The 62263-nt window shown below is 37.6% G+C and overlaps 2 protein-coding genes and 2 pseudogenes across 2 annotated transcripts; all 4 read left to right on the plus strand.

The window, feature by feature from the left end:
- The first annotated feature begins 4559 nt into the window (after window positions 1-4559).
- On the plus strand, window positions 4560-5893 carry LOC101679866 (annotated as a pseudogene).
- Window positions 5894-32707: 26814 nt separating this feature from the next.
- Window positions 32708-33631, plus strand: LOC101670827 (taste receptor type 2 member 43-like). The gene has a single exon (XM_004755846.1). The coding sequence runs from the start codon at window positions 32708-32710 to the stop codon at window positions 33629-33631; it is 924 nt and encodes a 307-aa protein (XP_004755903.1).
- A 16426-nt stretch (window positions 33632-50057) lies between these two features.
- LOC101680171 (taste receptor type 2 member 7-like) lies at window positions 50058-50993 on the plus strand. The gene has a single exon (XM_004755870.1). It carries the CDS (start codon window positions 50058-50060, stop codon window positions 50991-50993), a length of 936 nt encoding a protein of 311 aa, XP_004755927.1.
- A 604-nt stretch (window positions 50994-51597) lies between these two features.
- Window positions 51598-51695, plus strand: LOC123390078 (annotated as a pseudogene).
- The last annotated feature ends 10568 nt before the right edge of the window (window positions 51696-62263 follow it).

The following is a 62263-nucleotide window of genomic DNA, read 5'->3' on the forward strand; positions in this document are numbered from 1 at the left end:
TTACAACTGAAAAATCCTTTCCTAGGACCAAGTGCCTTGGCTAGCACCTGAACGGATGACAGGAACTAGGTGTGTCAGTGCTATGGATGGCTGTTGACCTTCCCCTGCCAGTAGCTTTCCTGAGAGAATCTCCCTTATAGGACACTATAAACATTTTGGAAAGAACATTCTAGAAAATGCCTAATTGGCACATCAAAAAGCCATGTCAGTAGCTTTCATATTTTCAAGGGAGTCTGGGAAAGTATTTCCATTTAGTTCTCTAAGATTAGAGATCGATAGAATAAGGCATGATACCAATAATAGGATCCAGTTTTTGGATGACTGAAGAGAATGGCAGCTGTTCAATGTAGTTGGCTTCCTCAGCTCTCCAACATTTACCATTTACCACATTTAAAATTGACCAAAAAAATCTCTTCTCCCATCTCACAAAAGAAGCTATCCTTCACTGTATTAGGTGCCTACTTTTCGTTACAGATCATTTGAGACTTAGTAGCTTAAAATAGCAATAATTGCTATCTCTTCTTGGTTCCTAAGAGTCAGGAATTCAGGAGTGACTCAGCTCATGGTTCTGGCCCTGAGTCTCTTTTGAGGCTACTGGAGTCATCGTGATGGCTTCTTCCAGGTACCTGCACTAGGAAGACTTGAACAGCTGCAACCTGGAAGAGCTCAGGCATCTCAACTCTGCTTCTCTTTGTTTTTTTCCACATGGTGCCTCCAGCATCGTGACTCAAGGCTTCAAAGGCAGATGTCCCAAGATGACTGGCTTTTTAAACCTTGCCTGGCTCATTAACCAGTGTCAGTTGGACACGTTATTTCTTTTTTTCAGATTGTATTTATTTATTTGAGAGACAGAGATCACCAGTAGGCAGAGAGGCAGGCAGAGATAGGAGAAAGCAGGCTCCCCACGGAGCAGAGAGCCTGATGTGGGGCTCAATCCCCTTCCAGTTTCCCCCAACTCCCTTCTCCTCTAAGCTATATTAAGATAGTGCAGTATTGGGGCGCCTGGGTGGCTCAGTCAGTTAAATTTCTGCCTTCAGCTCAGGTCATGAACCCAGAGTTTTGGGATCAAGCCTTGAATCATGCTTCCTGCTCAGCAGAAAGCCTGCTTCTCTCTTTCTCGATCCCTCTGCTACTTCCCCCCCCCACCCCCCGCTTGTGTGATCACTCTCTCTCTCTCTCTCCTGTCAAATAAATAAATGAAATTAAAAAAAAAAAGTGTGGTATTCTCATGCAGATAGACATATATATTCATGAAACACAATTGAGAGTCCAGACTTATATTTATATGCGTTGTCAATTTATTACCAAACCCAGGTTGGGCTGCCTGTCACTCAAAAGGCCATAACTCAAGAGATGAAATTTGTTTTGTTCTGCTTTGTTTTCTAAGGTTTGTATTTATTTATTTAAGAGAGAGGGAGAGAAAGCACACATGCGAGTGAAGCAGGGAGGGGCAGAGGGAGAGGGAGAGGGAGAGAGGGAATCTCAAGCAGACTGCCTGCTGAGTGTGGAGCCCAATGCAGAGCCCGATCTCAAGACCTTGAGCTCATGATCTGAGCTGACATCAGAAGTCGGATGCTTAAACAACTGAGCCACCCAGGTGCCCCTCAAAAGAGAAATTTTTGATTGGAAAGAAACGTGAGCTTTATTCAGGAGGCTGGCAACCTAGGGAGAAGGCAGACTCTTGTTCGAAACCAACTCAGAGAATTCTGCCTGGACCATGGATTTTTAAAGGAGTTTGGGTAGTTACTCCACAAAAGGAGTGCAGTGGCTGGCAACGTTTCTTGATTATGTGCAGATTCCATAATGCTGGCTACACGTGTTGTCTCCGTTCGAGGGGGCTGTGAAGGGTTGTGCTGGTTCTCGTGTCATGATAGGTAAGAGGACTTTGTTCTTTCTCAGAGGAGGACAAGGTCTCCAGATACACAAAAGAAGTTCAGTAAAATAATTTGCATGACCTAAAAAGAAGAAAAACATTTTGCTAAAAAAAAAAAAAAAAAAAAAAAAAAAAAAAGGTTAATCAGGAAGCCTAGACAGCTTCAAACAGACTTGCTGGCTGCTGTGAGCTGGGGAAGTTCTGGTCCTCAACTCCTCAAGGCAGGTGGCCCACCAATCTCAAGAAAAGTAAAGTAGTCCTTTCACAGATCAAGGGCCTTAAGTCAGTAGGAAGGAAGGTGTGAACCCTGACGACCAGCTAGAATGCTGTTACAAATGAATTCAAAATGTATCAAGGCAGTGAAGGGGAAAATGATCCTTCTTTAGTAACCAGAAATGAAGTTGGGACAATTAAATACCCACATTCGTAGAAATAAATTTAGACCCTTATTTCATGCCATACACAAAATTAAATCAAAATTGATCATAGATCAACTGATCATAGAACCTAAATGTAAGAAGAACAACTATAAACTTCAATAAAGAACAAGAGAAAATTTTGTAAATGTCTGTAAAATTTTGTAAACTTGAATTAGGCAAACTTCTTAGATACAACATCAAAAGCATAATTCATAAAATAAATAAGCTAATAAATTGGACTGTGACAAAATTCAAAATTTTTGTTCCCCATGATGTTCATACCCTGTATAATTCCCTCCCTGCCCTTAAGCATGGGCAGGACTTGTGACTTATTTCTAGCCTGCAAAATATGGTCCATGAGAGACTATGGACTGTGAAAAACAATCTGAGGGTTTTGAAGGGGCGGGGGGTGGGAGGTCGGGGTACCAGGTGGTGGGTATTATAGAGGGCACGGATTACAGGAGCACTGGGTGTGGTGCAAAAATAATGAATACTGTTATGCTGAAAATAAAAAATAAATTAAAAAAAATATAGCTTACTAGCAAGCTTTGACACCAGGAAACTGAGATCTTTTTATTTTTTTTTTCAAATTTATTTATTTATTCTTTTAAAAAAAAATCCTTTTGACTATTCTGGGTGTTTTACATTTCCATACATATTTTAGACATAGTTTTTCACTTTCTGCAAATAACACCTGCTGGGATTTTGCACTGAATATATAGATCATCTCTTTACCTGAAAAGACTCTTTATTCCAGATTTTAGTTCAGGTGGTCCTCCCTTCTTGCACAGTTTATGATGAATTTAAAATATGAGTTTGGAAATTTATTCTCCTCATCCTGCTTGTTACAGAAGGGAATCTTTCCTTTTTCAATTTGCTACATTCTACTCCTAAATGGAAGTATGGTAGATTAACTTTAGTGGAAGTGTATTAAATAGCATCGGATCAAATGACTAAGGAACAACATTCCCTGCCCTTTCTGTACCAGACAAGCAAGAAGCCACTCTCTGAGGAGAGTGTACAAACTCCTCACAAAGACACGGGGAAAAGGAGATCATTACTCTCCGCATTTTACTGACGATCATACTGAGGAAGAGAAGAGTTTCAGAACAACGTCAAAGATCAGAGATACGTGAAGCGAATAATCTAGGTTTCTCATCCTGGCCCTCCCACTCAAGATCTTCTGAGTTACTACAAAACTGAATAACTACAAAAACTGAATCTGAATGAAATTCAAGGTTAAAGGTTGATTTTAACATCTATTAATCTTAATAAAGAAGTTACCAAAAATGAATTAAACAGAAAATAAAACTAAATATTCATATATGGAAAATACTAGAATTGGCAATGTTCTTTTGAAATGCCCAAAAATGTTTATAAAATTCTTGAATATTTTATTTATATATCAATATTTAAGTATAAAATAGACTCAGAAAAGAACTTTATCAAGGGCCTAAGCATGAGAGCTACATCTGGTAACCATTAATAATGGCTTGAGAAGCCTGTATGGGAGAAAGGTAGGATTTAAACTGGGATGATCTCCTAACACTGATTTTACATTTTGGAAATTATAGGACAGTAATTCCATCCATGAGATGCATATGTATTTGTGTGAGTTTGTGTGTGTGTGTGTGTGTTTATGAGCTTGTAAATAAATGAACTTTTAAGTATTAGTTACCAGCAGCTAGCTTTTAGAGAGAATTGTCTTTTTCTGGATGTTTTGAAAGAAAAAGGAAAATTCTTCCTATGTAAATCTGGCATTAAGAAAATAATAATAAGTCCATAGCGTTATAGATCCTAGCTATGACCAAGCTTCATGAAATACTTTGGACATTCTACTGTTTGTTTACGTATTGGGTTTTAAAAAATTTTACTCCTCACAACTTAAAGTTGGAGAACACAAATTATAGAAAGGTTAAACAAGGAAAAAAATTGCAAAACAGTATGTCCTTATTTGCATGTTAGCAAATGTAACCCCAGCTTTCACTTCCACACCGGTTATGAAATAATCCAGCACATGGCAAGGACACAAAGTATATGAGTGGGCGTCAATTTAGCCATTTGGGAATAACAATGGTTTTTATCAAGACAGCATTGAGCTCATCTATTAGCATATCTTGGTGCTTTCCTGCTTGACATTGGTCACATAATTTAAAAGAAACAAGAACTTTCCTGCACATTCAGAAATCAGCAGCCTATAGAATATAAGGTCAGAATATTCAAGGAACCACAACCGGTGGCCTTTTGGCTTGTTTTCCTTTCCAGACATGGTAACTTTGCTACCTGACATTTTCTCCATCTTTGTAATAACAGAATTTATTCTAGGAAATTTTGCCAATGGCTTCATAGTGGTGGTGAACTGCATTGACTGGGTCAAGAGACAAAAGATGTCCTCAGCTGATCAAATTCTCACTGCTCTGGCGATCTCCAGAATCAGTTTGCTCTGCGTATTGTTAATAAATTGGTATGTAGCTGTATTGAATCCAGATTTATTTAGATTGGAAACAAAACTTCTGGTTCATATTGCGTGGACGGCAAGCAATCATTTTAGCGTCTGGTTTGCTACTTGCCTCAGCGTATTTTATTTGTTCAAAATAGCCAATTTCTCTAGCTTTATTTTTCTTCGCCTCAAGTGGAGAGTTAAAAGTATAATTCTTGTGATACTGTTGGTGTCTTCGTTCTTTTTGGTTTTTCATGTTGCGGTGGTAAGCATATATGAGCTGATGAAGGAGTATGAAGGAAACATCACTAGACAATCCAGATTGGTGAACATTGCACGCCTTTCAAATATGACTGTATTCACGTTAGCAAACTTTGTGCCCTGTGCTATATCGCTGGCATCTTTTCTGCTGTTAATCTTTTCCCTGTGGAAACATCTCCAGAAGATGCAATCCAGTGGTAAAAGATGCCAAGATCCCAGCACCAAGGTCCACATAAGAGCCATGCAGACTGTGATCTCCTTTCTCTTGCTATTAGTAGGTTACTTCCTGACTCTAACTGTCACAATCTGGACTTCTAAGTGGCTGCCGAACAAGTCAGCCCTCCTGTTTAGCAAGGCTATTGGAATCTTGTATCCTTCAAGCCACTCATTTATCCTGATTTGGGGAAACAAGAAGCTGAGAAAGGCCTTTCTGTCATTTCTGTGGCAGCTGAGGTACTGGCTGAAAGAAAGGATGTAAGAGGAGCATGATGTCTTCCAGGAGAAAACAAGCTGATGGCATCTATATCATTTAATACTTCCTACCTCTCTTTCTAATGAGTATATAATTGAGTAATTTCCAAAGTTTATTTTTATTTTTATTTTTCAATTTATTTGACAGAGATCACAAGTAGACAGAGAGGCAGGCAGAGAGAGAGGAAGGAAAGCAGTCTCCCTGCTGAGCAGAGAGCCCGATACAGGGCTCGATCCCAGGACTCTGGGATCATGACCCGAGCTGAAAGCAGAGGCTTTAACCCACTGAGCCACCCAGGCACCCCGTAATTTCCAAAGTTTTATCTAGAAAAGTCTTTTACCTAGGCGTGTCACAAAAAGTATATGTGTGTGTATTTATGAAAAATATAAGAAAGATTGTACCTTAAAAAGGTAATAATAAGTCCATAGCACTGTAGATCCTACCTTTTGCAGGTAAGAATGTAATTATACAAAACATTGTAAGAGATGCCTCAAGATTATGAAGCAGTGTATATTTCATATACACATTCTATGTATTGTCTTCCAAATTTATGATCTATATTTATGCATTTTTCAGAACTGACAACTTCATCTCAGGAAATCATTGCTATTTCCCATTGTAATCAGTACCACACATACATACCACATTATTTAGATTTTATTGTTTGTATCTTCAAACTTTTGGGTGGTAATGATATTCAATTGTAAATCACACATTGAGGATGAATGTTTTGGGTAGATATTATTCCGACATGAATTCTTCTTGGTTAACAGAGAGCCATGGGTGTGGTACATAAATAATGATTTTTGGAACACTGAAAAAAATTAAATTAAATGAAATTTTTAAAAAAGAGAAAGATGGGGCGCCTGGGTGGCTTAGTGGGTTAAAGCCTCTGCCTTCGGCTCAGGTCATGATCCCAGGGTCCTGGAATCAAGCTCCGCATTGGGCTCTCTGCTCGGCAGGGATCCTGCTTCTTCCTCGCTTGGCCTGCCTCTCTGTCTACTTGTGATCTCTGTCAAATAAATACATAAAATCTTAAAAAAAAAAAAAGAAAAAGAAAAAATGCACATGATAAAATTCAAGAGCGACAAATGTATTTGGAAGACATTTAATGTGTGTGTACAATAAACAGTGCTAAAGAATATGAGATTTAATACAAATAGGTAAAATCTTGGATAAAAAAATCAAGTTCTATGATACGAATAAGGAAGAAAAAAATGAGCATGACTTGCTTTCAATGCTTCTATGTTCCCGTATGCAGCTAGGAGAGTCATTTCTTACTGTTTTTGAAGAAAGAAGATCTTTTTAGAAGTTGAGATCTGAAGTCAAATTGTTTAAAACATTCTCATCTTTGAACCTCTGAATTGTCCATCATTTTTTCTCTCTTGCTACCGAAAGTTTCTTTTTGTTTTTTTTTAAAGATTTTATTTATTTATTTGACAGAGAGAGATCACAAGTAGGCAGAGAGGCAGGCAGAGAGAGGAGGAAGCAGGCTCCCTGCTGAGCAGAGAGCCCGATATGGGACTCGATCCCAAGACCCTGAGATCATGACCCAAGCCGAAGGCAGCGGCTTAACCCACTGAGCCACCCAGGCGCCCCCCGAAAGTTTCTTTTAATCAGATAACAAGTCTCAGATCTTCTTTGTCTTAAAAATATATTCATTGTAAAAATAGTAAAAAATTTATGGTACTGGGATGCCTGGATAACTCAGTCAGTTAAACATCTGCCTTTGTTTCAGGTCACAATCCCAGGGTCCTGGGATTGAACCCTGCATTCAGCTCCCTGCTCAGTGGGGACACTGCTTCTCCCCCTGCTTGTGTACTCTCTCTCTCACAAATAAATAAATAAAATCTTTAGAAAAATTATGGTACATAATGACCTTTCTTCACATTAAAATAGTATCTGTTAAGTTTATATAATGATTATAAGGAATGTCTTCATCATCTGTTTTATTATAATCTTGTGAAAATAATGATATAGTGTGTTGATGTATTATTAATAACAAATTCTATTTTAAGAAAGAAATGTGTTACCTGATTCAACAACTGAATTTACGTATCTATGTTAATTCTTTACATTATGAAATTTTAACATTACTGAAGCCTTAGGTAAGTTATTCCTACATCGGATTCATTCATTTGTTTTTAATCCTCTGTCTGCCCAAGCAGAATATAAACAATGTAATATGGAGATCCTGTCTATGTTGCTTCCTGCTGACTCCTCAGGACATAGAGCGAGCCCATGGAATAGTTAGTCCAAATAATATGCTATTGACTAAAGAAATAAACTATATTTTGGCTGAAAAACCATTGAAAACAAAACCCATCACAAAATCAGCATGTTGCATGGATTCTTTGTTCTGTTTCTTCACTATTCAAGTGCACCTACACAAAGCCGCATACTCTCAATTCCAATTTCGGCATTAGACTGGGCGGACAAGAAGTTGTCACAAATAGGCTCCAAAACATAAAATGACTCATACATAACATAGACTGGAAGTGCTCTTTTCACAGTACTGTAGTGTTCAAGGAGCCTTCTCCATACAGTTCCTGGGAATCAGTCTGAGTGAATGTATTCCCTCTTTAACATGTAGCTTCCAAGACTTACTTGAGGTCATACTCATTCCCGCCAGCAGTGAAGGAGAAGGTGTATGGAGGAGTGTTCATGGGGAGATTTTCCGGGGGATGGACCTGTAAATGATGCACATCATTTTCACTCATATGTCCTTGTTCGGATTTCAGCCACATGGCCACAACCACCTGTAAGGGAAGCTGGGAAGTACAGCCTCTCAGCCCAGACGAAAACGAGACGCAGTCGAGGACATGGCTGTTGGAGAGCACTTAACACCGTTACAATCAAAATAGCCAATAAGTTATTATAAAACAGTTTCTGCCTTTAGAAGCATGGTTTAGCTCGTTTGTGCCACTTTGATAAATTATACAAGCCCTGTATCTGTCTTGAATATCAGCTTTTTTTTCTCTTTCCTCATAAACTCTAAAGAACTCAGGTTCCCCCTGAGGGTTCCTATCCACATAAAAGCATAGCTGATTCGGCAATGTAGCATCTGTAGCTTCCTCATGTATATTCCCAGCATTTGTTGCTTATAACTTCTGATTTAGCTCTTAAAATATTATTCAACTAATTATTTATACTTATTTGCTCCAGAACCTGAATGTGCTCTTTGAACTATTTAAATTATTCCTACAAGTCACATTGAATCAATAAAAATCCTTCATAGGTAGAATGAGTGACAGTAACTACAATTATATGAAATTTTTTCTAGCAATTTCTATTCAAACTCTAAAACATTTGCATTTGAATGTATGTCTCAGGGAATATGAAAGTAGAACTTAGGGGGAAATAATCTCTCGTATTTGCATGTTTTCATACCTGACTTCATCCCTTGAATCATTAGCACAAATGGACATTTTCAGCTGGTGCAAGGATTGGTGGGGATTGATTAGCATTTAATCTGGAAACTAGGTAGTAGCTGACAAAGTCATAAGAGGGGTGGGTATTCATGAAGCTTCTTATCTCTTCCCAGAACTGTTTGGTTTAGCCCTGGAATCACAGTATCAATAGAGTGAACTATTCTTTTGTGAAGGTCTCTGAGACTATATGAGATAGAGCAGAATTTGGGTTGTCCTTTCTGGAATTAGGATGTAAACATCTCCAAGTGGATGTCAACCTGCGACTGTTTATAGCTATGGAGCCATCACTGAGGCACCACATCAGAAATATTCTCATGGAACTGTGAGCTGGAATGAAGATCTCTTTGTGGTAGTGGCAGCAGGAGAGGTCCTCTCAGGAATGTAGGGAAGTGGGTTCATTGGACTGGCAAACTGCATTGAAAGGTCAAGAATGGGAAAGTCTCATCAACTGATTTCATCCTTAACCAGCTTGGCTATGGCCAGAGTCACTCAACAGTGGGTAACAGTATTTGACTGACTGATTTATGATGGACTTTCTCCACACCCCTATGCCAATGGTAAACGAATAGCAAAAGTGGTTACTATTCATTGGTAGTAACTAGTCACTGACTCCCTGGTTTGCCACCTGCCGAACAGTTTCTGCTTCCTTGAGAAAACCAAGTTCTCCTACCTGTTTTTCATCTGCCCAAAGTGGAAAGAGAACAGAATGGGTCTCATGCTCTTCGTGGGGCCTTTGTTCTTATAGTCTGTTAACTTCTGAATGAAGGTGACTTGTTGAGGAGTACCTATGGAGTACATGAGAGACACATGACTTTGCATTTAGACATAAGTAAAATTTTTGGTCTTAAAAGGTCTTCTACTTCCTACCTTGACCTATGTATTCCCTTTTTCTCCTGTCCCTGACCACTTTGCTCTTTTTGTTTCTGTTCTTGGTGAGACACCAGGAATTTGCAGCTCAATCTGATGGGCTTGAGGGACTTCAGTAGAGACCCATACAAGAGCCATGAAAATGGTGACAGCCTTCCTCCTCCTCTTCACCATTTACTTATTTCCACTCCAATAGCAAGTTGGATCTTCCTTAAGATACAGAGATAACAATCAGGACAAGATGTTTGTCATGGTGAGTTCATTTACCTTTCACTCAGTTTTGGGAAACAGCAAGACTGGAGAACTACCTGAGACTAATGTAGCTGCTTAAATTTTCTCTGAGAAAACAAATACATTTAGCTTCATAGATAGAATTTGACAGAAGTTTCTATATTCTAAGGGGAAATACCTTAACAGAAGACCTTTTAGGTTCATTCTCAATTTCAACATTCCTTTCATCAGTTCCTTTTAGGTGTTGAACAGCTCTGAAATTTCCCTTACCCCATGCTTTACCTAATCAATGTCCTCAAAGTGACCTGATAGAATGTGTGCCTAAAAAAAGAACTCTCTCTCTATGCTAACACTTGCTGACAGCAGCAGATTATTTGAGACATGAAGAAGAAAGGACAGAAAACTATACAGTAGAATAATAATAAATGTATAAATATAAAATACAATATGAAGAAATATTGTAGTCATCATCATAGGAAGGGAAAAGAATAACAAAATTCTTTCCAACTTAAGATAAATTCACAATTACAATAGAAAAAGGATTATATTATGTGTAATAACAGTTTAATAAATATAAAGGTGTAAACAGTCTGATGTTACTAATTTTGGCAAGGATCTGAAGCAATGGGATTTTTCATAGGATACTCCTAGGATTAAAACCTGGAAAAACAACTTTGTGCAACAGTATGGCATTTTGTAATGAAGGTGAAGATGCGTATCCTGAGACATATTCATTGCAGTCCTATTTGTATTCACTGGAGAGTATATTGGTACTTGGGCACTGGTATATATATGCAAAAAATGTGCATATTACTACTTTTCTTAATAGTTGAAATTGAGAAGTCATACAAATGTCCATTATGATAAAGTGGATAAACAGATTATGGCATCCTGATATAATAGAATACTATGAAATGATGAAAATGTACAAATTGAATCTATAATTCTTTTTTGTTCTTTGTCGGAGAAAAAAGATATGGATATGGAAAGGTAAATTTGTAAAGCATTATACATATTCAGTGTAGTGTTTGCATATGTGTGTGTATATATAGTGCTTTGACTTTGACTACTGTAACACAATAACCCAGATTTAATCACAGTAGCTAGAAATGCAAATAAGCAGGTGGGAGAATTTTGTTTGCTAATCATGCTATCAAAATATGAAGGGGGGGAGTCTGGGTGGCTCAGCCGGTTAAACGTCCTCTGTCTTCTGCTCAGGTCATGATCTTGGGACCAAGCCCTGAGTTGGGCTTCCTGCTCAGCTTCTCCCTTTCCCTCTCCCCTCTACCCCTACCCCTCTGTCAGCTCACGCCCCCCCCCAAATAAATAAATAAATAAACATCTTTAGAAAACTATGAAGGAAAGATTCTCTATTATTATATAGAAGCTATATACATCTCCATAGGAAAGTGCAATGTTTGTTTTACATGAAGTCATTTTGCCATAATTTTTTTTAAAAGTAAAGGAAAACCTAGCAAGTAAATTACCACAAATATGTTGGTTTTAAGTTAGTCTTGATTAAGGAGTAGGTAAGATTTTTTTTCAAACAAGGCTTGATTTTGAGAATGATGTAAGTATCATAAGGCCATGGAGAAGACTGGTGGCATTTTCCTATCATGGTGAACTCTGCCACTTAGAAAACTGGATAAAGAAACACCTGTCAGAATTCTCCCATTCAACCACCCCTACCACTACCACTGCCACCATCAACACCACCAACATCATCATTATATATCTCATTTAATGACTTATATGTGAAATGTTTACACATGTAAGTTGGATGATATCTAAGTCATTTCCTAAAGATCATTGTGGGTAACTTACTTTAGTAAATAGCAAAGTTGAAATCAAGCTGAATACATGTATAAACTGGGTGTTCTTGGGACGCCTGGGTGGCTCAGTTGGTTGGACGACTGCCTTCTGCTCAGGTCATGATCCTGGATTCCTGGGATCGAGTCCCGCATCAGGCTCCCAGCTCCATGGGGAGTCTGCTTCTCTCTCTGACCTTCTCCTCGCTCATGCTCTCTCTCACTGTCTCTCTCTCAAATAAATAAATAAAATATTTAAAAAAGAAAAAAAAAACTGGGTGTTCTTTAAGTGTTTCACCTGAACAAATTATTTACAGTTGATTTTAGAACCACAAAGTAAATACACAGAGACCTATTTCTAACACTAGAAGTAAAGGGACTATTAAAAAATTAAGTCTTGGAATAGGATGGTGTCTCTCTGATGATGCATTATATTTTGCATTTGAGTGGAATCTGGAGGTCCAAGTTCTGCTCCTTGAATTTCCCCATAATGAGAACCTCTGGAGTTGATCCAGCAGTAGATAAGCTGCCATCCAAGAAAAGCTACTCACATCATATTCCTTTCAACTTGGACAATGACTAGACTGCAATTTTCTATTTTGTGGTCAAAGTTTGGGGTAAGAAGGGAATTGTTACCATTTTTCTTCTCAACAGTAATAAAAGGGAAAAATCTTTCTTTAAGATCACAGTATTATGCATATTTTATTCAGTTTCCCAATAAAAGATGCTTTTAGAAGCAAAGCAAGTGATTATTCTTATCACAGAAACAGTAAGACCAAGAAAATGAGCAATCAAGATGACAAATTCAATATAAATATTTAATAACCAAGTAGACACCATGGGCTAGAGAATTAGGGAGATGGAAGAGAACTATCCAATATGAAGCATAAAGAACCGAATAAATGGAAAAATACAGGCTCACAGGTAAGAGACATGAGGGTTATAGTGAGAGTCTGGAGTTCTAGAATGAGAAGAGAGAAAAATGGGTGGGAAATTACTGAGATTTTCCCAAAACTAATAAAATTTTTCAGTCCTTTGATTAAGAAACCATGAACCTCAGACAACATAACAAAAACAAATTTAAACACTACAAGAATCCAAAGATCAAGAGAAAATCTTAAAAATAGCCCAAGATAAACAGATTATATGAAAAGAAATAGCTGTTTCGATGATTTAAAATTTTTTTAAAAAATATTTTATTTGTTTACTTGAGAAAGAAAGAGAGAAAGAGAGTGAGCACAGGAGGAGGAGAAGCAGACTCCCACTGAACAGGGAACTCAATGCAGGTCTCAATCCCAGGACCCTGGGATCATCACCTGAGCCGAAGACAGATGCTTAACCAACTGAACCACCCAGACACCTTGTTTTAGTGATCTTTAAAATGAACTCTGTATATATCTGGAAGCCAGGTAAATTTTGGGTAGTTGTCAGTTTAGGTTGGATATTCCTGGGAAAATTTGATTCCATTTGTGTCATTTTCCTTCTGGGAGCAGTGCACTAGCCTGGACATGTTCTCATGGTGATTGAGGAAGAGTGAGATGGGGCTGGCCCCAGTGGAGGAGGCATTTCAAACCTTTACTGTGTCCCATCTATTAATCCTCAATTCATCAAAGCAAACTTATATGATTGAGCTCAAAGCCAAAGGACAAGGCCGTCACCTTGCCCATGGTAGAAGATACTGTAAGATTACTATCCAAAGGCTATAGCTACAGTGAGGATTAAATAATTTCAGGAAAATGAGGCAATCCGTCCGTTTCTTCGTTAAATAAGTCAGGCTCCTCCCACATAACGAAATATACTCATTCCTATCCGAGCATCTACCAGAGTCTTATTATTACAGTAGATCTTATGATCTACTTCCTTTGGTTATGACTCTTCTCAATATGGTAATCAAGAAATTTAAAAGACAAGTGGTTTTCCTGGCAAAGATGTGGTATGTTGGGGCGCTGGGTGGTTCAGTGGGTTAAAGCCTCTGTTTTCGGCTCAGGTCATGATCCTAGGGTCTTGGGATCAAGCCCCACGTCAGGCTCTCTGCTCAGCAGGGAGCCTGCTTCCTTCTCTCTCTCTGCCTGCCTCTCTGCCTATTTGTGATCTCTATCTGTCAAATAAATAAATAAAATCTTAAAAAAAGAAAGATGTGGTATGTAGGGTTGAAATGAGGGATAACTATAACAAACAGTACTACTCAATAGAGGAATAATAGAAACATATTGCAATTATGGCTCATAGACCTTCTGATATCATGTGTGGAAAGTATTTTCATGACCCTTTACTTTGATTTTTAAAATTTATTTATTTAAAAAATTTTCAGCTTTATTAAAATAAAATTGAGAAATAAAATTGTAATATATTTAAAGTGTATAACATGATCTTTTTATATATGAAAGAATTCCCACAATCAAGTAAATTAGTACATTTATCACTTCAAATGGTTATCTTTTCTTTGATGAAAAAGCTTAGGATCCACTCTTTTAGAAAAATCAATTATACAATACAGTATTATTAACTGTAGTCTCCATGCTATATCCTCAATCCTTGAAAGTTATTCATCTCGTAACTGGAAGTTTCTACCATTGTAGCAACCTCTCCTCATTTCCCCCACCTCCAGCTCCTGGCAACCACTATTCTACTTCCTGTTTCAAAGGGCCCACCTTTTCTTTTTAGATTCCACATATAAATGATAGCATGCATTACTTATCTTCTCTGTCTGGTTTATTTCACTTAGGGTAATGCCCTCAAGGTCCATTTGTGTTGTCACAATTGATATGATTTCTTTCTTTCTAAATGCAGGATAATATTCCATTGTATATATACTTGCCACATTTTCTTTATTCACTGATCTGTTGACAGACCCTTAGGTTATTTCCATACTTTGGTTCTTGTGGATAATGTTACAGTGAACATGGGAGTACACATATCTCTTTGAGATAATGATTTTGTTTCCTTTGGATAAATACCAGAAATGGGAATGCTGAATTACATGGTAGTTGTCTTCTTAACTTCTTGAGGAACCTCCATTCTGTTTTCCATAGTGGCTTTACCCACTTACATTTCCAGTAAGTGTGTAAGGGTTCCCTTTTCTCTACATTCTTCCCCAAACTTCTCTCTTATCACTTTGGTAATAGAAATTCTAACAAGTGTGAGGTGGTATCTCATTGTGGTTTTGATTTGTATTTCCCTATTGATCAATGATGTGGAACACCTTTTCATGTACCTGTTCGCTATTTGTATGTCTTCTTTGAAAAAAACCGTTTACTTAAAAACTTTTCTCATTTTAAAGCCTGATTATTATTTTTTTATAAATCTGTATGAGTGCCTTGTATATTTTGTATATTAACCTCGCATCAGATCTGTGATTTTCTCTCATTTCATAGGTTGTCTTTTCATTTTTTGATGGGTTCCTTTGTTTTGCAGAAGATTTTTAGTTTGAGATAGTCTCATTTGCTTATCTTTATGTCTGTTGCCTTTGTTTGGTATTAAATCTAAAAAATCACTTTGCCAACACCAGTATCAAGGAGCTTATCATTTTTTTTCTAGGAGTTTATGGCTTCAGAGTTATGTTCAATCTTTAGTGCATTTTGAATTAATTTTTGTGTATGGTGTTAGACTGGAATCTAATTTAATTCTTTGCATGTAAATATCCTATTTTTCCACCACTGTTTATTGAAGAGACTTTCCTCACCCCATTGTATGTTCTTGGTGTCATTGTCCAAAATTAATTTTCCATACATACATGGGTTTATTTCTGCATTTACTGCTCTATTCCATTGATCTATGTGTCTGTTTTCATGCCAATATCATTCTGTTTTGATTACTATAACTTTGTGATATAGGTTGAAATGAAAGTGTGATGACTTCCGTTCTATTTTTGTTTCTCCAGAGAGTTTTGGCTTTTCCAGGTCTTTTGTGGTTCCATACAAAATTTAGGATCGTTTTTTCTATTTCTGCAAAGACTGCCATTGGAATTTTCAAAGAATTACATTAAATCTCTAGATTTTTATGGAGGTATGGACATTTTAACATTATTGATCCCTCCATGAACATGGACTATTCTTCCATTTATTTGTGTCTTCTTTAGTATCTTTCATCAGTTTATAATTTTAAAGTATAGATTTTTAACCTCCCTGGTTAAATTTATATCTAAATATTTTATTCTTTCTGATGCTGTTATTGTTGGGATTTTTTCTTAATCCCCCTGACCAACAGCTTGTTTTTATTTTTATTTTATTTTTTTTTAAGATTTTATTTATTTATTTGACAGAGAGAAATCACAAGTAGATAGAGAGGCAGGCAGAGAGAGAGAGAGAGGGAAGCAGGCTCCCTGCTGAGAGCCCGATGCGGGACTCGATCCCAGGACTCTGAGATCATGACCTGAGCCGAAAGCAGCGGCCCAACCCACTGAGCCACCCAGGCGCCCCAACAGCTTGTTTTTAATATATAGAAATATAACTGACTTTTCTATATTGATTAGGTCTCCTGCATTTTTTAAATTTTTATTTTTTATAAACATATAATATATTTTTATCCCTAGGGGTACAGGTCTGTGAATTGCCAGGTTTACACACTTCACAGCACTCACCAAAGCACATACCCTCCCCAATGTCCATAACCCACCCCCCTCTCCCAAACCCCCTCCCCCCAGCAACCCTCAGTTTGTTTTGTGACATTAAGAGTCACTTATGGTTAGTGTCCCTCCCAATCCCATCTTGTTTCATTTATTTTTCTCCTACCCGCTTAACCCCCCATGTTGCATCATCACTTCCTCATATCAGGGAGATCATATGATAGTTGTCTTTCTCTGATTGACTTATTTCGCTAATCATGATACCCTCTAGTCCCATCCGTGTCTTTGCAAATGGCAAGATTTCATTTCTTTTGATGGCTGCATAGTATTCCATTATGTATATATACCACCTCTTCTTTATCCATTCATCTGTGGATGGACATCTAGGTTCTTTCCATAGTTCGGCTATTGTAGACATTGCTGCTATAAACATTCAGGTGCACGTGCCCCTTTGGATCACTATGTTTGTATCTTTAGGGTAAATACCCAGTAGTGAAATTGCTGGGTCATAGGGTAGTTCTATTTTCAACATGTTGAGGAACCTCCATGCTGTTTTCCAGAGTGGTTGCACCAGCTTGCATTCCCACCAACAGTGTAGGAGGGTTCCCCTTTCTCCGCATCCTTGCCAGCATCTGTCATTTCCTGACTTGTTAATTTTAGCCATTCTGACTGGTGTGAGGTGATATATCATTGTGGTTTTGATTTGTATTTCCCTGATGCTGAGTGATGTGGAGCACTTTTTCATGTGTCTGTTGGCCATCTGGATATCTTCTTTGCAGAAATGTTTGTTCATGTCTTCTGCCCATTTCTTGATTGGATTATTTTTTCTTTGGGTCTTGAGTTTGCTAAGTTCTTTATAGATTTTGGACCCTAGCCATTTTTCTGATATGTCATTTGCAAATATCTTCTCCCATTCTGTAAGTTGTCTTTTAGTTTTGTTAACTATTTCCTTTGCTGTGCAGAAGCTTTTGATCTTGATGAAATCCCAATAGTTCATTTTTGCCCTTGCTGCCCTTGCCTTTGGCGATGTTCCTAGGAAGATGTTGCTGTGGCTGAGGTCGAAGAGGTTGCTGCCTGTGTTCTCCTCAAGGATTTTGATGGATTCCTTTCGCACATTGAGGTCCTTCATCCATTTTGAGTCTATTTTCGTGTGTGGTGTAAGGAAATGGTCCAATTTCATTTTTCTGCATGTGGCTGTCCAGTTTTCCCAACACCATTTATTGAAGAGGCTGTCTTTTTTTCATTGGACATTCTTTCCTGTTTTGTTGAAGATTAGTTGACCATAGAGTTGAGGGTCTATTTCTGGGCTCTCTATTCTGTTCCATTGATCTATGTGTCTGTTTTTGTGCCAGTACCATGCTGTCTTGATGATGACAGCTTTGTAATAGAGCTTGAAGTCCGGAATTGTGATGCCACCAACTTTGGCTTTCTTTTTCAATATTTCTTAGGCTATTCGAGGTCTTTTCTGGTTCCATATAAATTTTAGGATTATTTGTTCCATTTCTTTGGAAAAAATGGATGGTATTTTGATAGGAGTTGCATTAAATGTGTAGATTGCTTTAGGTAGCATAGACATTTTCACAATATTTATTTTTCCAATCCAGGAGCATGGAACGTTTTTCCATTTCTTTGTGTCTTCCTCAATTTCTTTCATGAGTACTTTATAGTTTTCTGAGTATAGATTCTGTGCCTCTTTGGTTAGGTTTATTCCTAGGTATCTTATGGTTTTGGGTGCAATTATAAATGGGATTGACTCCTTAATTCCTCTTTCTTCTGTCTTATTGTTGGTGTAGAGAAATGCAACTGATTTCTGTGCATTGACTTTATATCCTGACAATTTACTGAATTCCTGTACAAGTTCTAACAGTTTTGGAGTGGAGTCTTTTGGTTTTTCCACATAGAGTATCATATCATCTGCAAAGAGTGATAGTTGGACTTCTTCTTTGCCGATTTGGATGCCTTTGATTTCCTTTTGTTGTCTGATTGCCGAGGCTAGAACTTCTAGTACTATGTTGAATAGCAGTGGTGATAATGGACATCTCTGCCGTGTTCCTGACCTTAGCGGAAAAGCTTTCAGTTTTTCTCCATTGAGAATGATATTTGCTGTGGGTTTTTCATAGATGGCTTTGATAATATTGAGGTATGTGCCCTCTATCCCTAAACTTTGAAGAGTTTTGTTCAGGAAGGGATGCTGTACTTTGTCAAATGTTTTTTCAGCATCTATTGAGAGTATCATTGGTTCTTGTTCTTTCTTTTATTAATGTGTTGTATCACATTGATTGATTTGCGGATGTTGAACCAAACTTGTAGCCCTGGAAAAAATCCCACTTTGTCATGGTGAATAATCCTTTTAATGTACTGTTGAATCCTATTGGCTAGTATTTTGGTGAGAATTTTCGCATCTGTGTTCATCAAGGATATTGGTCTGTAATTCTTTTTTATGGTGGGATTCTTGTCTGGTTTTGGGATCAAGGTGATGCTGGCCTCATAAAATAAGTTTGGAAGTTTTCCTTCCATTTCCATTTTTTGGAACAGTTTCAGTAGAATAGGAATTAGTTCTTCCTTAAATGTTTGGTAGATTTCCCCCGGGAAGCCGTCTGGCCCTGGGCTTTTGTTTTTTTGGAGATTTTTGATGACTGTTTCAATCTCCTTACTGGTTATGAGCCTGTTCAGGTTTTCTATTTCTTCCTGGTTCAGTTGTGGTAGTTTATTTGTCTCTAGGAATGCATCCATTTCTTCCAGATTGTCAAATTTGTTGGCGGAGGTCTGCTCATAGTATGTTCTTATAATTGTCTGTATTTCTTTGGTGTTAGTTGTGATCTCTCCTCTATCATTCATGATTTCATTTATTTGGGTCCTTTCTTTTTTCTTTTGGATAAGTCTGGCCAGGGTTTTATCAATCTTATTAATTCTTTCAGAGAACCAGCTCCTAGTTTCGTTGATTTGTTCTATTGTTTTTTTTGGTTTCTATTTCATTAATTTCTGCTCTGATCTTTATGAGTTCTCTTCCCCCGCTGGGTTTAGGGTTTCTTTCTTGTTATTTCTCCAGCTCCTTTAGGTGTAGGGTTAAGTTGTGTACCTGAGACCTTTCTTGTTTCTTTCTTTCTTTCTTTTTTTTTAATCTTTCTTGTTTCTTAAGAAAGGCTTGTATCACTATATATTTTTTCTCTCAGGACTGCCTTTGTTGTGTCCCACAGATTTTGAACTGTAGTGTTTTCATTATCATTTGTTTCCATGAATTTTTTCAATTCTTCTTTAACTTCCTGTTTGACTCATTCATTCTTTAGAAGGATACTGTTTAGTCTCCATGTATTTGGATTCTTTCCAAATTTCCTCTTGTGATTGAGTTCTAGCTTTAGAGCATTGTGGTCTGAAAATATCCAGGGAATGATCCCAATCTTTTGATACTGGTTGAGACCTTTTTAGGACCCAAGATGTGATCTATTCTGGAGAATGTTCCATGTGCACTGGAGAAAAATGTGTATTTGGAATGAAATGTTCTGAATATATCTGTGATGTCCATCTGGTACAATGTGTCATTTAAGGCCTTTATTTCCTTGTTTATCTTTTGTTGGATGATCTGTCCATTTCAGTGAGGGGAGTGTTAAAGTCCCCTACTAATATTGTATTTTTGTTGATGTGTTTCTTTGGTTTTGTTATTAGTTGGTTTATATAGTTGGCTGCTCCCACGTTAGGGGCATAGATATTTAAAATTGTTAGATCTTCTTGTTGGACAGATCCTTTGAGTATGATACAGTGTCCTTCCTCATCTCTTATTATAGTCTTTGGCTTAAAATCTAATTGATCTGATATAAGGATTGCCACTCCTGCTTTCTTCTGATGTCCATTAGCATGGTAAATTCTTTTCCACCCCCTCACTTTAAATCTGGAGGTGTCTTCACCTTTTCAGTTCAAAATGGGTTTCTTGGGCACCTGGGTGGCTCAGTGGGTTAAACTGCTGCCTTCAGCTCAGGTCATGATCTCAGGGTCCTGGGATCGAGTCCTGCATTGGGCTCTCTGCTCAGCAGGGGGCCTGTTTCCCTTCCTCTCTCTCTGCCTGCCTCTCTGCCTACTTGTGACCTCTCTCTGTCAAATGAATAAATAAAGTCTTTAAAAAAAATAAATAAAATGGGTTTCTTGTAGGCAACATATAGATGGGTTTTGTTTTTTTATCCATTCTGATACCCTGTGTCTTTTGATTGGGGCCTTTAGCCCATTAAAATTCAGGGTAACTACTGAGAGATATGAATTTAGTGCCATTGTATTGCCTGTAAGGTGACTGTTACTGTCTATTGTCTCTTTTCCTTTCTAATCTACTACTTTTAGGCTCTCTCTTTGCTTAGAGGACCCCTTTCAATATTTCCTGTAGAGCTGGTTTGGTGTTTGCAAATTCTTTCAGTTTTCATTTGTCCTGGAAGCTTTTTATCTCTCCTTCTATTTTCAATGATAGCCTATCTGGATATAGTATTCTTGGCTGCATGTTTTTCTCATTTAGTGCTCTGAATATATCATGCCAGCTCTTTCTGGCCTGCCAGGTCTCTGTGGATAAGTCTTCTGCCAATCTAATATTTTTACCATTGTATGTTACAGACTTCTTTTCCCGGGCTGCTTTCAGGATTTTCTCTTTGTCACTAAGACTTGTACATTTTACTATTAAGTGACAGGGTGTGGAACTATTGTTATTGATTTAGAGGGGGGGGTGTCTCTGCACCTCCTGGATTTTGATGCTTGTTCCCTTTGCCATATTGGGGAAATTCTCTCCAATAATTCTCTCCAGTATACCTTCTGCTCCCCTCTTTCTTCTTCTTCTGGAATCCCAATTATTCTAATGTTGTTTTTTCTTATGGTGTCACTTATCTCTCAAATTCTCCCCTCGTGGTTCAGTAGCTGTTTGTCCCTCTTTTGCTCAGCTTCTTTATTCTCTGTCATTTGGTCTTCTATATCACTAATTCTTTCTTCTACCTCATTTATCCTAGCAGTGAGAGCCTCCATTTTTTATTGCACCTCATTAATACCTTTTTTGATTTCAACTTGGTTAGATTTTAGTTCTTTTATTTCTCCAGAAAGGGCTTTTATATCTCCCAAGATGTTTTCTTTAATATGTTCCATGCCTTTTTCGAGCCCGGCTAGAACCTTGAGAATCGTCATTCTGAACTCTAGATCTGACATATTACCAATGTCTGTATTGATTAGGTCCCTAGCCTTCAGTACTGCTTCTTGTTCTTTTTTTGTGGTGAATTTTTCCACCTTGTCTTTTTGTCTAGATAAGAGTATATGAAGGAGCAAGTAAAATACTAAAAGGGTGGCAAATACCCCAGGAAAATATGCTTTAACCAAATCAGAAGAGATCCCAAATTGTGGAGGGGAGAAAGGGGGATAAAAAGAGGTTCAGAAAAAAAAAAAAAGAAACAATTAAAAAAAGAAAAAAATATATATAAAAAAGAAAAAATATATATGATAAACTAGTTAAAAATGTTAAAAAAAGAAAAGGGTAAAAGTTAAAAAAATTAGCAGCAGAAGAAAAAAATTGAAAAAGAAAAGAAAAAAATTTAATTAACTGCAAGACTAAAGAATCATGGGGAGAAAGCCATGAGTTCCGTGCTTTGCTTTCTCCTCCTCTGGAATTCCACTGCTCTCCTTTGTATTGAACCTGCACTCCTTGGTAGGTGAACTTGGTCCTGGCTGGATTTCTTGTTGATCTTCTGGAAAAGGGGTCTGTTGTAGTGATTCTCAAGCGTCTTTGCCCCAGGCGGAATTGCACCACCCTTACCAGGGGCCGGGCTGAGTAATCGGTTTGGGTTTGTTTTCAGGAGCTTTTGTCCCCTGAGCGCTTTCCGTAGAGTTCCGGAGGACGGGAATGAAAATGGCGGCCTCCTGGTCTCCGGCCCAGAGAAGCTGAAAGCTTGGGGCACCACTCCTCAGTGCGCCTCCAGAGAACAGCGCCCAATTACTACTGTCTCCCTGGCCTCCGGCAGCACTCCGAGCTCACCAAGCCTGCGACTGGTTTAAGGTAACCCTGAGCTGAGAGCTCACTCCTTGGCTCTGTCTCTGTAGCCCGCTTCCCCATTCTAATACCTGTAAGCTCTACGACACTCAGACACCCCCGTTCCTTCTGTGACCCTCTGGGACCTGAGGCCATGCTGACCCCGTGTGGGCTTCACCCTGGTTTAGCCTCTGGAGCCATATCCCTCAGGGGAACAGACTTTTAAAAGTCCTGATTTTGTGCTCCATTGCTCCGCCGCTTGCCGGGAGCCGGCCCCTCCCCCTGCGGTCTATCTTCCCCACGCTTTAGATTCACTTCTCTGCTAGTCCTACCTTTCAGAAAGTGGTTGATTTTCTGTTTCTAGAATTGCTGTTCTTCTTCTCGTCGATCTGCCGTTGGATTTGCAGGTGTTTGCAATCTTTAGATAAGCTATCTAGCTGATCTCCTGCTAGCTGAAGTAGTCTCAGCCTGCTACTTCTCCCAGGTCTCCTGCATTTTTACTGAATTTATTAGCTCTATCTTTTTTTGTGAATTATTTATGATTTTCTCCATATAATATTATGTCATTTGCAAACAGGAAAATTTTACTTCTTTCTTTCTTATTTGGATGTTTTAAAATTTCTTTCTTGCATAATTGTTCTGGCAGGGGCATCTAGTATAATTTTGAATATGACTGGTAAGAGTGGGCACTCTTGGCTTATTCTTGATCTTAGAGGAAAAGCTTTTAACTGCCACTGGACATGACATTAACTACAGGTTTATCATATATGGCCTTTATTATTTTGAGATCTGTTCCTTTTATACTTAATTTGTTGAGAATTTTTAATGTGAAGGAATGTTTCATTTTGTCAAATGCCGTTTTTGCACCTAATGGGATGATAATATGATTTTTATCTTTCATTCTATTAGTGTAGTATGTCACACTTATTGATTTGCAAATGTTGAACCACTCTTGCATCTGAGGATTTATACTTCACGGTGTATGATCCTTTTTTAAAAATTGAGATATAACTGACATATGGCATTGAATAAGTTTGAGACATACAATGTGTTGTGTTAGCTAGGTGTGTGATGAACTGGATGCTTTGATGTTTAGTGCAGATATATTTACTGTTATTTCTTCTTACGGAATTTACATCTTTATCAATATATAATGATCTTCTTTGTCTAGTCTTATGTTTGCTTGAAGATTCTTCATCTATCTTCACTTTTTCATTTTCTCTTTTCTTTTTTTAAAAAAATATTTTATTTATTTATTTGAGATAAAGAGATAGTAAGAGAGAGCATGAGAGGGGAGAAGGGCAAAGGGAGAAGCAGACTCCCCGTGGACCTGGGAGCCCGATGCCCCCATGCAGGACTAGATCCGGGGACAGCAGGATCATGACCTGAGCCAAAGGCAGTTGCTTAACCAACTGAGCCACCCAGGTGCCCTCTCTGCTTTTCTGATTGAATGATTCAACTGCTCTGTTAAAGTTTGGGTTCACTACTCTTTCTTTCTCTTTACTTGTCTTATTGAACTATTTGAAGTTTTTAGTTCAATGATTTTTTAAAAAATTTTATTTATTTATTTGACAGACAGAGATTACAAGTAGGCAGAGAGGCAGTCAGAGAGAGGAGGAAGCAGGCTCCCTTCTGAGCAGAGAGCCTGATGCTGGCGCTCGATCCCAGGACCCTGGGATCATGACCTGAGCCAAAGGCAGAGGCTTTAATCCACTGAGCCACCCAGGCACCCCTAGTTCAATGATTTTTATTCTTCTGCTCCTAAATTTCTCTTTGGCACTTTTTATTATTTTCTATCTCTTTGTTCTAATTCTTATTTTTTGCATTGTGCTCCTGACCTCAGTAAACCTCTTTACAAATATAAGTTTGAACTCTCTGTGTAGTAAATCACTTAACTCCATTTCATTAAAGTTAGTTTCTGAAGATTTATCTTGTTCTTTTCTTCGAAACATACTGTTTCTCCATTTTCTTTGACTGTGTTGGTTTTTACACAGGAGCTAGAACAGCCACCTCTCCTACTTTTGACAGATGAACCTCATGTAGGAGATGAAACTCCTGCTCAGTCTGGCATGAGAACCTCTTTGCTTCTCAAACCTGTCTGATTGCCCAAGCTGTTGCTTTTCTTTAGAGTGGCTCCCCGTAGATGAGGGTGTGTCAACACTTGCCAGTGTCCCAAAAGCTTGAGAAATATCCATATGGCTGTTTAGGTTCCCAGGTGAGTGCTAATTGTTTGCCTCTTTAGCTCCCTAATACAGGCTAATTGGAAACCCAACTTTTATGTGCAGCTGTGAACATCAGGACATGAGATATGCAGTCCAACTCTGATCAGGGAGAAACTGCAAGCCAGGTGTTTTTGCCTACTCACTCTGTGCTGAACCAGAGGAATGATTACTATGAGCGACTGTGCACCCAAATATATCCATCTCTGTGTTTTGTGCAGTCCTGGGGGACTCATGAATGCTGGGTGCCATTAGTTCTCAGAGCTAAATGATTTGAGGGCTAACCCCTTAGATGGCAGTTGTGAAAGTTGCAGATCTAGATGTGTGTACAAACTCCTTCCAGGGAGAAGTTGGCCATTTATTTTTATTGTTGGAGCAAGCCAGGGGGGAATGCCAGGGAAATATCACCAGCTCTTTTGGTCTCCTGGGATGATCCCACTCAGGACCTAGATACCTAGATACTGCTAGATACCTTCTAGATACCACAGAAGCTGACCTATCAGGGTCGCCTGGGTAGCTCAGTCAGTTAGGTGTCTGCCTTCAGCTCAGGTCATGATCCAGAGCCCTGGGATCCTTCTTAATCAGCAGGAAGCCTGCTTCTCCCTCTCCCTCTGCCTGCTGCTCCCCTGCTTGTGCTCTCTCTCTCTGACAGACAAATAAAATCTTAAAAAAAAAAAAAGGCTAACCTATCAGGCATTAGCTGGGAAAGTATGCAATTAAACCTCTTAGAGAATCACTAGGAGACGAGTTTTTTGCCTGTCCCCTCTGTGCAAAGCTCAGGGAGGATGTCCACAGGAGGTGGTTGTGCACCCAGTTAACAACAGCTACTTTGTTTGCTATGTTCCTGTGGGATTCATGAATGCAAGCCTTTCATAAATGCAACTTCTTTTATCAGAAGAAATGCAGTGTGGAATAACTTGATGGTAGAAAAGACATTCTGTAAGTGCGTAGATCATAGTTTTGGCAGAAGTATTGTGTACAGTGAAGGCAAATCCATATCCAGAGTAGCTGTCTATTCCAGTAAGAGCAAGACATTGTCTCTTCCTTGCTGGAAGCAGTCCAATATAATCAAAATGCCACCAGATAACTGGCATTACTCTGGAGATCACTCTGGGGAATAATGCCATGTCTAGGACTGAGTGTTGATCTCTCTTGCTGGTAGATTGGACATTAAACAGTGGCCGTTCCTGTTACTGAGCCCATGTATAATCTTCACTCCTGCCACCATGGCCACATTGTTCATGAGTTCATTGGGCAAGAACAGAGCGGCTGAGAAAAGAGACTGATATATTCATAGACCGTGTCATCTTATCCACTTAATTCTTAAAATCCTCCCCTTTCAGGCCACCCTTTGATGGACTTTCACATGGGACACAAATACCTTCACATTTTGTGCCTATTCAGAGAAGTCTGTCCATACACATCTTCCTCATATCTTCTTGTCATTAGTTTTCTAATTATGCTCCCTTGACTACCCAGCCAAACCCCTGGCCAAAATGCATGAATGAGTATATAATTGAATATCTGTCCATTTCTCCTCCTAAGCAAAGGTATATACAATATATACAAAGGTATATACAATACATTGCTTGGAATTCTGCCCACTGGAAGGATTTCTTTTCACTGTAGTCCTTCAGGGATGTTCTAGAAAGGGGTTGTAGTGCCACAGTTGTCCACTTTGGGGTGATATCTTCATATTGGATAGAACTGTCTGTAAACCAGGTCCAAGTCCTTTCTTCCTCTGGCAACTGATCAAAGACAACTCCCTGTGAGGCCATAGGTGCAGACTGGGAGAGAGAAGCAGTGCAGCAGAGTAGGGGTGGGAGGCACGGATATTTGGCACTTCTTTGTGTAACTTACTTGTGCCTTTAGGGCCTGCTCAGATCCAATCACATATGTATCACTTCCATTTGATGATGAATGTCACTGTCCTTGGCCAAATTTATGGTTTAGAGGGTCAGATAGTACCCATATGTGATGGAAAGCTCAGTCACATGATAACTTGGTTACCATAGTTAAGCATTCGGTCTCTACTAAGGCCCGGTAGCAGACCAAAAACTGTTTCCCAAAAGGAGAGTAGTGAGCTGTGGAAGAGGGCAGGGCTTTGCTCCAAAATCCGAAGGGCCTACACTGTGATCCTCCTATAGGGGTCTGGCAAAACCTCCAAACAGCATTCCTCTCTGCTGCAGCCACTTCATATAAGAGACTTTGTAATCTGTTCTATAGGCAAAAATTTCTTACTCATAGTAACAGGCAAAGGCTTTATGTCTATTGCAAACAGAAACACAGAAGGCTTGCTTTTTTGTATAACATCAGCCCCAGGACAGAATAAATCTAGAACACAAAAATTCACTGTACAGTTGTAAAATTCACTAATATAGACTTCTTCTTTCCAGAAGAAGCAAGACATATATATGTGTGTGTATTATATATATGTGTGTGTGTGTGTGTGTGTGTGTGTGTGTCTACAAAATCATATATATACATATATATGATTTTGTGTATTTATTTGACAGAGAGAGACACAGCAAGAGAGGGAACACAAGCAAGGGAAGTGGGAGAGGTAGAAGCTGGCTTCCTGATTGGGAACCCAATGCAGGGCTCGATTCCAGAACCCTGGGATCATGACCTGAGCTGAAGACAGACACTTAATGACTGAGCCACCCAAGCACCCCTTGAAGCAAGATATATTCTTGCACAAACAGATTAAAAAAACAAACTAGCTAACTAGCTGTGGAGCATTTCCCACCTGATGGAAGAGAGCTCTTCTCTACGAAATAGACCAAAACACTAAATTCTGAATCACTGTCACTATATCCACTTGTTATTGCTGTGCGACAGATTGCCAGAAATTTAGTGGCTTAAAAAAAAAAGCAAAATTCATTATGTCAAAGTTTTGTAGGGTCAGAAATCTGGGCAAGACTTAGCTGCCTCAGGATCTCAACAAGCTAAAAATCAACACTTTGATGGTGTAGCATTCTCATCTGCAGGCCTGACTGGAGAAGAATCCACCTCCCAGTTCATGTGGTTGGCAGAGTTGGTTTTCTTGTGGCCCTTTCCACAGGCACTTAATTCCACCACTGCTTCCTTCTTTAGGGCCAGCAAGAGTCTCACACTCAGGAGAGGCCCAGCCAATCTTTTGAAGCTAAATCTGATTACATTAGGGCCATGTAGGTTAGTGTCCTTTTCAATGATCTTGAAATTAGTTGATTTCAGGATCTTAAGTATCAGCAACCACCTCTTCATGCTGGCCATATTCTGCAGGCTAGAAATAAGTCACACACTTAAAGCCACACTTAAAAGGAGGGAATTAGGCAGGGTGTGAACATTAGGGTGTGGTAATCATGGGGAACATGGTAGGGTCTGTACACCACAGAGGCCACAAATAAGAAACAGTTTATTAGTAGTGCACAAATTAGAACCAGAACCAAACTCGCTCAGCATTCAGAATCATAAATAAAAACACAAATTCAGGGGCACCTGGGTGGATCAGTGGGTTAGGTCCTCTGCCTTTGGCTCGGGTCATGATCCCAGGCTTATAAGATCCAGCTCCCACATCCAGCTCTCTGCTCAGCAGGGAGCCTACTTCCTCCTCTCTCTCTCTCTGCCTGCCTCTCTGCCTACTTGTGATCTCTGTCTGTCAAATAAATAAATAAAATCTTTAAAAAAATAAAACAAAACAAAACACAGATTCAGGAAGAAAAGAGAAACATAGAGTGGGTGAAAATCCAATTCTATTGCCATGTGGGCCTTACTTAGAGCCTGGACAAGACATGCCCATGTCTGGGCCTGCAGAGCCCTTCACACACTTCTTTTGGGCCGCATAGTGCCCCTACTTATTTATTTTTAATATTAACTTTAGTGAGGTGTAACTTACATATAGTATAATATGCCCATTTTATGTATGTAATTTGATGAGCTCTATTGTTTTCCTCCTTAAAACAATGACCATGAAAAGGTATAGAACAATTTCACCACCTTCAAAGTTATTCTGTTCTTTTGTGATCAGATTCTAGAAACTACTTTTGTTCCTTTCTTAGTTTTGCTTGTTTTATAAATCATACTGTATGTATTCTTTTTTTGCCCAGTCCAAAAAACATCATAGTTTTTTGAGACTAATTCACATTTCTGAGTTTATTTCTTTTATTGCTAAGTGGTATTTTATTTTATGGATAGTCCATAATTTGTTAATTCATCTCCCTGCTGGTGTATATTTAAGCTATTTCCAGCAGTAATGGGCTTTAATGAGTAAAGTTGGTATTAATATTCTTGCTAAGGTGTTTTTGTGAACATATGATTTTATTTATTTTGATTAAATAAATATATGAGTGGGAGAGCTGAATTGTTGGCAATATATATGTATAACTTTATTAGAAACTGTCACTCATGGGGTGCCTGGGTGGCTCAGTGGGTTAAAGCCTCTGCCTTAGGCTCAGGTCCTGATCCCAGGGTCCCAAGATTGAGCCCTGAATCCAGCTCTCTGCTCAGCAGGGAGACTGCTTCCCCCTCTCTCTCTGCCTGCCTCTCTTCCTACTTGTGATCTCTGTCTCTGTCAAGTAAATAAATAAAATCTTAAAAAAAAAAACAAAACTGTCAATCAGTCTTCCAAAGTGGTTGGTTTATTTTACACTCAACAGAAATATATGAGAATTCTAGTTGCTTTAGATCACAGTCACAATCTAGCACGATCAGTTTCTTTAATTTCAGCATTCTCGTGGATTCGAAGATGTTTACATTTGCACTTCCCTTATGTGTAATGATGTCAAGCAACTTTTTGTTGGTTTATTGCATCTTCTTTTGTTAAAGGTCTTTTGAAATCTTTTGCTTATTTTCCTTAAATTGCGATGTTTTCTTTGTATTGAGTTGAAAGACTATTTAGTATTTACACATATATTTATAAAACAGTCCTTGGCAATATATATTATAGTTATGCTTACCTTTTTATATATACTTATATATGTACATATACATGGTAAACATTGTAATTTTTAAAAGATATTATTTATTTGCTTGACAGAGAGAGAGAGCACAAGCAGGGGGAGAGGGAGAAGCAGGTTCTCCATTGAACAGAGAGCCCTATGTGGGCCTCGATCCTAGGGCACTGGGTTCATGATCTGAGCTGAAGGAAGATGCTTAACAGACTGAGCCATCCAGGCACCCCTGTAATTTTCTTAAAAGTGTCTTTTCATGAAATATAATTCATCACTTTTTTTCTTTTTCATTTAGCTTTTTGTATGTGTGTGTGCATGCAAGTATGCATGTATATGTTCTTGCTAAGAAATCTTGGCTTATCCCACAATCACAGAAACATAATCCAATTATTTTCTAGAAGCATTATTGTTTTATCTTTTATACTTAAATCTAAGATCACCTCAAAATAATTTTTATGTGGCCTGAGGTAAAGATTGAAGTTCATTTTTTCACTACACCATTATTCAGTTTCCCAGCATCATTTGTTAAAGGGAATTTTATTTCTTATGGAATTGTTTGGTTCCTTTGTCAAAATGAACTGACCATATGTGTGTGGGTTTATCATTAGATACTGTTTTGTAATCTACTGATCTACTTGTATAAGCAAAACACAATATCATACTGACTTAATTACTGTAGCTCCATAATCATGAAATCAGACTTGTATTTGTAGAGCAAATGTTTTTGGTTCTGATATACTTCAATTTCTAAGTTTTATGCATCATGCTTTTGGTATCGTATCTAAAAGCTCTGCTCAAAAGAAGTTTATAAAAGTTTCCTCCTATGTTTTATTTATTTATTTAAGATTTTATTTATTTATTCATGAGAAACAGAGAGAGAGAGGCAGAGGCAGGCTCCCTGTGGAGACTGGAGACCGATTTGGACTGGACCAGAGCTGAAAGGCAGATGCTTCACCTACTGAGCCACCCAGGACCCCTCCTAGTCTTTATTACAGAAGTTTTCTATCTTACATCAATTTTAAGTTAATTTTTGCACATGGTATGAAATAAGAGTCTAGGGGCACCTGGGTGGCTCAGTCCTTACGAGTCTGGCCTTCAGCTCAGGTCATGATCCCAGGGTCCTAGGATCAAGCCCCATAGCGGGTTCCCTGCTCAGCAGGGAGCATGTTTCTCTTTCTCTCCCTCCCTCTGCTTGTGTTCCCTTTCTTGTTCTCTCTTTCTTTGTCAAATAAATAAGTAAAATCTAAAAAAAAAAAAAAAAAAAAAAAAAAAAAAAAAAAAAAAAAAAAAAAAAAAAAAAAGAAAGAAAGAAAAGAAAAAAGATGGGCCTAAAATGAATTTTATTCATGTGGATATCCAATTTTCCCAGCATCATTTGTTAGAAAAATGAGACATCATCTCTCCCATTGAATTGACATGATAGTTTTTTTGAAATCAGTTAACCATGAATATTAGGGCTGATTTCCAAACTTCAGTTGTGTTTCACTGATTCATATAAGTCTATCATTCTGTGAGTATCACACTATTTTGATGAATGCAGCTTTCTAGCAAGCTTTGAAATCAGGAACTGTAATTTTCAAAAATAGGGATTGCATTGAATATATATCATCTCTTCACCTAAAAAGATTCTTCTCTTTCTGGATTTTAGTTCAGCTGGTTCTCCTTCCTTGTACAGCTCTGTAATTTTTTGAAACAGAATTTCAACAATTTTTTACTCTAATCCCAGTTATTAACAGGAGGAAATCTTGTTTTTTCAACCTGTTACTTTGTATTCATTAATGAAAGTTCTTGCAGGTTAACTCTGAAGTATGGAATAACAAAGTATCAAATAACAGTCCTCCAGGCCTGCTCTGTACTGGGAAAGTAAAAGGAAAAGCACTTTACACAAATAATGTACTAACTCCTCACAAGACCTGAAGAGGATATAATCATCTGCATTTTATTTGATGATTTGACTGAGGCAGACAGTAATTAAAAAAAAAAAAGATTTTATTTACTTATTCAAGAGAGAGAAAGTGAGAGACATAGCATGAGCGGGAGTGGGGGGCAGAGTGGGAGGCAGACTCCTTGCTGAGTGGGGAGTCCCTTGTGGGGTTCAATCTTGGATCCCAAGATCATAACCTGAGCTGAAGGCAGATGCTTGACGGACTGAGCCACCCAGGTGCCCTGGCAGAAATCAATTTTAAAATAGATTAGAAACATAAGATGCAAAGAATCTGGGTTTTCCTTCCTGGCAGTCCAACTCTAAGATCCTCTGCTAAAATGAGTTATATTATAGTATAAAAGCTGGAGCTGAATAAAATCCAAAGGTAGAGGCTAATTTTAACATCTATTAATCTTAAAATATTAAGTAATCAACAATGAATCAAACTGAAGGCAAACAGAATATTTATAAATAGAGAAGTCTAGAATCAACAGTGGAAAGCCATGTTCTTTTGAAGTTTCCAAGGGATATTAGAAAATTTCTGAATGTTTTAATTAAATAATACTTAAATATTAAATAGACTCAAGAGAGAAACTTTATCAAAGACTTAACCATGAGAGATAGTTTAGTAACTACAAATACTGGACTAAAAAGCCTGAATGAGAGGAAAGATGGATTTAAACCTGGATGATCTCCCTGAAATTCCTTTTTCATTTTGAAAATTATAGGACACGAAATGTCTGGCTGGCTAACTCAGTAAAACATGTGACTCTTGATCTCAGGGTTGTGAGTTTGAGCCTCACATTGGGCATAGAGCTTTATCTAACAATTAAGATGCTGTATATTGTGTTTTGGGTTTTTCAGTTTTACTCTACAACAAATAGAGTCGATGAACACAAATTATGAAGAGGTTAACAAGAAAAAAATGGCAAAACACTGAAAGACAATACGGCTTTATTTGCATGTTAGCAAATGAGAATTTAGCTTTCATTTTAGCATTCATTATGAGTTTTCCAGCCTACAGCAAAGACATAAAGTGTATGGATAGAAGTTAATTTGAGCTGTTTGAGGAATAACTATGGTTTTTCATCTAGACAGCGTTGAGCTCATCTATTAGCATACCCTGGTGCTTTCCTTCTTGACATTGATCACAGAATTTAAAAGAAACAAGAACTTTCCTGGACACTCAGAGATCAGCAGCCTATAGAACATAAGGTCAGAATATTCAAGGAACCACAACCAGTAACATTAGACTTGACTTTTGGTTTGTTCTTCTTTCTAGACATGGTAACTTTTCTACTGAACATTTTAGAAATCCTCATAATAACAGAATTTGTTCTAGGAAATTTTGCCAATGGCTTCATAGTGGTGGTGAACTGCATTGACTGGGTCAAGAGACAAAAGATGTCCTCAGCTGATCAAATTCTCACTGCTCTGGCGATCTCCAGAATCGGTTTGCTCTGCGTAATGTTAATAAATTGGTATGGAACTGTGTTGAATCCAGATTTATTTAGATTGGAAACAAGACTTCTGGTTCATATTGCGTGGACGGCAAGCAATCATTTTAGTGTCTGGCTTGCTACTTGCCTCAGCATATTTTATTTGTTCAAAATAGCCAATTTCTCTAGCTTTATTTTTCTTCACCTCAAGTGGAGAGTTAAAAGTGTAATTCTTGTGATACTGTTGGTGTCTTCGTTCTTTTTGGTTTTTCATGTTGCGGTGGTAAGCATATATGAGCTGACGAAGGAATATGAAGGAAACATCACTAGACAATCCAGATTGGTGAACATTGCATGCCTTTCAAATATGACTGTATTCACGTTAGCAAACTTTGTGCCCTGTGCTATATCGCTGGCATCTTTTCTGCTGTTAATCTTTTCCCTATGGAAACATCTCAAGAAGATGCAATCTGGTGGTAAAAGATGCCAAGATCCCAGCACCAAGGTCCACATAAGAGCCATGCAGACTGTGATCTCCTTTCTCTTGCTATTAGCTGGTCACTTCCTGACTCTAATTGTCACTGTCTGGAGTTCTGAGTGGCTGCCGACCAAACTGTTCTACGTGTTTTGCCAAACTTTTGGATTTGTGTATCCTTCAAGCCACTCATTTATCCTGATCTGGGGAAACAAGAAGCTAAAACAGGTCTTTCTGTCTATTTTGTATCAGGGGAAGTACTGGCTGAAAGAACAGAAACTCTCAACTCCATAGACCAGTAAGAAGTGGCACTGTGTATATTTTGAAGGTTGTTAGCACTTTATACCTCCTACTGGTTTTTCCGTAGTGTATGTAATTGAGTAATTTTCAGAGTTTTACTTAGAAAAGTCTTACTTAAGCTTATCACTTGAAAGTATATATGTGTATGTATGAAAAATGTAAGAAAGATTGGAAATAATATACCCTTGCCAATTTTTTTCAGGTAAACAATCTAATTATGCATATTATTATAAGAAATTCCAGAGAATTATGAAGCCATGTGTATTTCAAATACATTCACAAAGGTATGATGAAATGAATGAAGATTATGCATTTTTCATAACTGACAAGTTATCTGGGATGTCATTGCTCTTTTTCATTGTAATTTCTATCACTGTGTGTTTAGATTTCATTGTTTGAATATCCAGTCTTCTGCATGGTAAGAATATTCAATTCTAAATCACGCAGTGAGGTGAATGTTTGGGGTTGATATTATTCAACCCTAAATTCTTATTTCATGGTTAATAAAGAGCAGTTAGGGCTGTGATTAAGAAAGTTGTACAAATATTGCAAGTAAACATATTGCAAGTAAATTTTATATATGTGTATAATAAACTCTACTGAAGGGTTGCTGGGGGGAAGGGGGTTGGGAAAAGGGGGGTGGGGTTGTGGACATTGGGGAGGGTGTGTGCTTTGGTGAGTGCTGTGAAGTGTGTAAACCTGGCGATTCACAGACCTATACCCCTGGGGATAAAAATATATTATATGTTTATAAAAAATAAAAAGTTAAAAAAAAAGATGAAAAGCTTAGGAAGAACTGAGTTCTACAACAGGGATAATATGAAGGAAACATGCTCATGACATCTTTTAAAAAAATTTTTCATTTTTTAAATTTCTTTTTAGTGTTCCAGAATTCATTGTTTATGCACCACACCCAGTGTTCCATGCAATATGTGCCCTCCATAATACCCACCACCTGGCTCACCCAACCTCCCACTCCCCTCCCCTCTAAAACCCTCAGTTTGTTTCTCAGAGTCCACAGTCTCTCATGGTTCATCTCCCCACTCCAATTTCCCCCAACTCCCTTCTCTTCTCCATCTCCCCATGTCCTCCGTGTTATTCTTTATGCTCCATAAATAAGCGAAACTATATGATAATTGACTCTCTCTGCTTGGCTTATTTCACTCAGCATAATCTCTACCAGTCCTGTCCGTATTGTTACAAAAGTTGGGTATTCATCCTCTCTGATGGAGGCATAATATTCTGTAGTATATATGGACTATATCTTCTTTATCCAGTCGTCTGTTGAAGAGTATCTTTGTTCTTTCCACAGTTTGGTGACTGTGGTCATTTCTAGTATGAACATTGGGGTACAGATGGCTCTTCTTTTCACTCCATCTGTATCTTTGGGGTAAATACCCAGTAGTGAAATTGCAGGGTCATAGGGAAGCTCTATTTTTAATTTCTTGAGGAATCTCCACACTGTTTTCCAAAGTGGCTGTATCAACATGTATTCCCACCAACAGTGTAGGAGGGTTCCCCTTTCTCCACATCCTCTCCAACACATGTTGTTTACTCTCTTGTTAATTTTGGCCATTCTAACTGGTGTAAGGTGGTATCTCAATGTGGCTTTGATTTGAATCTCCCTGATGGCTAATGATGATAAACATTTTTCATGTATCTGTTAGCCATTTGTATGTCTTCTTTGGAGAAGTATCTGCTCATATCTTCTGCCCATTTTTTGACATGATTGCCTGTTTGTGTGTGTTGAGTTTGAGGAGTTCTTTATAGATCTTGGATATCAGCCCTTTGTCTGTAGTGTGATTTACAGATATCTTCTCCCATTCCGTGAGTTGTCTCTTTGTTTTGTTGACTGTTTCCTTTGCTGTGCAGAAGCTTTTGTTCTTGATGAAGTCCCCAAAGTTCATTTTTGCTTTTGTTTCCTTTGCCTTTGGAGACATATCTTGAAAGAAGTTGCTGTGGCTGATGTTGAAGAGGTTACTGCCTATGTTCTCCTCTAGGATTCTGATGGATTCCTGCCTCACATTGAGGTCTTTTACCCATTTCAAGTTTATATTTGTGTATGGTGTAAGAAGATGGTCAAGTTTCATTCTTCTACACATAGCTGTCCAATTTTCCCAACACTATTTATTGAAGAGACTGTATTTTTTCCACTAGATATTTTTTCCTAGTTTGTTGAATACTATTTGACCATAAAGTTGAGGGTCCATATCCGGGCTCTCTACTCTGTTCCACTGGTCTATGTGTCTTTTTTTGTGCCAGTACCATGCTGTCTTGGTGATCACAGCTTTGTAATAAAGCTTGAAATCAGGCAACGTGATGCCCTCAGTTTTGTTTTTCTTTTTCAACATTTCTTTAGCAATTTGGGGTCTCTTCTGATTCCATACAAATTTTAGGATTGTTTGCTCCAGCTTTTTGAAAAATGCCGGTAGAATTTTGATCAGAATGGCATTGAAAGTATAGATTGCTCTAGGCAGTATAGACATTTTAACAATGTTTATTCTTCTGATCCATGAACATGGAATTGTCTTCCATCTTTTTGTGTCTTTTCAATTTCTTTCATGAATGTTCTATAGTTCCTTGAGTACAGATCCTTTACCTCTTTGGTTAGGTTTATTCCCAGGTATCTTATGTTTCTTGGTGCTATACTAAATGGAATTGATTCTCTAATTTCCTCTTCTGTATTTTCATTGTTAGTGTATAAGAAAGCAATTGATTTCTGTACATTGATTTTGTATAAAATACCTTTTATTTCTCTTTGTTGTCTGATTGCTGTTGCTAGGACTTCTAATACTATGTTGAACAAGAGTGGTGAGAGTGGGTATCCTTGTCGTGTTCCTGATCTCAAAGGGAAGGCTGTCAGCTTTTCCTCATTGGGGATGATATTCGCAGTTTTTCATAGATTTTATGAAGTTGAGGAATGTTCCCTCTATCCCTATACTTTGAAGCATTTTAATCAGGAACGGATGCTGTATCTTGCTCATGACCTCTTTTTAATGCTGTTATGAGTTTCCATATGCAGTGAGAAAAGCCATTGCTTCTAGTTTTTGAATGAAGACTGACCATATTTGAAGTTGAGATCTGATTTCAAATATTTCAGTTTTCTCTTAAACCACCTCTGGGTCTCGAATCATCAAACAACTCAAACACCTTCCATTTTTAAGATTCTTTTAAAACTTCAGTAAAGACCTAAATACTCCCCATCAAAAAAATACTATAAGAATAGTAAAGAAATTATGGACTATAATTCAATATACCTTTCTGCATACATTAAGTGGCACCTGTTAAGTCCATGTAAAAATTAAAGGGGGTTTCTTAAAGAGATGTTATATTATGATCTTTGAAAACGATGAAATGAGAGTATGTGAGTATGTGTTGGCATATTCAGTGATAGAGAGTTCTACTGTAGTAAAGAAATATGTAAAGTTGCTCAACAACAGAATTCTGCATGACCGTTATTTCTTGGTGTTAGGCATTGTAGCAATTTTCTACATCTTAAGATAAATCATCTTCACATCTGCTGTATCTGTTTATTATCTCTCTCACCTAGTGTAACATACACTTCGAAAAAGGGAAGATCTTATCTAGTGCTGACTCTTAAAACTTACAAGCCAGTCATAAAAGTGTTGATCAAGGGGGAGTTAGAGAAGAGAAGGGAGTTGGGGGAAATTGGAAGGGGAGGTGAACCATGAGAGACTATGGACTGTGAAAAACAATCTGAGGGTTTTGAAGGGGCGGGGGGGGTGGGAGGTCGGGGTACCAGGTGGTGGGTATTAGAGAGGGCACGGATTGCATGGAGCACTGGGTGTAGTGCAAAAATAATGAATACTGTTATGCTGAAAATAAAAAATAAATTAAAAAAAAAGATTTAAAAAAACGTGTTGATCAAAAATGATTTTTTAGGGATGCCTGGGTGGCTCACAGAGTTAAGCATTGCCTTCCGCTCACGTCATGATCTCAGGGTCCTGGGAGGGAGCCCAGCATCATCTGGCTCCTTGCTCCACCAGGAGCCTGTTCCTCCCTCCCCATCCCCCCTGCTCCTGTCTGTCTCCCTCTCTGTATCTCTCAAAAATAAATAAATAAATCTTTAAAAAATGATTTTTTTAATGAACAAGTTAATGAATGAATGTGTGAACTTTTTGAAAACTGGGAAACCAATGAAAATAAAATGTGTCATAAAACCTTCAGATGCCATGCATTCTCAGCTCTGGTTTCATATCTACATTTCTTAGAGCAGAAGACTGGCTATCCCATATTTCCTAGGGAAACTATCACTAGAATATTGCCTTGGTATGACTATTCTATATGTGTGAAGTGGAAACAAGGTACAATGTCTGTTAGACATCTATCACAATAATTTTTAAAAAGCATATAAAAGATTTTGTACATTTGTATTTTCTTTATTGCAAATGTTATCTTTTTACATGATTTTTTTCTAGCTGGGTATTGGATACACAAAAATTGTATTTGATTTATTAAAACTGAGTTAGTAACTGTTTTACTAACTCAGCTGCCTTAGTAAAATGTTATTTTTGACATAACATTTTCTATACCCTTTCCAAATACAATTTTTATTGTATAAACTCACATAAAGTAAGTAAATAATGATTGTATATCTCATTGACTATCTTATCCTGTGGCCTCTAAAATCCAATCAAAGTCAGGGCTCAAAATGATGACATTTATTTTGGAAGGTTGAGTCTGGGACAGTAATAGGGAGAACATATGGAAATGAGACAAGAGAAGATGTAGAAGGTTGTGCTGTGTTGTGTCACTCTGGCAGCTAGCCTCTTACAATGTGTCAAGAGACAATATGGTAGTCTGCATATGGATGCATATGGATGCACATGGCACACAATTTTTCCAAGAGGTTCCAAGGAGGAACCACATGTAGCATTAGTCCACGGAAGAGAGAGAGGAGAGGGGAATGTATCTAATCAGCTCATTCTTGTCTTCTATTTTCCATGGGCCAGGGTTTACCAAAGTGGGATTAACACCTTGGTGGTCATTTTGAAAGCCACATTTCATAGCCCACAGTGTAGTGTTGCTTTCAAATCCAAAAATGGAAGGATAATCTGGCTCCAGCATGGTACTGACCAAAAGAAGAGGAGGCAGTGAAGGGAATCTGAGAAAGCACATAGATTTGTGTTCCATGCAGTCCACCCTTGTGTGGAGTACATGTACTCACGCCCTCAAGTCATGGTGGCTTTTTGAATGTACGCCTTGCTCAGTGGCACAGAGCTTCTCATTAGAGGGGCTTCATGCTTGGTTTAATGTTGTGCTCTTGTCATTTTGTTTTTCAAGCAGATGAATTAATAAAAAATTTTAAGAAATTTCTCAGAATCATGAAGCTGCTTAATTCTAATTATTCTTTCTATATTATTAGTTTCACAGTCGAGGATTCTTGAATTGCATTTACCATTATTAAGAACATATAATTTATATTTGGATACAAATTGTATTTGCCAATATAGCTTTTAAATATGTAACACAGTACATTTTAATTTTAATGTGTAAGATTACCAAATCTTGGCTGATTGGCTAATGATAGACTTTTTTTTTAAGATTTTATTTATTTATTTGTCAGAGAGAGAGAGTGAGTGCACTAGAGAGCACAAGCAGGGGGAGCAGCAGGCAGATGGGGAAGCAGGTTTCCTGCTGAGCAAGGATCCTGATGTAGGACTCAAACCCAGGACCCTGGGATCATGACCTAAAGGCAGACATTTAACCAACTAAGCCACCCAGGTGTCCCTGATGATAGTCTTTTAATTGTGTATAACTTTCTGGGAGATTGGTATTTTTGTTATATTTTATCAAGTACCTCTATTTTGCTGGTGAATGGGAAACAACAGATTATAGTACAGAAATTTAGAGTAACTCCCGAGTAACAAATGATTAGCATGAAATTTGAATCTGTTTATATGTTAATCAATATTGGTTGTACGACAGCAATGAAAGCTACATAGGTAAAAAATTTAGAATGAATTAAGTTCAAAGGGCAGAGTAAAGAGAGACAATCATGGTCACGTGCCCTGTGTTCAATATTGTGAAATCTTGAGTATGACAGGATCTGTTTTTTTTTACAAATGAAAAATTCTTAAAAAAAAAAAAGATTTTATTTATTTGACAGTAAGAAGCACAATGAGAGAGGGAACAAAAACAGAGAGGATGGGAGAAAGAGAAGCAAGCTTTCCACTGAGCAGGGAACCCAATGCGGGGCTCAAACCCAGGACCCTAGAATCATCACCTGAGCCAAAGGCAGGTCAATGACTTAATGACTTAATGACTGAGCCACCCAGGCACCCCACAAATAAAAAATTCTTGACCCATGGCTTACATTCACAAAGAAATCTCTTCAAAGTAAAGCCTTTGTATTTGAAATAGATTTTCTTGTCCTCTTGATGAGGATCATTCATTCATTCATCTATTTATTGAATAAATATATGCCAGACACCTTTTCTATGTGCATTTTGGAGACATTTTAATAAAAAACATTAGCTACAAAATAAAACAAAAAGTGAGCATATGTAACAGGTAGCCACTAAAAAGAGTAAGTTATGATATTTACGTGTCAGTTAACCTGCACACTTCATTACTTGTTAATACTTCACACGTGCATAGTACTGTTTTTCATGTGAAGAAACTGACTTCCTGAGGTATTTCATGACTTGCCTCGTGGTGCATAAGGATGCAAGCACAGAGCTAGCATGATCCCGAATAGAGTGAGGCTCCTCCCCAAACTCAGTCAAATTATCAACAGGGACAGGCTGCTTATAGCCACATCTGGTATCTAGTGGGAAAAGCATATAAAAATATGCAAATCTGGTACTTATATTAATAATTCTTAATTTTATCTGTGATATTTAGTACCTGGTTAATGTGTCTACAAAAAGGTCATTGTATTTATTTGCTTGTTTGTTGAGTTAGAAGCCAGTTGCCTTACTAAATTGTCACATGTGCTCTTTTAAGGCTCATTCTCTTGACTTTTGCAGATAGAAAGTGATGTCATTTGCATATGATGATTATTTTACTTCTTTTTTGGATTATTTATAATAATCATTATTATTTTTGGTGTTGGCTTTTGTGATGAAACCCCCAAATTTTAGATTAACAAACATGTTAGGTATATGTATATATGATATTTTATAAAATAAAATCTTAAATATTTTGTATGTTTATAAATTTTATATATTTTATCCTATGCAAGAGTTAAACCTAAAAGAAATAAATGAAAAATGGTTGAAAATGCATGGATAAAGATATAAGAATGCAAATGGCCAAAGGACTGCTAGATGCTTTCCAGTATTTATTCTTTCCTTCTTGGTTAATGACAAAACCCTAATATTAATCTTGTGCATCATTTTTTTCTAATTTTTAAAATTTATTTTCAGCATAACAGTATTCATTGTTTTTGTACCACACCCAGTGCTCCATGCAATCCATGCCCTCTCTAATACCCACCACCTGGTACCCCGACCTCCCACCCCCGCCCCTTCAAAACCATCAGATTGTTTTTCAAAGTCCATAGTCTATCATGGTTCACCTCCCCTTCCAATTTCCCCCAACTTCCTTCTCCTCTCTATCTCCCCAGATCCTCCATGCTATTTGTTATGTGCATTTGGTGTGCAAACTAATTTTTTTTTAACCAAAATAATTTTTTACTTTTTACCAAAATGTTAAAACCCAAAACTTTGGGTTTTGTTAGTTGATAAACTTCTAGCTAAATCACTAATATGATTTTACTCATTTATTTAGCTTTATAATATGAAGCTGAGTTCTATACCAACATACCAATATACCAACCAAACACAAGTTGTAGAGCCACACTGATATCAACAAAATAATATTTTAAGGTAAAGGTCTTCACTACTGAAATGTGAGTCAACATTTTGTTCATTTTAAAAAATTGGATTCGTTCAACTTGGTACTACATTTTTAAAAGCGCTCATACCTCTAATCATTATCTCTTGTGTACTGTTGTTTCCTTTTATTAGTTTATATATTTCTCTTTCAATAGTGATGACACCTTAAAAATTATTTTGCTTACTATTTTAAAAATTACATATTGACAAAGTCTTAAAGTGAGATTCACATATTTTCTCCCATGTTTTTAATGTACTTCAGGCCAAGTGCATGGAGGGGTCTTTGGGGTTAGCATTATGTATATAGCCCAGGGTTTGAGACTTTCCAGCAGTTCATTTTAGAATATGTTTATTTAAAATCCCTGGCAGCACCTAGATAGCTCAGTTGGTTAAGTGGCTGTCTTCAGCGAGGGTCATAGTCCCAGAATCCTGGGGTCGAGGCCCACTGTCAGTCTCCCTGTTCAGCAAGAAGGTTGCTTCTCACTTCCCCTCTGCTCCTCCATCCCACACATGCTCTCTCTCTTGTTCATTCTGTTTCAAATAAATAAATAAAATCTTTAAAAATTAGGGCACCTGAGTGGCTGAGTTGGGTAGTGTTACTTCATTACAGACCTCCTCCTGTCCCCACTTTCCACTTTGAGTTCATCTCTCAATCCAAACTAAAACACATCTTAACATGAGAGAAAGAGACTTTTTAAAAGCCACTTTCGATAGATTAGGGTCCTCCAGCAAGAAATGCTACATCTGTGTTTGCCTGTCTTCTTCTTCTTGTTGCTCTCCTTGTTCTTGTTCTTTTTCTTCTTCTTCTTTGAGAGGGAGAGAGCAAGAACAGCGGGGAGCAGAGGGAAAGGAGAATCTGAAGCAGGGTCCATGCTCAGCACAGTGAAGCCTGACACAGGGTCTGACATAGGGTTCGATCCCAGGACTCTGAGCTCATGACCTCAGCTGAAATCAAGAGTTGGGTGCTTAACCAACTGAGCCACCTAGGTGCCCCTTGGCTGGCTTCTTTTAGTCACTAGTAAATGTTGGCATGGGGTGAGATATTTATTTGATTTGCATGAGTCTGCTTTGATTATTTTAATCCTGTGTGTTAACATAGATTGATGGCAGCGTCCAGATTGCCTTTCAGACCCACAAATCATAATCACAAGCTACTTTCTGGCAAAAAAAAAAAAAAGAGAGAGAGAGAGAGAGAGAGAGAGAATAATGACAAAAATATAAGAATTTGATACTGGGATGAAAACATCAACATTTATGCTATAAGTCGCTAATGATTCATAGTACTCTTAGCAACAAGTTTGGGAGGAAGTAGACTTAAACTTGGGATCTTGGATAACTGGATGGACAGATAATGCCAAGAAGAAGGAAAGTTAGCTGAAAATTATATTCCCTACCTGTAATTAGCAGTCCTGTTGAAAACTGGACATGTAAAGGAAAAAACCAGAATATTGGAAGAGAAAGAACTTATTCCAGCTACTGGAAGTCTTCCTATGTTTCCTTGGAGTATTTCATAAAATATCGGGGACTATTTTATGTTGACCTTCAAGGTAACTCACTCATGACAAGGAATCGCCCAAAGGATCATACAAGTAGTTCCTAGTAGTGGTCGAGTGACCTTGAAATCTAGAGGACAAAGCTGTGACACTTCATGGAGAAACCAGTAGAATCTTTTTTTAATAGTTTATTAACTATTTTTATTAACATATAATGTATTATTTGCCCCAGGAAACCAGTAGAATCTTGACAAATACCTGTTAGCAAGGATGTTCAGAATAAATAATCTCTAACTCTAGATAATACATGGAAAGACTCAGTTGACAGCTGTTGCCCAATGTCTTCAATAGTTGTACATTTTGTGAGCAGTCTCTTCCAGACTGAATAATGACTAACAATGCAATGTAGGAGGCAGAAGTTAAGCAGGATTATCCTGAAATTGTAACTGCCTCACCTCTTCTCTAAGTAAAAAATTTAATATTCCTTCCTTAGCACTAGAAATATTATGGGTATAGGCAACCCTAGATTGACTGTATGATGATTAGAGGATAGGTAATTTGATGTCATTGTCACAGGCCATGATAGATGCTGTGATTCAGTAGAGTCCACAATCTCGAGCACCTTATGTAAACTTGATCTTGGTGACAGGCATTAGAAGAAAAACCTCCCTGAATTTATTGCATTTCTGCATGGCCGTGGTCTTCCTTTCTGAGTAAAGAGCATGATTGATTAGCAAACAGCAAGACCAGGGTCAGGGCTAGAGGGAGGTATGCAAGGCAACTAGGGGGCAAAGATTAATAAGCTGCTTGGTCTCACGGCCCCTCAAGTGTATGCTCCGCACTTGACTAAATACCCCCTTAAATTTTATGCCCTAGGTGCCTCTCTTGCCTCCTTCTAAACCTGGTGCTGGCCTAAAGTCTTAGAATTTTAAAATGGTGTGTCTCTCTTGGTCAAAGGGCAAGTTGTTTAAAGATAGTTTCCTTCTCTCCCCAGAGAAATTTGCTTACATTCCAGTGTGAGGATAAGGTCTCTTTCTTTCCCCCAGAAGGGAAGATAGATCATCCACAGTGGTCAGAATTTATAAGATCAGAATTTCCTGATTTCAGGATTCTTCTGTTATTGCCCCTCACTGCACACACATATGATATTTGGCTGTCATCTTCCCTCCCTAAGAGGATTGAAACTAGGGAATCCAGTGCCGTGATGTTCCTCTGGCTAATGCTTCTCTGAGTAATAAATAGTCTAATGTCTTCTGTACTACAAATGGCAGGCTAATTTATTAGCTTACAATAATTTTGACAATAAGGTTGGGGCAGTGACAAAGACATGGCCTTCCAGAGAGAAGTTCAAGGGCTCTGCAGACTGATTAATAGTATTTGAGGAAGTCCATAGGAATCATTAGCTGGCATATTAACCAAACTGCATAGCCATTTAGTCAATAAAGTATCTTCCATTTTGTTGCTTATTAATGAGTAAGATTGAGAAGTGGTTAATAGTTGAGCAAGCTGGTAGTATTGAAACAAGCCTCCCACCCAAATGGCACTTTTAGTTTTTGCTCTCTGCTATAGATAGAGGATTAAGGATTCCCCAGATCTGGTACAGACCTTTTGGTAGAACTAAAATGTTGGAAATTTATTCAGTTGAGCCATAAGCAGCCACTGAAGTGTTTGAATTCAAAAGTAAATGTGTTTTGTTACTGGCACAGAGATATTTTATCTGGATATCTCTGATCCGTTCTTCCCCTCAGCTCTGACCTCTGTTTCTTAAAGAATTTGGGTTGAGGTTGAGATTTCTCTGCTCTAAAGACCTTATGAACTCATCCAAATATGTTTCAAAATGCCAAGAAGGGTAAGAATGCAAACTTTCATGGCGCTGTTGAGTACAGGAGCTCAAATCCCCATCCTACTCAGTTCTGGGGGCCTGGGAGGAAACCTGCCAGGCACAGGAATAAACACTGGTGCTAGGGAATAGAGGATGGAGCCACAGTGGTGTGTGAAGGGACAGAAAAAGAGAAACCCTGAGTCTGCAGACTCTACAGACCCTGGGAGATGCACTGAAAAGGAGGCAGACATTAGGACAAGAGGAAAAAGAGCCTCCCTGGATGCTCTAGCCATTCTTCTCAAGCTAGCCTCATTCTCTCGCATTCCACAAATCTGCAGCCAGAAGATATCAGGACCTCCTATCATAGCCCTGAACAAGCAGATATTTTAACTCTGCTGTTCTTATGGAAAAGAAAAGAAGAGCTGACTGGGTTTGACTGGTAAGTTTTGAACAAACATTGCCTTAAAAAAAGTTGGACCTTTTGGGACTACTCAGTGTGGGTTTTGTTTTTTTTTTTGTTACTTTTCATCTGTATGTATAGTAGGATGTTATGTACATATACTTTTGTCTCATAAGTGCCAGAGAGAGTCATCCAGAGGAAAACTGCAAGAAGGAGAATGTGTCAGGGGGACAAACTCCCCTCCCATTTGCTGCCAGTGGGTAGATCAAGATTTAGTGTGAGTGCCTTTATTCTCTGATGTCCAAAATTTTCCTTATAAAACTTTTGGTATCAGAAAGAGAGCAAATCCTTGTATATTTTTAAAAAGATCAATTTTCAAGAAATAAAACCATCAAACAATGCTAACTCTCAAATAATTTAGATATGGAAATGATCAGACAAAGAACACGGAACAGTTGTTACAATTATCCTCTATGGAGTAAAAGTAGACACTTTCCAAATACATGGACAGAAAATATTTTCTCAGTGGAGAAACAGAACCTATACAAAAGAATGAAATTTAAATTTTAGAACTGAAAAACATAAATCTGAAATTTAAAAATGACAGGTTTAATCAATAGCAGAAAGGAAGTGACAGAGATAAGAGTCCATGCTCTTGAGTGTGACTTAATGGAAATCATATAACCTGAAGAGCACAAGGCACAATAAGTGAAAAGAAAACAAGTAGAACTTCAAGGACATGAAGGACCATAACAAATGACTTAATGATTTTGTCATCTGAGTCCCAGAAGAATAGGAGAAAGAAAGTGGAGCTGAAAATCTACTCAAAGAAATAATGGCTGAAAACTTTTCAAATTTGGCAATAGATATACACCTACAGGTTAATAAAGCTGAGCAAACCCCAACCAGGATATATATATATATGGAAATCTACACTGGAAATTGTCAAATTTCTCATAATTAAAGATGAAGAAAAATTGTTGAAAGCAGTGGAGGAGAAATAATATATTACTTATAGGGGAAAACAATCTGAATATCAGTGGAAGTATCATTAGGAACCACGAAGACTAGAGGGAGTGGCAGAGCACTTTTAAAGTATTAAAAGCAAAGAACTGTCAATCCAGGATGCTGTATCAAGTGAAAATATTCTTCAGTACTAAAGAGGAAATCAATTCCTTATATGGAAGAAAACTAAGAGCACTTGCTGCCGACAGACTTACCATAAAAGAGCAGATGGACTTACAGATACATACAAAACGTTTCATCCCAAAGTGGCAGAATACACATATTCTATGCTCATGATTGGAAGAATTTATATTGTCAAATTGTTCATATTACCCAGAACAATCTACAGACCCAAGGTAATCCTTATCAAAATTCCAATGGCATTTTTTATAGAAATAAAAAACCCCAAATTTGTAAGTAGCTGTAAAAGATCCAAAGAGTCAAAAAATCTTGAGAAAGACCAAAGCTGAAGGCTTCATGATCCCTGATTTCACATTTTTATTACAAGAGTATGGTATTCAAAATGGTATAGCATTGGCATAAAAATGTACATATAGATTAGTGGAACAGGACAGAGAGTGCAGAAATAAACCCAGGCCCATATGGTCAATTAACTTATGACCAAGAAGGCAAGAATATATAATAGGGAAAGGAACATCTTTTAATAAATTTTGCTAAGCTAACTGGACAGTCACTTCCAAAAGAATGAAACTGGACCACTATCTTACCCTGTATAGAAAAATTAATTCAAAATGGATTAAAGACTTGCATCTAAGACCAGAAAGCATAAAACTCTTAAAAGGAAATATGGGTAATGAACTCCTTGATGTTGCTCTTAATGATATTTTCTTTTTGGATTTGACTCCAAAAGGAATGATAACAAAACCAAAAATAAACAAATGAAACTACATCAGACTAAAAATCTTCTGTACGATGAAGGAAACCATCACCAAAATATAAAGGTAATGTACAGTACCCATGCTACCGAATGGGAGAAGTTATTTGCAAAACATGTCTCCAATAAGGGGTTAATATTCAAAATACATAAAGAACTCATACAACTCAATAATAAGAACAACAACAAAAACCCAGTCCAATGCTCTGAATAAAAGGACAGAGGATATGATCAGACTTTTTTCCAAAGAAGACACCCCAATGGCCAACAGACACATGAAAGATGCTCAACATCACTCAACATCAGGGAAATGTCAGTGAAAACCACAATGAAATATCACCTCACACCTGTCAGAATGGTTATATTTAAAAGGACAAGAAGTAACAAATGTTGGCAAGGATGTGGAGAAAAGGGAATCCTCAGACACCTTTGGTGGGAATCTGAAGTGGTGCAGCCACTTTAGAAAACAGTATGGGGGTTTTTCAAAACATTATAGATAGAACTACCATACAATCCAGCAATTCCACTTTCGGGTATTTATCTGAAGAAAATGAAAACACTAATTTGAAAAGACGTATGCACCAAATGTTCCTTGCAGCCTTATTTATAATAGCTGACCTATGGAAGTAGTCTAAGTGTCCATTAGTGAATGAATGTAGTCGTATTCCCTCATATATGTTTACATGTATATATACCACAAGATGTGCTACTGCTTTACCATTAAACAAAAGAATGAAATCTTGTCATTTACAACAACATGAATGTACCTTGTGAATATTATGCTAAGTGAAATAAGTCAGACAGAGAAAGTCAAATACTTTATGATTTCGCTTAGAATCTATAATACAAAAAAATGAACAATCAATCTGACTTATAAGGTGCCTGCTGTCTGTGGTGATGAGGAAAACGTGCCCATAAATCTCTGACCTAAGGGATCCTCATTGGCTACGTAAGGGCACATACAAATTAAAATGAGAGGTTTAATTGTGATTGCGCCCTGAAAGAAAGTTCTCCAACACCAATCTGAGCAGCCTCGCAGGGCTGCCTCTGCAAGGGAGAGCAGCAGCCGCTGAAACCTGCACTTGGCTTTCATGGTTTTTTTTTTTTTTTTTTTTTTTTAATTTTTTTTTTTTTTTTTTTTTTTTTTTTTTTTTTTTGCTTTTTTTAATGAGGAAAGCAAGGGCAGATGCTTCCCAGCATGGGAGCGGAGTACAAAGGGATGGCAAATATACTGAAGCAGGCTTGCCCTCTCCCCTATGGGTAGGCACGCAGGGCGTCAGTCATGGGGTAAGGGAGGAGTGGGGTGTTGGGGCTCCAGTCGCTAGGTGCAGAAACGGGGTGGGGACTGAGGGTCACATCCTTCCATAGCTCCTAACTCATGCTCTGCCCCTTGGGTCTGGGATCCTACTTCTACCAGGCCCAAAGCCTGTGTTCCAAAGCCTGAGAACAGGAATGCTGCTGACCTGTGGGCTGCTTCCACAATCACTCCTTAGGGTTTTCAATATCTCCCAGTGTCTATGGGAGGGTAGGAGCCTCACTTCAGCGAGTTCCTGACTCCAAGTGGCAAAACTACCTCCTGTCATAAATATAAACACTAATTTTTCCTTTGTAGAGAGCCAATTAGCTAACATAGATGGTCAACCCAGGTAAACTGAGGCTAAATTGCCTGTATTCAACCACGATGCCAAGTCTCCTTACTTGAGGACTAGTTATTGTTTACCTTGAGAACATACGGACAGTATCTGTTGCACTCTATAAAAGGGTCAGACTTCTTTCTGCTTTTTTAAGTTTCCATGAGGTGTATCCGATTCTGGTTTAATAAAGTGGTTTTCTTTTTCTACTACCTTTCCTGGAGAGGTTTTTTGGGGTTTGGCAGGAGATTTTGCTTTTTTGCTTTTAATAGCTGGCCAGCCCATGTTCCTATGCTCTGCGACCCTTCTATGAGCAGCTCCCCGCCAGTGACTGAGCTGGGCAGAGAGTCAGTGGCAGGGTCACTCCCACGAGGCTTGGGACACCTCTGATGGGCTCTGTGGGCTTGCCAAGTCCCACTGGACTTCTTGAGACTCTCTTAGGACTGCTCTGCGACCAAGACCTACCTTCTTGCCTTCCCTCTCCCTCCACAGGACTCAGACTCAATGTAGCCTATAACATCTCCCCCAGCTCTCTCTTGCTCCCTTCTTGATTTTCCATGCAAGCCTTTCCCCTGCTCCTTTGCTTATTTCTCAGAACAGAAGACCGAGTCACTCTGTTTTCTAGATTGGTGCTTTCTGTCTAGCTTATAATGAATCAAAAAATGTCTAACTCTTTTTTTTTAAATTTTAAAGATTTTATTTATTTATTTGACAGAGAGAGATCACAAGTAGGCAGAGAGTCAGGCAGAGAGAGAGAGAGGAGGAAGCAGGCTCCCCGCCAAGCAGAGAGCCTGAATCGGGGCTCGATCCCAGGACACCGAGACCATGACCTGAGCCAAAGGCAGAGGCTTTAACCCACTGAGCCACCCAGGTGCTCCCAAAAATGTCTAACTCTTAAAAAAAGGTCAACAAATCAAAGGTCAATGAATCAAAAAAATGTCTAACTCTTAAAGAAAATAAAAGACATTGTAAAAATATGTAAAAATCTAGCTCTGGTTTGTGTTTTTACAAACCAGGATTCAAATCCTAATGAATAGCTTTACATAGAAATTATAATCAGAGTCATGGGAGCAGGTAATCTGTTATTTGCCTTGAAAATCACTAGCCTGGAACTTGAGAGACGATTTCCCAACGTTAACTAAGACTTTGGGGGTGTACTGGAGGCATTCTTTTCTTTGCCAGTGGTTATGAACGTCCAGGAAAAAGAAATGTATTGAACATTAAAGTTTTGGATCCACAAATCTGTAATTTGCAAATTACTTAATTTACAGATCAGTGAAGTACTGAAGACAGAGATTTCCTGACAGCAGTCATGGCAAGCACATTCAAGAATGTATTTACGATGATTTTTGCTGGAGAATTCATAGCGGGGCTTTTGGGAAATGGGTTCATTATATTGGTTAACTGTATTGATTGGATCAGGAGCTGGAAGTTCTTCTTGATTGACTTTATTCTTACCTGCTTAGCTATTTCCAGAATGCTTCTTCTCTGTATAATAATGCTAGGCATAGGTATAGACATAATTTGTGAGGAAATATGCTACAATGACAATCAACTGATGATTTTTGAAATCCTCTGGACAGGATCGAATTATTTCTGCATAACCTGTACCGCCTGTCTCAGTGTCTTCTATTTGCTTAAGATAGCCAACTTTTCCAATCCCATTTTCTTCTGGATAAAACAGAGAACTCACAGACTGCTTCTCATTATTGTCCTTGGAGCGGTCCTCTCTTTCTGTTTGTCCCTGCTTTTTAAGGATACAGTATTTAAGAACCTGATCAAAACCTGGGTAAACCCTGACAGCAATCAGACATTGAACTTCACAGTAAGAAAATATGATTTATTAACTTCTAATATAGTCCTGAACATAATGTTCATCATCCCCTTTGGAGTGTCTCTGGCTTCCTTTGTCCTTTTGATCCATTCCTTATGGAAACACACCAGGCGGATGAAGGGCACAGGTTCTGGGGATCTTATCACCAAGGCCCATGTGCGAGCCATGAAGTCTATGATTTCATTCCTACTCTTCTTCTTTATGTACTGGTTGAGCAATATTATAATATATTTGGTCTATGTCATGCTAGACAGTTTGGTGGCAAAAATGTTTGCTTATATGTTTGTATTTTCCTATCCATCTGGCCATCCATTCCTTCTGATTTTATGGAACAGCAAATTGAAACAGGCTTCTCTCTGTGTCCTGAGGAAGCTGAGGTGGTGCAGGAATGTCAGGAAATCTGCAAATCCATAAAGCATGCCTGAAATGACTGTGATTTTCTGAAGAATGAAGATCGTGAATAGAACTCCATGTACCTTTCTTTTATTTCCTTCAACTTCTTTTATACTGTTCTGTGGTAGGTCCCTGAACCTTATTGGAAATATCTGTCTGGAAGAAGTTAAAAGAAAGAAGAGTTTGCTGTGTTTCCATCAGAATAATGCTGATATAATTAATAGTAAAATTAGAACATATCACCAAGACAGTGGGGATTTGATGAGAGACACAAATAGACTTTGAGAAGACAGTAATTTACTTGTGCTTAGATTACAACTGTAAAAAAATTAAGTGTAGCAAGTCTCAGAGACAGAAAAACCCCCCAAATCATGAAATGAATATTTCAGAATTCTAACAACTTATTACCTGTGGCTGATGGCTAACCATGACTTAAAATTGTATTTGGGAAAGAATGAACATGGAATGAACTGGTATGACAAATTTTCGGCTACTATCTAAAATATGCTCCTGGAAGTCCAGTTACAGAACCCATGAGAACCCTACTATTTCTTAAATATATACCAAAGACGGTCTCAAACAAGTAAATGAGTAAGAAAGAAAACACATGACTTAGAAAATACAAGGCGTGATCACACGGCAGCGCAAAATTGGTATGATATAGAGACTAGCATTGCCCTGTGCAAGGATAACACGCAAATTCGTGAAGCATTCCATATGTTTTTAACTTCTTTCATTTGTACCATTCCTTCAAATAAAGTAATTTGGTATCTCCCCCCAAAAAAGATACAAAACTCAAAGTAGAGGGTACAGTAGAAGTTATTTTGTTGGGTAAAAAACACAGAAAATACAATGCAAAATAGTTTTACATTTTTCTCATTCCTCAAGTATGGTACCAGTTTTGGTACTAAGCATTACTCGTTAGTGCTGGGTTATCAGGAATCTCATGTATTGACAGAGATCACTTGCTTTCCCCACCCCCCCCCAGTAAAGTTTATTCCCCAATAAACTATTTTATTTATTTCACTTTTCTCTCTCTTGGTGTTTTATTTTTTAAGCAAGAGGATTTGGGTTTACTGTTTGACTTTCCATTGGTATATGAGAAAAAGAGTATTTATTTTTCAGAAATATGTTGTTTTAAAGGCCTATAGAATATATCATAGGAAAATAAATGGGGCGGAATTATTTTTTGTTGTTGTTGAGATGTAACTGACGTATAACATTGTGTAATTGAGGTGTACAGTGTGTTGGGTGGATACATTTATATATTGTCTTATGATTACCACTGTGATTCATTAGCTAATACTTCTGCCATGTTGCATGATTATGATTTATTTTTTGTGTTGAGAACAATTAAGATCTGGTCTCTTAGCAGCTTTGAAGTTTATAAGTCATGTTGTTGACTATAATGACTATGTTGCGCATTAGACCTCACAAATTTATTTATCTACTAGTTGCCAGTTTATACCATTACACAAAAATTCCCCCAAATCCTCAATCCTAGCCTCTGGTAACCACCGTTCTACTCTCTTTTTATAAATTCAGATGTTTGGGATTTCACATATAAGTAACATACAGTATTCGTCTTTCTCTGTGTAATTTATCTCACTTAGCAAAATGAGTGATCACTTGCTTTTGGCTCCTTCTTTGGGAAGTTCAATTTATATATGGGGTACCGACATTTTAAGGGGGTAGAATATACAGGAAGCTTTGCCTAGGTGAGATATAAGTGAAATTTATCTTTAAAAAGCTGGACTTAGGGGCGCCTGGGTGGCTCAGTGGGTTAAGCCTCTGCCTTTGGCTCAGGTCATGATCCCAGGGTCCTGGGATCGAGCCCCGCATCGGGCTCTCTGCTCAGCGGGAAGCCTGCTTCCTCCTCTCTCTCTGCCTGCCTCTCTGCCTACTGCCTACTTGTGATCTCTCTCTCTGTCAAATAAATAAATAAAATCTTAAAAAAAAAAAGTTGGACTTAATAGCATGAAAGCAGAAAGCAAATTTATTCTTTCTTATTATGGCTCCTACAACCCTTTTTGTTGAGTTATCTTTTTCCAGGATAAAACCTTAGACAGAGTCCACAGCTGCTATAGTCACTCATACATTAAGTCCAATCGAGACTAAAACCAAAACTTACATCTGTCATTTAATATCAAACTTCTCTCACTCACCGTTTTCAGATCCTACTCAAGCTTGAAAACCTGACATAGGAAAGGTTGTGTCATTGTTGAGTCTTGTTCTTCTCCCCAGTATTCATGCTGCTTTTAGTTTCTTTATGATTCCAAGAGTTGGATAGCTAGTGTCCCCTATAGCTTTCTTTTGGCTAAGGAAAGTTGTCAATCATATCAGATATTTTAATGCAGATTCATTCTTCTGTAGGTATCTATGTCTGGGATCCCCAAGGCCACCCTCATGTTTGATGACTCACAAAAATACTCAGGGAACTCAGAAGGGCTGTTATAGTGACAGTCGGGGGTGGGGGGGAGACAGATCAACGATTGCTTGTGCTCTGTTAATTTACTCCAATACAGATATAATGCCTGAAAAGTAGCTGCAAACTGGGTGAGAGACTGTGGCTCTCTTTCATAGCAACCTAAATTAGGATTCTGGTTATGAAAATTAAAATTTTTTCTGTGTTATATGGATTAAACAGCATTTCAGTGAGCTAATGACCTTCTTCCTGAAAATTTGAAGCATCGATCTTTATTGTTGCAATTTATAAATTCCTCCAAGATATATCTAGGTGTGGAGTTTGCTTATTTGCTTTCTAAAATTTTTGTTATTATTATAATGATGAGTATTCTCCTTCTACTAAAGCCTCAAGAATGTCCTCAGTTTAGCACTTGGACTACCCTCTCAATCCAAAGTTTTATTTGGCTAGGAATTTTTTCCTATTATGTGATTATTTCTTGTCATTTATCTTTTCTCTTCTATTTTTTTAAATATTTATTTATTTATTTATTTGACAGAGATCGCAAGTAGACAGAGAAGCAGGCAGAGAGAGAGGAGGAAGCAGGCTCCCTGCTGAGCAGAGAGCCCAATGCAGGGCTTGATCCCAGGACCCTGAGATCATGACCTGAGCCGAAGGCAGAGGCTTTAATCTACTGAGCCACCCCGGTGCCCCTATTTTTAAATAAGAATATGTAGACATATTATCCTATGGATCCACCAATTGTTCTTTATTTAATATTGATTTAATATTCTATGACCTCTGCATTTTCTGCACTTTCTTGAAGGTTAGTTCATTTGTTTTTTTCAATTTAGCATTTCTCTTGTTTTGATTTCCCTCAATATTAATCTCTAATATCCATATGTGTGTACAACACACCTTCATGTTTCCATCCAGCAATTATAGGAATTTGATTTTATGACCTTACTCAAGGATATGCCTTAATAAGTAGAGGGAACAAGTCAGTTTTCTCTGTCCAAGTGAAAGTCACCAGTTGCCTAAAAACTAGAGCAGGGTTAGGAAACCCTGGGTCTGGTAAATATGTTAGACAAAAGCATGAAGAAATGACTGCAGAATTTTCTTAAGATAAATGGACTGCTTGTTTTTGGAAACATGGCATCCTTTACACCTTGAAAGAACCTGAGGTACTGCACTATTTTTTCTTAATTTAATTGTTTGTCTTGTCATGAACTTTATCCCTTTTTTTAACAGGACTATTTGACTTTTTCTTATTACTCTTCAGATCCCTTTATGAATTATGACTATTATCTCTTTGTGTGTTTCAAATATTGCGATATTTCCCAATAAATTATTTCTTTTTAAAAGTTTTACATATGGTATTAATTTTTATAGAATTATTTTACTATTGTATGTACAAAAATTTTCACCTCTTTTATGGTTCTGGGATTTTGTTCTTTTTTTCCCCTCACTTTTTAAATTGAAGTGTAATTAATATATAATGTTCTATTAGTTTCAGGTATACAATTTAATGATTCAGTATTTTTGTACATTACTCAGTGTTCATCTTAATAAGAGCACTCTTTTTTTTTTTTTTTAAAGATTTTATTTATTTATTTGTCAGAGAGAGAGCGAGCGAGAGGGAGCACAGGCAGACAGAATGGCAGGCAGAGTCAGAGGGAGAAGCAGGCTCCCTGCGGAGCAAGGAGCCCGATGTGGGACTCGTTCCCAGGACGCTGGGATCATGACCTGAGCCGAAGGCAGCTGCTTAACCAACTGAGCCACCCAGGCGTCCCAATAAGAGCACTCTTAATTCTCTTTATTTCACACATCCCCCACTCATCTCCCCCTTTCTGGAATTTTGAACTGAACTCTTAGGAAGAATTTCATATTCAATTTTTAAGAAACATTTCCCCATTTCTTTTTTTGTTTTGTTTTGGTTTTTTGTTAGCTTTTTTATATGCAAGTTTTGGCACAATTACATCTTTAATCAAACTCAAGCAGAGAGAGTCAATTATCAAACTCATTTTTAATTTTGTATATTCTGTGAGGTAGGGAATCTGACTAATTTGAATAGATGATCAATAAACTGTTTAAAGTAAAATATCTATATTTTATTATTTTTTTAATTAAATTTAACTTTTTTTCAGTTTTCCAAGATTCATTGTTTATGCACCACACCCAGTGCTCCATGCAATACGTGCCCTCCTTAATACCCACCACCAGGCTCACCCAACCACCACCTCCCACCCCTCCAAAATCCTCTGTTTGTTTCTCAGAGTCCATAGTCTCTCATGGTTTGTCTCCCCCTCTGATTTCCCCCAACTCACTTCTCTTCTCCATTTCCCAGTGTCCTCTGTTATTCCTTATGCTCCATGAGTAAGTGAAACCATATGATAATTGACTCTCTCTGTTTGACTTATTTCACTCAGCAAAATTTTCTCCAGTTCCATCCATATTGATACAAAAATTGGGGGGGCACCTGGGTGGCTCACTGGGTTAAGCCTCTGCCTTCGGCTCAGGTCATGATCTCAGGGTCCTGGGATCAAGCCCTGCATCGGGCTCTCTGCTCGGCGGGGAGCCTGATTCTCCCTCTCTCTCTGCCTGCCTCTCTGCCTACTTGTGATCTCTCTCTCTGTCAAATAAATAAATAAAATCTTTAAAAATAAATTGGGTATTCATCCTTTCTGATGGAGGCGTAATAGTCCATTATATATCTGGACCATATCTCCTTTATCCATTCGTCTTTTGAAGGACATCTTGGCTCTTTCCACAGTTTGGTGACTGTGGCTTTGCTGCTATGAACACTGGGCTACATATGGCCCTTCTTTTTCACTCCATCTCTATCTTTGGAGTAAATGCCCAGTAGTGTAATTGCAGGGTCTTAGGATAAATAAAATATCTTTATGTAGTGGTAGCAAACTCTAGTGTCCACAGGAGCCAGGAATGTCTATAAATGTGTGAGCACATTGATAGTAGAGCTAATTGTGATGAACCTATGAATGAGCTCCTCGTAATTATGTTCAAATTTATGTTTTAAACAGTTACTGTCAGATCAGTCTGCCAGTCTGTGGCCTCTAACTGTCTTTTTCAATTTCTTAGCTACTGTGTAACATATGCTCTTATAGAGGATTTTCAGAATCAACTTCTCAAATCCCATAAAATACACTATTGGGATTTTGACTGGACTCTCAGTGAACTTACAGATTTCTCTAAAACGTAATGTATTCCCTTTAAAGCATATAACTTACAAATTAGTTTCCTTACGCCTTCTCTAAGGTTATTCAATAACTTTTCATAATTATTCTTTCCCTTAGGTATTATGCTTTTTTCTATTGACTTTATTCCTAAATCCATTTTAGTTTCCCAACTAATTTTAAATATATTTTTTGTCTTACGTTTGAGATGAGAAAAATAAAACTTCTGTTTAGAGACATGTTGTTAAAAGGCCTGTGCAGTTTGATGAACTTGTATAGAAAGTTAAGAGTCATAACCCGGAACTAAGTTCCACCTTGTTACAACAGTGGAAATCATGGGGGTAACGACTTTGTAAGTAAAGAGATATTAAAGAGTTTTTGTCTGGAAGGAGAAGAGTACAGTTGTTCAATATTCCATTTGGTGTACATTTTAAATTATAAATTAACGACTTCTATTTTAGCTTCTAATTTAAAAAACAAGTAACAACTGAGATTGATTAATTGATACAGAAAACAGAAAGTATGCCGATATATCATGATGGAAAACACCATGTTCCACTTTTCAATTAAATATTTTTTATTAATTAATGGTAATGCTTTGCATAGGCTGATAACAATTTGGGTTGAAAAATATGCATTGGAAAACCCAAAAATACTTACACATTTAAACTCATAATCTCACTTACTGAAGTTTCATCTAAGTAGAGAAATAATCACAGGTACTTGGGTAATCATTGTCATATTGTGAAAAAATAAAATAGAAAAAGAGATAAAAGTACTCTCAATAAGGGATTACTTGAAATAAAAATATTATATGCCTTTGATGTAATGTTATGAAGCTATAATCAGAATAATTGTTGTGGAGAGTTTACAAAATTTACAAAAGGCCTTATCTTCTAAAGCTAGTGAATCAAAATTAGACCTCAACATTACAAAAATAGTATGATTATAACTATGTGTAATGATAAGTAAGGAATAGTTAAATATTAAAATACTGGAAGAAAATCAGTATAAATATTAATACATTATTGGTATTTTAATTTTTACCTACTTTTTAAAAAAAGATTTTATTTATATGATAGAGAGAGAGAGCGAGCACATAAGCGGGGGAGCGGCAGGCAGAGGGAGAAGCAGATTCCCCTCTGAGCAGAGAGCCCTGTGTGGGGCTGGATCCCATGACCCTGAGATCATGACCTGGGTGAAGGCAGAAGCTTAACCGACTAAGCCACCCAGGTGCCTGAAATTTTTATATACTTCTAGAACTTTCTATGATTGTACTTTTTTCAATTCAGCAAATATTTATGAAATGTTTACTATTTGTCAGGTTTTGCATTTACTAAGAGGATTTTGACAGTGAAACGTTAGAATTTTTTCTTCCTTCCAAAAAATTACAGTCCAGAGAATAGTCATAATAGATCACAAAAAAATGCTATAATTAGAGAGACACAGGATGATGAAAAAGGACACCAAATCCAAGTTCAGATGATGAGGGACATTTTTCCAGAAGAAATTGTATCCAAACTATGTCTGTGGGAATCAGAAAGGAGATGAGCACCAGGAATAAAGCATGAAAATAGGGATGCTTTCATCCTGAAAAGAATGACAGCATTTTCACCAAAGCAGAACCTCTACATACATAATGGAAAGAACTTCTACAAAAGGATAAGACTCTAAGTAAAGAGTAATGAGACTGGTCTTGCAGTCCATGCCAAAATGATGAGGGTCTGAATCAAGATAGTAGTCATAGACTTGGTGACAAGGGGATAGATTTGAGAGCTTTTAAGATCGTAAAAATTACTGGATTTGGTAGTGAGTAAAAGTAAAATCAGGCTGGCACAGATTTCTGGCTTCTGTGAATAGATGACCTACAAAGGATTTAGAGCTATAATTTCTGGATTTGTTTGAGAAATTAAGAAATAGTCTTTGCGAATTCTCTCTAGTCTATGGAATGATTAAATCAGCACTGGACAATATAAAAGAAAGAGATTTATTTTGGATATACTGGGAAGTGGAGGGCAAAAGGGGTGTCATCCGTCCCCTATTCTTTTACATGATCTCTAGTCCTTAGGGCATGAAGTGATTAAGGTCTGTGTATCTCTCCTCTGAATGTATTTTGCTAGCAACAAACGTAATGATCAAACTGTCCTTGGATCATGTCTAGATTGTTGATGGGCCCTCCTTTATGGTAGATTTGTTTGTTCTTAGAGGTTGAAGTGGCAAGGTTTAATTAGTCCTAAAGCATCATCTAACTAGCAAACCAGCTAACTAACTAGCTGCTTGTTGCAGGACTACCTTAACATGATCTGCTTCTAGAACATCATAATCTCACAGGATCTCTTCCCTTGGGCTAGTTATGTCATTATTTGAATCTTTTCACTACTAATTCTCTTGAAAGACCAAGTCGGAAAGGTAGGGATGAGAGTGACATCTAATTACTATTGATTCAACTGCACTGAAGACATCAATAAATCAAAATATTTTTCTAATTTATTTCAAATGATCAGAACAGATATCCCTCAGGCATTTTGTATTTTAAGCAGAAATATACCCTGTAGGTAATTTTAAATATAGTAAAACATTTTTCAGAGATTTAGTTATTAATTTGAGAGAGAGGGAGATCAACATGGGAATTTCCTGGCCAGCACCAGCAAATTTACTGATAGACCCCTTTCAGTCACCTTAGGAGTGTGACCTTGCCTAAAATAATAGATTCTTATTCTTATTCTTAGTAATTCCCTATTTTCTGCTCCCTTTCTACCTTTAAAAACTTTTCTTTTTCTGTAGCCCTTTGTAGCTCCCCTCTACTTGTTACATAGGATGTTGTTTGATTCATGAACTGACTAATAAAGCCAATGGGATCTTAAAATTTAACTCAGTTGACTTTTTGTTATTTAACAGAGGTACCTATTTCACAATTGAGATTTGTAAATCAAATGAAGCAGTTCCTTGAGAGGAGAGAGGAATTTTTATTCAAAAGAATGAAAATTAATCTGTGCCTTTATTTACATATTAGCAAATGAGGTTCTAGTCTTTCAACCATCTCTTTACATAGGATGTTACAATTTCTAGCTGACATCTGGACCAAGACTTAAAATCTTAGCAGAGCTGGTTGGAAATGTTCAATGGCTGTTGGAGATGCCTGGGATTTATAGCTAAGAGGAAGAGCCATAATAAAAAAGAAAAGTAGATATTATTGCATAATTAAACAAAACCTATATCCTAATCTAGTAAATCGTAAGGAGATTAGTCAACAAACTGAAGATCAGTTTTTTCTTTGCAACCATATCGAATACATTGGAGAAAGTTCTCATGGTTGTAACACGTGAGAAATTTAAAATAGATATTTTAAGGAATGGATTCATTAGACTCACAAATTGCATTGCTTGGATTAGAAGTAAAAAATTGTGCTTGATTGGCTTTATTCTTATTAGTTTGGCCTTTGACAGAATTAGTCAATTGTGGTTAACAATCATTGATTTGTTTTCAGTGTTGTTGTACCAGAAAATCCCCGTTCCTATGGGAAATAACCATATCCTAAACTAGTGTTTGGATATTGGCCAGCCACTTGAGCACTTGGTTAGCTACCTATCTCACTGCCTTTTTGTTTTAATCCTGAAGGTCGCCAATTTCTCTATTCACTTCCCCTTTGGCTAGAATGGAGAATTAATGAGCCAGTTTTCATCCTTCTGCTGGTATCTGTGACCTTCCTGTTCATAAGCTTTCCTTTGCCATATAGTTTTGATGTTTCTAATATCATTCCCTAAAACAACAACAAAGAGGAAGTGAAAGAGGGAGAGAGAGAAATATAACTGGGATATTCAATGTGAATAAAAATAAAAATTTAAATTATATGATTATCTTTACTACTGGGTCTGTCGGAAGGCAGAATTCTCCCTTTATCTGCAATTTCTTCCAGCTGGACTAAGAATTAGATTTATGTGAGAGGGATTAACAGGAGGAAAAAAAAAAGCTTTTTTTTTTCCCCCTCATTAAACCCAACAATGAAATTGAGACCTAAAGAAATTACCAAGGCAGGCAGTTTTTTATACATTTTAGACAAAGAAAAAATAAATTTGTGAAGAATTTACAGGACAAGGAAAATAGGTGTTTGGGAGTTTTAATTAGTAAGTAATTCTAAACAGAATTTGGGCTGAAGTTGTAAAGGAGTGAAAAGAGGCAAAGATTGTTTCTACAGCTTTCTCAGCTTTCAAGTCCCTATCTCCGGTGATAAGGATGTCTTTTTACTTTATCGCAGAGGGGATATTTTTTATTTAAGAGATTCATTTCTGCTTTCAGGGGAATGGAGGAGGGTCCAAGTGTTTTTGCACTGGTTTCTTAAGTAACTTTTATTTAAAATAATGAGTATGCCAAAGTGGCACATTGTGGGAGTGGCCTGGCTTTGGCCCCTTCAGTTTCCTCACTCCTGTATCCCCTTGATTTTCTTTTTCTCTGTTCCTCCTTTTTTTTTTTTTTTTTTTGTGGAAACACACATGGAAGCACATTGAGCTCATCAGCGATTCTAGAGACCCCAGTATGAAGGCCCATTTCAGAGAGGCAAACCTAATTTTCTCTTTCTTGTGTTCTTTGTGCTATATCCATTTGCCTTTTTCAAATTTGGGGGATATTTTTTTGCTACAGAACAAGCTGGCTTGGTTTGGATGTTTGGTGGTATGATAAGAATTCCCTATCTTTCAGGTCACACATAAGTTGTGATTTTTGGAAACAGTCAAATGAGTAAAATCTTAAAGGGAGGGCATTTTCAGCTACATTGGCCTATGAGAGAAGTCAATGAGAAGTCTGTGTAATCTTCCTTGTTTCACTGGATTCTTCCTTTTGTATATGTGCCATCTCACTGAGTGTCATTTAAATTCTTCCTAGATCTGGACAGACCTCTAAGCAATAACCAGATGAAAAAATAATAAATAAATAAATAGGAACTATCACCTCTCTGAACTGTTAGAACTTTTGTGCATGTATGTATAAGTCACCTTCCACTCATGCAGACCTAGAGAAGAAAGATGTTATTAAAAATCAAACACAAGTAATCAAAATTGAACAGGTGGGTATAGTAAGATATGGCAGAGAGACAAAGCTAAATAGAAGAAAAAATTCCAAGACCAATTGAAAATCGCTGTCATTAACACTGAGTCATTCACAAATGTTAGGAGGCGAGTATGGATCTGTGATATGAATGGTCATTCAGGGATATTAATGTCATATTAATGTGCTTTTACCTAAAGCTATTTAATTCCTCTAAATCACCACCTGGTTTCTGGAATAATCCAGATTTAGCCATTTAATTCCTGTTTTGGTAATCTTTTGCCATAAACTGTATTTGAGAGTATTTCTGTACTGATGTAACTGCAGAAATCAAATAGTTTAAAATTCATTGAGGTTGTTAAAATCCTTTCCTATCATCTGGTAACTAATGCTGGAAATGTTATTATACTAGCATATTGTACATCCTGAGGGATGTGGGGCTATCATATCTGGAATACATATCAAAATAATGCACAGGGAGTAGGAAAGGTAAGGGTAGAGTGGTCATATATTGGTAACTGATGAAAGCAGATGATTAGTACATAGGACTTATTGAATCGTCCTCTCTGCCTTTGTTTATGCTTGAAATTTTTCATAAAAAAAAGTTAAATAGAAAATAAAGAGAAAAAAAAAAGGGACTAGTGTCCAAAATC

This window comes from Mustela putorius, unplaced genomic scaffold (genome assembly GCF_011764305.1).
Source record: "Mustela putorius furo isolate JIRA1106 unplaced genomic scaffold, ASM1176430v1.1 tig00537227_pilon_pilon_pilon, whole genome shotgun sequence".
In the NCBI taxonomy this organism is placed as follows: Eukaryota; Metazoa; Chordata; class Mammalia; order Carnivora; family Mustelidae; genus Mustela; species Mustela putorius.

Coding starts and splice junctions, on each gene's coding strand:
- LOC101670827 (XM_004755846.1), top strand. CDS start 32,708: ATGGTAACTTTTCTACTGAACATTTTAGAAATCCTCATAATAACAGAA.
- LOC101680171 (XM_004755870.1), top strand. CDS start 50,058: ATGGCAAGCACATTCAAGAATGTATTTACGATGATTTTTGCTGGAGAA.